This window comes from Benincasa hispida, chromosome 9 (genome assembly GCF_009727055.1).
Source record: "Benincasa hispida cultivar B227 chromosome 9, ASM972705v1, whole genome shotgun sequence".
In the NCBI taxonomy this organism is placed as follows: domain Eukaryota; kingdom Viridiplantae; phylum Streptophyta; class Magnoliopsida; order Cucurbitales; family Cucurbitaceae; genus Benincasa; species Benincasa hispida.
This window is the reverse complement of record NC_052357.1, coordinates 25,108,177-25,180,265: the sequence shown is the minus strand read 5'-3', so window position 1 is coordinate 25,180,265 and position 72,089 is coordinate 25,108,177. Positions and strand designations below refer to the sequence as shown.

General features: G+C 32.2%; 4 protein-coding genes across 4 annotated transcripts; 2 read left to right on the top strand and 2 right to left on the bottom strand.

Annotated features, from left to right (window-relative positions):
- The first annotated feature begins 31,839 nt into the window (after positions 1–31,839).
- Positions 31,840–33,213, top strand: LOC120086432. Its single transcript, XM_039043080.1, has 2 exons — positions 31,840–32,000; positions 32,125–33,213. The coding sequence occupies exon 2, from the start codon at positions 32,193–32,195 to the stop codon at positions 32,775–32,777; it is 585 nt and encodes a 194-aa protein (XP_038899008.1). The 5' UTR covers positions 31,840–32,000; positions 32,125–32,192; the 3' UTR covers positions 32,778–33,213.
- Positions 33,214–38,621: 5,408 nt separating this feature from the next.
- LOC120084634 (uncharacterized mitochondrial protein AtMg00810-like) lies at positions 38,622–39,803 on the top strand. The gene has a single exon (XM_039040443.1). It carries the CDS (start codon positions 38,622–38,624, stop codon positions 39,801–39,803), a length of 1,182 nt encoding a protein of 393 aa, XP_038896371.1.
- A 7,121-nt stretch (positions 39,804–46,924) lies between these two features.
- On the bottom strand, positions 46,925–49,238 carry LOC120084763 (protein MARD1-like). Its single transcript, XM_039040584.1, has 3 exons — positions 48,948–49,238; positions 48,120–48,845; positions 46,925–47,263 (listed from the first exon to the last, which is right to left on the bottom strand). The coding sequence occupies exons 2-3, from the start codon at positions 48,806–48,808 to the stop codon at positions 47,182–47,184; spliced, it is 771 nt and encodes a 256-aa protein (XP_038896512.1). The 5' UTR covers positions 48,809–48,845; positions 48,948–49,238; the 3' UTR covers positions 46,925–47,181.
- Positions 49,239–58,998: 9,760 nt separating this feature from the next.
- LOC120086844 (tRNA (guanine-N(7)-)-methyltransferase non-catalytic subunit wdr4) lies at positions 58,999–63,938 on the bottom strand. The gene is made up of 10 exons (XM_039043654.1): positions 63,723–63,938; positions 63,378–63,542; positions 62,933–63,116; positions 61,178–61,234; positions 61,025–61,095; positions 60,836–60,914; positions 60,697–60,756; positions 60,252–60,352; positions 60,104–60,164; positions 58,999–59,755 (listed from the first exon to the last, which is right to left on the bottom strand). The coding sequence occupies exons 1-10, from the start codon at positions 63,854–63,856 to the stop codon at positions 59,366–59,368; spliced, it is 1,302 nt and encodes a 433-aa protein (XP_038899582.1). The 5' UTR covers positions 63,857–63,938; the 3' UTR covers positions 58,999–59,365.
- Positions 63,939–72,089: the final 8,151 nt, after the last annotated feature.

The following is a 72,089-nucleotide window of genomic DNA, read 5'->3' as shown; positions in this document are numbered from 1 at the left end:
AAGTATCTATATGTCTTAACTAGGAGGGTTATTGAACAAGGTCAAAAGCAAAAGGTTTGCAAACTCAATAGATCCATTTATAGGTTAAAACAAGCATCTCAATTCTAAAATATGAGATTTGACACTGCGATCAAATCTTATGGTTTTGAATAAAACGTTGACGAACCTTTTGTTTATAAGAAAATTATCAACAAAATTGTAGCTTTTCTGGTTCTATATATTGATGATATTCTACTCATTGGAAATGAAATAGAATTTCTAGCTGACGTTAAGAAATGGCTAGCCACGTAATTCCAAATGAAGGATTTGGGAGAAGCACAGTATGTTCTTGAGATCCAAATCGTTCGGAACAGCAAGAATAAAACGATAACCTTGTCTCAGGCATCTTATATAGACAAAATGTTGTCTCCATATAGAATGCAAGATTCCAAGACAGGTATGTTACCTTTCAGGTATGTAATTCATCTGTCTAAGGAATAATATCCTAAGTGTTGGGATTGGTGTCTTAAATCTCCTTGTAATCTCGTAGTTTGTAAAGTTTGTATAAATATATTGTTGTTAATAAAATAAGTGTTATTAATTAAGGGAATTATTTATATATGATATAATTAATTTAATTAATTATATATGTGATATAATTAATTTAATTAATTATATAAGTGATATAATTAATATAATGTATTTGATACATTATAATATAATTTAAGGTAATATGAGAGAAATTTGAATATGATTCAAATGTTAATTATATGAATGAGATTCATGTAATTAAACTTAATATAAATATGATTTATATTAAATACCATAAATAAGTTGAGAGGAATTAAATATTTGGATATTGATGCGTTTTGTTCATGCGATGAAATAATAATACTTATGAGAATTAAATGCTTAGTTTTCTATAGTCAAACCTAAGTACAAATCTGACCAAAGTTCTTGGTGAGTCCAAGGTCGAATGTAGGGATTGCTTGTAAGCATGCAATGAAACTAAAAAAATATGATCTTCGCGTGTGTAAAAAAATGTTCAAATGAATGATTGAATAAATAAACTTAAATCTAAATATGCGATGGGGATTATGTCTAAAGTGAAGCAGTGTATTGGATAACAGTTATGCGATAGGAGGGTTGAGAAGAACTTTTACTAACATTTTCTAAACAACTTAATGGAATATGCGATCAAGCCATACACTCAATGTTACAACCAGCACTTCTCAATGTCTTCTGCCACATTATCTTATCTCTAATATGCATGTGATAGGTGTAATACGCAAAGAATGTACTTATTTCTAAGGAACATTTTTTTCTCGTTTTATGAGGTCTTGATCTAAATTCTCTCAAACTTAGATTAGCTTCACTTAGAACAATTTCTCAATTGATTCAAGCAACAAATATAAGCATGTATAAAACAAGTTGATCGTATGATTCCTCTAGTTATTTAGTCATGTTAGCTACAATCTTCCAAACCCATGAAGCGATTTAGTTATGCATGATATAGGTGGAAATCATAGGCAAGATATATAATAAACATGTATTCATACTGAAGTTCTTAATTTGTCAATACAAGAAATACAATACAAATACACTAAAAGAGAAAGGGTCAGAGAGTCAAGTAGTGGTTCGCAATGTCTTGCTTCCTCCGACTTGTTTTTACAGCTGCTTCTCGAACCCAAAGTTCCTCGAACCCAATCGAGTCTAACTCGATCCACGAATTTAGTAAGGACATCACCACAATGGTTACCTTGGTATTCTCAGTGTGAGAATCCAAGAGTTGTGGGCTCTGTATGATCTTTGCTTTAGGAAGAGACTAGAGGTCTACGATCGAGTAGACGATCGAGCAAGTGGGAGATAAGAAGGTAGCCTATCGTATAAACGATGTGCTTGATCGTTTAGTAAACGGTAGCCTATCGTATGGACTTAGCCACTCGATCGTGTAGCAACGATCAGTTGATTAACTATCGTATAGTCAAAGGTAAGTGATCGTTTAGCTGATCGTGTAGTCTCTCAGCGCTATCGCTTAGTGAATATGAATCCACTGAAATGCTACATGGGTTTGACTGAAGCCCAAAACATCATGTCTAATGATGGGGTCGAGGATCCATTGTCTTATAAGCAAGCAATGGAGGATGTTGACAAAGATGCGTGGATTAAAGCCATGAACCAGGAAATGGAGTCTATGTACTTCAATTTTTTCTGGGAACTTGTGGATCAGCCTGATGGAGTAAAACTTATAGGGTGTAAATGGATCTACAAGCGAAAACGAGGTGTAGATGGAAAGGTGCAGACCTTTAAGGCTAGACTCGTGGCAAAGGGTTATACCCAGGTTGAGGGAGTAGGCTATGAGGAAACTTTCTCACCTGTTATCATGTTGAAGTCTATAAGGATACTCCTGTCCATAGCCACATTTTATGATTATGAGATATGGAAAATTGACGTCAAGACTGCCTTTCTGAATGGTAATCTTGAGGAGACCATCTACATGGCTCAATCAGAGGGGTTCATCGTTCCAGATCAAGAGCAAAGAGTTTGCAAGCTTAATAGGTCCATTTATGGGCTGAAACAAACGTCTAGATCGTGGAACATTAGATTTGACAGTGTGATCAAATCGTTTGGCTTTGATCAGAATGTTGATGAGCCTTGTATTTACAAGAAAATCATCAATAGCTTAGTAGCTTTCCTGGAATTGTATGTGGATGATATCCTACTCATTGGGAATGATGTAGGTTTTCTGATTGACATTAAAAAGTGGCTAGTTGCCCAATTCAAAATGAAATATTTGGGAGAGGCACGGTATGTTCTAAGGATCCAGATTATTCAGAATCGTAAGAACAAGAGGTTAACCTTGTCTCAAACATCATACATTGATCAAGGTATAGGATGCAGAATTCCAAGAGGGGTTTATTACCCTTCAGGCATGGAATTGTTTTGTCTAAGGATTAGTGTCCTAAGACACCTCAAGAGGTTAAGGAAATGAGACGGATTCCCTATGCTTCGGTTGTTGGAAGCTTAATGCATGCAATGTTATGTACTAAACCTGATATCTACTATATAGTAGGGATTATCAATTGTTATCAGTTCAATCCAGGATTAGATCACTAGATGGCGGTCAAAACGATTCTCAAGTATCTTCGGAGAACGAGGGACTATATGCTCGTGTATGGAGATAAGAATTTGATCCTTACAAGATACACAGACTCTGACTTTCAGACTGACAAAGATTCTCGAAAATCGACATCAGGGTCAGTGTTCACTGTGAATGGAGGGGCTGTAGTTTGGCCAAGCATCAAGAAAGCATGGATCTCGGACTCCACTATGGAAGCCGAATACGTAGTCGCTTATGAAGCTGCTAAAGAGGTTGTCTGGCTTAGGAATCTCCTTACAGATTTGGAATTGTTCCAAATATGTCTTTGCCGATCAATTTCTATTGTAATAACAGCGGGGCTGTGGTAAATTTAAAGGAACCGCAGAGTCATCGTAGAGGCAAGCATATCAAACGGAAATATCATTTGATCAGGGAAATTGTGCATCGCGGTAATGTGATAGTCACGAAGATCACGTTGGAGCACAACGTTGTTGATCCGTTTACAAAGACTCTCACGGCTAAAGTGTTTGAGGGTCATCTGGAGAGTCTGGGTTTACAGGACATGTGGCATCTTGTCTAGGGCAAGTGAGAGATGATACTGAGGTATAGAGTATGCCCTAGTTTATTGTATATTGTACTAGTTTTTCATGTATTGTACATTAGTCTCCTGAGGCATTAGGACAAGTGGTAGATTGTTGGGATTGGTGTCCTAATTCTCCCAGAGTCTCATAGTTTGTAAACTTTGTACACATTGTTATTAATAAAATAAGAGTTATTTTATTTGCATTTACTCATATCCAATAAACAAAGATCCGTGGTTATTTTATGTAACATTTAACATGTATATGATATATACAAATGAATCATGCCTTAAGTAATAACCTAAATGGTCTTTCACTTGATAGCTTGTCTCTGTGAGAACTTTTCGAATGAGGCAACTACTAATTTTAGGAAAACAATTTTTCTTTTATCTCACGGTTACCATAAAACTACCAATAACCTCCCACTCAATCGGTTATTAGAGAAAAAGATTTAATTATCATATAATTAATTACCATATTATTTTTCTATTTTTTGGTATTTAATGTAAATCATATTTACATTAATTCCTCCATTTGATGTATCTCACACATCACACCAATTATATCATATATAATTGAATTTTCTCTTGTCAATTTGAATACTTCAAATCAATCCCAAAATCTGATTCTCAACTTGAATCCATTGAGTTACCAAGGGGACCTTATGGACCTGTAGCTTGAAGCTCCAATAATACATTAATAACTGACTAAACTCTTTAGTCACGAGATCCACCATCTGTTAACTGTCAGGTACTCCACTAAAGACCAACAGCTACACTCTTTGCATAACAGACACATTTATGTGTTCATATTAACCAATCAACAGTGCGATAACTCTTCACAGATCGCTTGTAAGTACAGCTAGGCCAATTTACCGTTTTGCCCCTGTAGTTACATCTAACTCCGTTAAGTACCACTGATTTCTCTAATGAACAATAAGTCATAGTCCTACTATGACTGGGTCCTCTCTTCCAAAGAGAGGGTGTGGCCACTATGTTCAAAACAAGGAATCAACTCTTAAGGGAGCAACCTATCTACTTACCCCTACGTTGGGGAAGGAGTGAATTCCGTCTTGTGTAACTGAGTTCTTAGCTTCTCAATCAGACAAATCCCCAAAAAGGTAGGCTTGTTGAGTTGGCAATCTGGCCACTCTCACCCATACTAATCAAAGGACTGCCCTCATAGGTAGAAGTTCCCAAAACACTCAAGATTAAGGTCATGTCACCTATGGTCGTTTTAGTTAGATGCATGTCTCAATTATCAACGACGTTATATAAAGAGACTAATCATCTCGTGGTCGGTCTTATACAAACTCTTTGCATAGGAAACCCCCACTCGCATGTCTTCACAGAATGGTTAGAATCAGACCATCTATAGTAGTTTACAACACTTGTAAATCTCTACAAAGTGGGTTGTATCCATAGTGTCATCAGGATAAGGTATCCCTTCTTTATCCTTATACTACAAACCATTTAGATTATTACTTAAAGCATGATCCACTTATATATTTCATACATATGCGTAAGTTTACATAAAATAACCACGGATCTTTGTTTATTGGACATGAGTAAATACAAATAAAATAACACTTATTTTATTAATAACAACGTGTACAAAGTTTACAAACTACGAGACTCCGGGAGAATTAGGATACCAATCCCAATATATAATAAGGTTGTTATTATATATATAATTATTATTAGTTTATTTTTATTAAATTAATATTAATTAATTAAGGGAAGGAGTTACAACTTCCTCTTTCTAATTTCTCTTAGCCAAATACGTGATGAGAGGGGTCAGAGAGAGAGAGAGAGATGGTGCTCAATTCATCTTCCTCCATAAAACATTGAGAGAATAGTTCTCTCTAAAAAAAACGAAAAAAGAAGAAAAGTTCTTCTCCTCCCTCTCCTCCTCTCCATGTTGAGAATGTCCTAGAACTCGCAATTCGTAAATTTCATGGTAAACATTCTATTTATCAATAAAATATTATTGAGTATCTTATTTGATAAAGATGTTGATATTGCATTCTATTATGAAAATCCAATAAACATATCTATAGCTATATTATGAATACTTTAACTCTATGTGGTGACATAAACAGGATCAAGTTAATGGTATGTAGCCTAAATGGTCTATAAGTATATGGATGAAATTGGGTATCTCATCCTGATAACACTATTGGATGCGGCCCATTTTGTATAGGTAATACAAATGATGTGATCCACAGATTATTCATGTAGAGACATATGAGTGGGGACATCCTATGCAAAGAGTTTGCATAAAGACTGGACCTCGAAATAGTCACTTGCATTGCTCAATAAGCCTTCCATTTTGGGGATAAGACCAGATAGATAGATGAGGACATAGCCTTGTGAGATGGAATTCACTCCTACCCGTCTTAGGGTTAGCAGATAGGTTGTTCTCTTAAATGTTGGTTTCTGGTCTTGAACAGTCGGGGCCCCACCCTCTCGTATAGAAAGGGACATGATTCATAAGTGGTATTATGAATCAATTGTTTATTAGAGGGTCAGTGGGAGCTTAAGGAACAAGATGTATTTACAGGGATAAAACAGTAATTTTGACCCAACTATAAATGCGAACAACCTGTGAAGGATCGACTTACTGATTATGGTTAACATGGACAGAAATACATCTACAGTAAGGAGAGTGCAACTATTGAGCTATAATGGTGTTGGAGCTCATGATCTGTAGGTCCAGTGGGTCCCTCTACTAGCTCATAAATTGGAATAATAAATTGAGTATTGATTGGATGAATTTTGAATTTAAGGTTATGAACTTGAAATGTTCAAATTTGGTTTTAGGGTTTTCAATTGACTGTATACGATACAATTAAAACGTTTAATTTAGTCGAAATTAAAATGAGATTGGAGAATCAATTAATATTTAAATTAGGATTTAAATATTAAATTAAATCATATTGATGGAATTGGTGTTTTCTTAATTTAATATTAAGATATTAAATTAATTAAAAGGTTTAATTAAATTTGAAATTAGTTTTATTTAAAATTAATTTTATAAAACTAATTTTTTTTTAAAAAAAAATAGTTATTTTTAAATAAAAATCATTTTTAAGAAAAATGAGAAATTTGAGTCAGTGGATTTTTCCCAAAAATTGGAAAAATCTACTAACCTTTTTTTGGTGTCTTATCATCAAATTCTACCTTAGATCTTCAATCAATTCCAAATAGGAGCTTCCCTACATGCAGCCATATCCTAATGCATGAAAGCAGTCTATATAATTAAGCTTCATGCATGGAATTAAAGAAGAAGGCTGAGAATTTTATCTAAGTTGCTGCAAAACTGAAAACCCTACTATACCCTCTCAAGTTCATCCTCAATTCAGCTTATTAGAGTGTTTCCACCACACATTCCTTCTTGAACATAGTGGAGAAGATCTTGTTGGTGGTCTATTTGAAGAATCAAGCTCAAACTTGTGAAAATTCTGCTGAATTCGTAGAAGAGATCTTCGAAGGTAATATTTGGTTCAAACCCCTTATGAAAACATCGTGAGTACCATGTTTAAAACTCAAATTAAGTGTAGTTTAAGTGCTTATTGATTCTGAATTCTTCCATTGCGTGTTATGTTACTCTTACATTTCAAAGGTAAGGGTTTCTGAAACCCTAAATTTTCCTTTATTAAAGCATGATGTAATTTATGTAAATGCACATCTTGTTCTTAATTTACTGTAAAACTTACATTCACTGAAAAATGGATTTGTGATGATCTTGCTTCCGTTCAAGGTTCTCTCCTCATAAAATTCCTTCACTAAGACACCTCAAGATGTTGAGATTATGAAACGAATTCCATATGCATCAGCAATTGGGAGCTTGATGTATGCCATGTTGTGCATGCATCCCGACATATGCTATGCAGTTGGAATCGTCAGCAGATATTAGCCCAATCCTGGATATGATCATTGGACTGCCATTAAAAATATCCTCAAGTATCTTCGGAGAACGAGAAACTATATGCTCATGTATGGTACTAAGGATTTGATCTTTACTAGATACACTGATTCTGACTTCCAGACCGATGTGGATTCTAGAAAATCAACTTCAGGGTCAGTATTCCCTTTAAATGAAGGAGCAATAGTGTGGAGAATTATCAAATAAAGTTGTATTGCTGACTCCACAATGGAAACCGAGTATGTAGCTACTAGTGAAGCAGCTAAAGAAGCATCGTGGCTCAGAAAGTTCTTGACCGATAGTAATAATAAAGTTGTATTTTCAAATATGCATCTACCTACACTTATGATTGTAATAATATGGAGCAGTTGCCAACTCCAAAGAACCGTGAAGCCACAAACGCAGAAAACACATCAAATGAAAGTATCATCTCATCAGGGAGATAGTACATAGAGGAGACGTGATCGTCATGCAGATAGCCTCCGAAGACAACTTAGCTGATCCATTTACAAAAGCCCTCCCAGCTAAAATGTCTGAGGGTCACCTAGTGGGACTAGAACTACGAGGGAAATATAACAAGGGAAAGTGGGAGAAATACTGGGTATATGATGTCCTAGTTTATTGTATTTATTATTTCATTACTCAACATTGTATCCGTGTATATATATCCACTGAAGTGTTAGTCTAAGTGGGAGTTTTTTGGGTTTTATGTTCTAGAACTCGTAGTTTGAAAACAAGAAACATATTATATTTTCAATAAAGATATTATTGACGTTTATTCAATAAAGTTGTTGTTGAATATATAAATTACACTTGTTACGACTAAATCCAATAAACTTAAAGATCCATGGTTATTATATGAATGCTTGAACTTTATGTGGAGACATAAGAGCAGATTAGTTCAGTAAATAGCCAAAATGATCTATAGTATACGAACAAGGTTGGGTACCTTATTCTGGTAACACTATTGGATGCGACTCACTTTGTATTTATTACAATCGTTGTAAAGTGCTACAAAAAAGTGATCCTAATTCGTCCATGTGGGGACATGAGAAGTGAGGGCGTCCTATGCAATGAGTTTGTATAAGATTGAACCAAGAAATAAGACACTCTTACTTTATAACGTTGTTTACTGTTTAAGACCGACTATTTCAAAACGATGACCTAGGTAACTTAACCTTAATCCTGAGCTAACTATGAACTTCTGTTTATTTGGAATTATCCTTAGATTTTCTGGACGAGGGTTGGCTCAATAGCGCCAGTTTAATAAGCCTCCCATTTCAGGGGTAAGACCTGGTAGATAGTTAGAGACATAGGGTGCAAGATGGAATTTGCTCCTATCCGCTTTTAGGGATAGTAGAAAGGTTTTTCTCTTAAGTGCTGACTTTAGGTCTTGAACAAGAGGCCTCACCCTCTCATTGGCCCGAGAGGGACTCGGTTTGATGATTGAATCACAAACCAATTGTTCATTAGAGGATCAGTGGGACTTAAGGAACAAGAGGTAATCTTAGGGTTAAAACAATGATTGACCCAACCATTATTACAAACAACCTGTGAAGGGTTAACTTACTAATTATGATTATATCGAGTGGACACAATATATCTACAGTGAAGGGAGTGAAACTACTAGGGTTTAGTGGAGTGACCCGGTAATTAACGAATGGTGGTTAATTAGGTTAAAGAGTTTAATTGGTTAATCTCGGATCGGGAGCCCATGATATTTAGGTCCATTAGATCCCATACTAACTCACAAACGGAATAAACCTTAGAATAGTGTGATGAGTGAATATGAAACGTTCAAATTTGAATTAAGAGAATTATTAATTATATATGATATATTTACACGTTTAATTATCAAATGAAATGAAATTGGATAATCGAATAATATTTAAATATGATTTAAATATTAATTCATGAATCTATTCATGGTAGTGAAATTGGTGTTTATTAATTTAATATTTGATATTAAATTAATAGAATCAATTAAATTGTTTAAATAATTATTAATTTTATTTGAAAAATTAATTAATTGAATTAATTTTTGTAAATTTAATAATTTATCAGTTTAATTAAAAGAATTAAAATTGAAAATAGTTTTTGATTTTGAAAATTGTTTCAAAATTGAAATTGGAAAACCCACAAAAAGTGGTCGCACTTTTAGCTTTTGCACCTTACTCATCAAAATCCACTAAATTTACCACGGAGGTGGTGTCTTCATTCGATGAAGACTTTAAGCATGTAGTATTTGATAAAACCAGCTGAATTATTCAGCTAAAAAAGGCATGCAAATTGAATTTGAAAGGTAAGAAAACAAAAAATGGGTTTAGTTTTTTTTCTCTATATTGTTCGTCTTCTTTCCTCAAATTCCCTCTAAATCTCAGATCATTTTGAGTCCAACAACTCAATCTAAGTTCCTAAATAATAGTAGGGAAGATCTTGTGGTGGTTCACAACTAGTAGAGGAGAAGATTGTAACTGGATTTGTGGATTAAAGAGAATCTTCAAAGGTATTGTTGAAACCCTCTTTTATTTTACATGAATGTGCTTTATTTGTTGCTAAAATTAATGAATTAGAATACTTAATGATTCTGCCGTTGTTAGCTTTCTAAAACCAACAACTATGTCCTCAGCTATCTATCCAAGTCTTATTCCAAAATGGAAGGCTTGTTGAACTACTTTCACCTATGCAGATCAAAGGATAATCCCGAATAAACAGAAATTCATAATCAGCTTAGGATTAAGATCGAGCTACCCTAAATCACCTTAGCAACTCATGTGCCCAAGATGAAGTTTCAAAAATAAATAAATGAAGAAGTAAATGTAATAAAGTTTGGAAAGGAAAAAAATACAGAAAGAATGAAGTTGGTGGCTGAAAAATCAAGGATGGAATGACCTAAATCGGACAAAAATTATTTTATATGAAGTGAAGAGCGTCAGAACGCTGAGGGGCAACTTGGATCCCTTTTAAAGATTTCTATATGTCTCCGCCACTTCACCTCCAAAATTTGGATCCCTTTGCTCCTCTAAAACTCTCAGCTCCTTCTCGTTCTGACATATTGTCCCTACCAACGATCCTGCAGACAGTCAGACACTCCTTTACTCGCCGCCGTTTTCCTAAAAGGGCTGGCATGAAACAATCCCCTTGCCGGAGAACTAAACTCACCGCCGTTTTCCTAAAGCTTTTCGTTGAGAGAAAACCTAGAACCTCCACTACTTTATTTTGTTTATTTGGATATGGTCCCTATTTAGTACACTTCAAAACTGCAATCAAATCATAGTTTGTAACTTATTATACAAATTTGAATTGTAACACAAGAACACGTCTTTATTTTAACTTTTTTTTTAATACAACCATTCTAGCGATGGAAGATCGAACCTCCAACTTTTATGATGGAATACCGATGCAACAAAAAAGATAATTAGGTTAAATTCATGATCAAGTAAAGAAAATCATAATTCATCCCTAAGACGGAATTCTCTCAAAAGAACACAAGTTTAATTAATATTCAAAAACTTCCTATTACAAATTTTAAAATGACTATTTATAGCCTTGCAATGAATAAACAATTAACTGACTAATTTTAAAATACTAATAAATACTGGTTAATCTAAATTAACAACTAAATAAATTATTAAAATATACTATTATCCTATGATTCTCTTCGTCAAAGACCATGTCAATTACCGTTGAACTAAATTCACGATCTTTATTTCAACTTTAATGCACTTTGAAACCACATCATTAAATATACATAACATAAAAATTACACCCTTTACAAGACTTCTCGTATGACCCCCCAAGACCTCCATCGGTATGACAAATTGCATTGACATCCAATTTGGATTAAATTAATATTTCAAAAATTGGAATATTGTTTTTGAACTTTCTATTTTTGGAATAAAAATCCTTTAGAATTTCAAACAAAAATAAAAATTTAGAATTATGTGTCGATGACCTAAAACGATGTAGTGATCTAAATTTTCTTTTTAGAGTACTTCCACACCATTTCATATCTCAAATTTTGTCGAAAGCTCTAAATAATTTTTATTCTAAAAGATAATTTTTTGAAACATTTGGAAAATTTCAAAGATAATATTATTACTTTTGAAAGTAAAAAATATTTTAAACAGATAATAAAGTTCCAGGATAATTTAACCTTGAAGAAATTATTAGCTTCTACTTTCAATCTTGCTTAGTTAGCAAGGCTGGATTAGTAAGATAATTAATTATATCACTGAAGCTTTGGAGTCCCTTCTTCCTTAAGATTTCACAACTTTTTCCACATATTTAGATGCTAGCCCCACCAAAATCTTCTTATTTGAGTTGTAATTAGTGATCTTTTTTTGGAACCTTCAATTCATACATATAACAAATCTTTTATGTGGTTGAAAATCTCTCTTAATTTCTTGAGATCAATGAACTTTATATCACTTTGAAACTTGTCAATTAAATATGTATGATAATATCTATCTTGGATATTGTCCTTTATTTATTTATTTATTTATTTCACTTTCTACCTTTCTTGACCTAGATAAGAGCTAAGAATTAGTTGTTATAATCGACAAATTAATAAATGGAATTTGTTTCACGTGCTGCTCGAGCTGGGGTTTAATTTCTTTCTAGTGTATATATATTAATTATGATAGGCTGAGTAATTTGAGATAAAATTTTAAAAGAATTATTATTTCAATTTCTCCGGATCATTATCGTATCAATTTCAAATAAAATTTTGATTAGAAATCATTTTAGTTTTTAAATTTTCGGTAAAATAACAATTTAGTTTATGAACTTTAATTGGTAACAGTTTAGTCATAGATATTCAAATTTGTAACAATTTAGTCTCTAAATTTTAATACATAACAATTTAATACCTATATTTAGAAAGTGATTATAATGAGGACTATTTTCAAATATAAGAAAATGGTTTTACTTAATTCTAAATATGGTTTTACTTAGTGTGTAAGGTTCACTACAAGAAAACATCCCTTTTTCAATGCTTCAAATCATCGAGAAATGGTAAGAAACACGTCAGGAGATCCACTCCTAACGACGAACTTGTCGTAGGGAGTTTAGTCGGGATATGTCGTCGGGAGTACAACTCTCGATGTAGAAACACATACCGTCACGAGTTTAAATAAACTCCTGACGCTTGTTATAAGGCGTCGGGAGTTTGAATCTCCCAACGCATGTACACACATTGTCGGGAGTTCAATTTCAGAAATTCAAAATATGAATTTGAACTCCTGACGGCTGATACAAAAACTCCCAACGATTTTTGTCGGGAGATAGTCATTTTTTTATTTTTTGTTTTTAATTTTTTTAAATTTAATCCGAATAACCTAGAAAATATAACATTATTAAGCAACTTTAAAATATTCACATAAGAAACAAAACAAACAAACAAAGTCGATAGTATTCTTTATTACACGAAATAGAAAAAAGTTGACAAAATGATCTATAAAAGAAATATGTCTTCACAAATACATAGAAGAAGGAACTCTCAACAACGTCTCCAACGTAGCATCTCCAACACATGATCTTCAACACAGCATCTCCAATAACATTTCCAACATCATCTCCAAACAGCATCCTATAAAACAAACAAAAACCATAAGGTGAATCCTACAAATAATACAAAACAAAGAAAATCCTACAATCCTACAAAACAAAGAAATGAGTAACAATCTTACAAAACAAAGAAAATCAATACACTTCCAAGACTAAATGTTCTCAACCTAAAACCTTCACAAACACATAAAAATCGCAAGTTAAAGTCCAAAAGAATAACTAATCTCTACCAATCCTAAACAACATTTAAAACTTCATAAACTTTTACAATCAAACAAAAGTCATTAGATGAATCTTACAATCCTACAAAACGAAGAAAATGAACACACTCTATGACTACATATTCTCAACCTGAAACCTCCATAAACACACAAAAACCACAAGTTGAACTCCAAAAGAAACAAAAAAAAATCATAAATTCATAAACTTTCACAAATTTCATAAACTTCCACAAACCTATCCCAACCCATCCCACACATCCCACACAACATTCAAAATTCATAAGCTTCCATAAAAAAGAATTAAAAAAAAAAAAAAAAAAACTCCAAGTTGAACTTCAAAACAAGTATAACTAATCTCAACCCACCCCACACAACCTTCTTTCGATGCAAACAATCGCTTTAATCTCGGTATCAATGATAAATGACGTAATACTTTATGTACAATTTTTTTACCCTTGCTATCATTAACTTTGTACCAAGACTCCCACAAACTAGGTATTATTGTAAGTCTGCAAATTCTTTCTAATACAATAGACAATCGTATTTGCACATATGAATAGACTCATAACTTAGGCCTCAGTCATACAATTTTCTCTTAGCTTCATAAAAGGAAGTAAGTATAGTGATGCCAATTGGAGATGTTGCTTTTAACAATTCTAACAACATGTCAAATGATTTATTACTCCAGCTGTTTAAAACTTTTTTATGCATCAACTTCACTAAAAAGTTCAAAAACGAAAATTGCGAACAACCAGGGTATAGTTCATTACATGCTTCAGCCATTAAATCCTCAAATAAGTTTGTGGTATCTCTTTCTTGACCATTAGAGGACATTTCATTCTCAATCTCTTCTTCATTTGCGTTTTCGTTTTCAGTTGGAACTTGTAGATCGTTTGTAAGATTCAACATCTCATTTTCTTCAACAACATCACATTCTATGTTAGTTTCCTCACCATTATGTATTGAATAAGTTGTATGTCTTTCAAAACTTCTAGATGTGATATACTCATTCACAATATGAGGGGGATATTCCATATGCTAATAGATGTCGGTCCACAAACTCTAATGACTCACACATTGAATTCATACAATTCTTGCATGGACATCTTATTAGTTTGGAATCATTACCATGAAACTTAGCCACATCTAAAAATTGGGATACTCCTTCTCTATACTAGACTGATAGCTTATTTCTAAGTTTGATTCATTCTTTATTCATGCTTAAAAATAAACCTTTTCTGACTAACTTGTAATCCAAAATCAATTATAACCTGTGTTGTGTACATAATGAATGGTGGTTAACTTTTAGAGGCTTATATATGCTCATAAAATGAAATCGAGATTTCATTGAACAAAATAAAAGAATATACAAGGACATAAAAAAAGTGAGTCGAACTATAAATTCAATCTAACAATATCTCATATCAATATTTGTTCATGTTCTTGTACGAATGTCAATTCATTCACATGAATGTTTTCACATATATTTTCATAAAATCAAGACATTTTAATCCTATATCAGGGCTTAATTAAATGAAAAAATGAGCAATCATAAGTCACTACCTTAACATATTCATGTCCAACACAAGAAAATGTATACAATATCCAACATTTGACACACACATATTAAACCCAATTAATTAATATAGGACATTATAAGTTATAGCCTACTAGTCTAGTAGATATCTCAATTTTAAAAAGTATCTCATAGAACTTTAAATTTTCAATTTTACATATGACAAGTCTCTGATATATTTGATGTTTTTAATAATTAAAAACTTGTAAAGTTAAAAAATGATGATATAGTCAATTATTTATTACACATACAATTTAAAATTCAAGTATTATCCAATAGATGCACAATTGAAAATTCTAGTGTTTCAAAAATACCTAAAATCAAATTCAAAAGAAGATGTATCAGCTAGAAAAAAAAGTTAAGCAATTCTTCAAAGATTTAAAACCTAGATGAACATATAATATAGATTTAAGTTCCATTGAACCCTCCTACTTAATACTGTATACAATAGAAACTTGGTCCGGGCAAAAAATTCAGCAAAATCTGAAAAATAGGCTGAGATCAAAGCGTTCAAAGCATTTTTCAAACATAAGAATAAATTCTCTTACAAACATAAGAACAAAAAACCATGAAAAAAAATTTTAAAAAAATAGCGGACGGACGGCTTACCAGTGGACAACGGACGACAATGGACGTGGACGAATGATGACAGATAAAAGGATGGCTTACCAACAAACGACGGACGAACAAACTCTCCAGTGATGCGTTTTTTTGTTTCGTCTCTGATGATCTATTAGGGTCAGGATGAAGAAGGCAAATCTGGGATCTGCCTTCAATCTGGGGTTTTAAAACCCATCTCACGACAGCTATCATGAGCCATTGGGAGAGCCGTCGAGAGTTCCCACCAGACTGCTAATGAATTACTTAAATCGTCGAGAGTTTGGTCAATACTAGCTTCCATCTCCCAAACTCTTGATGCCTATTATGCATATGTCGACAGATTGACCAATCTCCCGACTATATATCTTTCGACGGTTGTTTTAGACATTGGGAAAGCCTCTTTTTCTTTTAGTGGTTTGAAAGTTTGTGTTTGGGGTGCAGGTTTTGGAAGTTTGAATTTAGATAGCCTAGTTTTTTTTTTTTTTTTTGGGGGGGTAAATATGAACTTTATAACCTTTATTTTACCATGGATAAAATTTTCAAATAGTTTTCAATTAAACATTTAATCAATTCTTTCTTAAATTAAGATTATATTAGTTATTCTACATATTGTGTACCTAGATTTCAATTCGGTTAGTTTATGTATTTCTATGACAATAATGTATGACGAAAAATTTTGACATTAATAGAATGTACTATGAATTTCAAGAGACTATAGTTTAACTATCGTTTGTTGAAATCGACAAGAAAAATGTAAATCCAATCATTAATAAGAACATTGGTTCCATTTAATTTATCTTAGTGAGAAAAATTAGCCTTTTCACAACAATAACAAACTTTGAAATTTAGTTTAATATCAAATTTAATTTTTTTTACATTTCTAACATATCTTTTTCTTTTGTTGTCTAAAACAAATTTAGTTTTGATAGCAAATAACAAACTTTGAAATTTAATTTACTAACAAATTTATCTAGGAAATTTAGATTTGCCTTAGCAATGTAAATTCTATCTCTCTTTTTTTTCATAATAACAAGTTAAATTTGTGAAGAAAAACGTTTATGCCCTACTCATTTGTTTATAACAAGCCAATATTGAAGTTAAACTTCGAATACAATTTTAGTTTTACAAATTTTATTCCACACAAAGTATTGTTGATAGTCATAAGAACATAACGCTGTTGGAATTTATGCTCTAAATCTCATTAGGTTCTGTAATTTGTAATTGTAATGTACAAACAATTCATTTATTTAATAAAACATGAGATCTTTTATTTGACATTTAGTAGCATTAAACCCACAAATCAATAAACTAACATCCAAGGTTATCATCTATAACTTAAATGTGTATGTAGAGACATACAGGTGGATCGTGTTTAGGTGATAACCTAAATATTCTATAGTAGATAGATAAAGCTAGATACCTTATCCTGGTGACACTACAAATACGGCCCGCTTTGTAGATGTTACAATTGTTGTAAATTGCTACAAATAATCTAATCTTAATCATTCATGTGAAAACATGTGAGTGGGGTATTCTATACAAAAGAGTTTGTATAAGACTAGACCATGAAATGGTTAGTCTCATTATAAAACAACGTTCATAATAGAGACTTACATTTCACCACGATGATCATAGATGACATGACCTGAATCCTAAGTGAGTTGTGAACTCTTTCCTATGAAGGCGGTCTTTTGATTTGTATGGGTAAGAGTGGTCAGATCGCCGACTCAATAAGCCTACCATTTTGAGGATTCGTCTGATTGGGCAGTTAGGAACATAATTATACAAGATGGAATTTACTCCTTCCCCAATGGTAAGTAGATAAATTGGTCCCTTAAGGGCTGAATCTGGGACTTGAACAATGTGGTACCACACCCTCTCCTGGCCCAAGAGGGGTTTGGTCATAATTGGACTATGACTTATTATTCATTAGAGGGATCAGTGGTACTTAAGGAGTTAGATGTAACTACAGGAGCATAACGATTATTGGCTCATTTGTACTTACGAGCGATCTATGAAGGGTTATCGCGCTGTTGATTGGTTGATATGGACACATAATATATCTATGGTAAGAATAGTTCAGTTGTCGGTATTTAGTGGAGTGCTTGACAAATAACGGATGATGGATCCCATGACTAAAGAGTTTAGTCAGTTATGCGCGTACTGTTGGAGCTTCGAGTTACAGGTCCATAAGGTCCCCTTGGTAGCTTAATGGATTCAAGTTGAGAATTAGTTCTTGGTGTTGATTTGAAATGTTCAGATTGACAAGAGAAAATTTGATTATATATGATATGATCAGTGTGATGTATGAGATACATCTAGTGGAGGATTAATGTAAATGAGATTTACATTAAGGACCATGAAATAGAAAAAGAACTATGGTTTATATGTTTCATGAGATGAAATATTAAAACTATAGGTTATAAATATAGTATGGTAAGTTGGTTATCATGTATATTTATAATAATATTAATTATTGGATAATTATCTTTTTTTCTCTAACAACCAATTAAGTGGGAGTTATTGGTGGTTCCAGGGTAATCATGAGATAAAAAGAAAAAATGTTTTCCTAATTTTAGTAGTTGTTGAATTGAGATTTTTCATTCTCGGAATTACTCACGGAAACGCTATCGAGTGGATTAGATTTACTAAACGATAGTTGAAGAGAGACTTAATGATCGTGGAGTGGCACTATATGATAGTTCACTCAGCTGGCCATTAACTAAATGATTGCGGAGATTTTTCTAAACGATTGCATAGCATTTGTTAAACGATGAGGCATCGTCTATACGATAGACCTTCATCTCCCACTTGCTCAATCGTTTACATGATTTTTATTCCTCCGATCTCATCCTCTAACTAAGTCCACACATAGTCCATACTTCTAAATTCTCACACCGAGAATACCAAGGTAATACCAAGGTAGCCGTTGTGGCAGTGTCGTACTCAACTCGACATAGTTCGAGGCTCTTGGAGGTCGTTTGCTGTGTTCGTAGTCGCTGTGATCGTGCTGTGTTGCGGTCGAAGTGTTCAAGCGTTTGTGATTGCTGTCTTGCTGATTGTTTGAGCGTTCGTGATCAAGGATATCTGAAGATGAGTCTTCAAAGGTATGTATAATTCTATCTCTTGATCTTAGCATGTTGTAATTTCGTGTTGTGCATAACCTGTATGTTTCCGTTTCTTGATTGTAATTGTTAATGTTCAAATAAAAATGGAATTTGGAACGATCATTCCGCTGTTCATGGAAATTCTCATGTCCTATTTCCTTCAATTGGTATCAGAGCCAGGTTGTTCTAATATTCCAAATTTCACTTCTATTTTGAACTTCTTTTACAGCGTGATGGGTTTTCTACATTGTGCTTAATTGTTAAATGCGTTTGTGGATGGCATTAATGAATGTTTACGGGTTTAATTACTTTTATTTAAAGCTTTCTTTAAATTAAAAAGTGTTAATTTGTAAGGGTCCCTATGTTTTTGGGCATAATTAACAAGCAATCGAGTATGTAATTCAAAGTGTTTGAGTTTGTCAAGTCGTTCGTTATGAAGTTTCGAAACATGGAGATGTGGGTCTCAGCGAAGAAGACGACCAAGAGTTGGTCGTGTCGTGTAGACTCAGGTAAACAATCATTGGGATTTGGCTAAACGATCATGTAGATTTTTCTATGTGATCGTGTAGTATTTACCAAACGATCGTTTACTCTATCGCGTAGCATTGATTGCCCGATCGTGTAGATGCTGGAGGTAAACGATTGAGTGAGTGCATTTGATGCTCATCGTTTAGAAAAAGGCACGCGCTAAACGATTGTGTAGTTAGCATGCCTCATCGCATAGTTACTGAGTACACGATCTCGTAGTATACGATAAGAAGACGCTCGCTCAGCAACTGTTTAGATGATAGTGCTTCACCACATCATTGTTATTTAGACGATCGTATAAGGCTTGCGTTGCAAAGCGCGCTGCACAATCGCATACCTCATGCTTCATCGCATAGTAAAAGATACACGATCGTTTAACTCTGGAAGCATAGGTAAACTATTGAGTAAAGCATTTACTCTTTCATGTAGACGATCTCTCGGTGTTTGGTTCACGATCAGTGAAGACGCGTTGCTTCGCCCGAACGGTTCAAGACCTGGTTCGCCTGTTTGAACCGTAGATACTTTGCATTTGTAATAGTTAGCTTTTAGTTTTGAGGATTTGAGGCAATTTTTCCCGGTTCATCAACTTTTGTTTATTATACATGAGATGTATGTAATTTATATGGAAAAGTGTGTGACATATAGATTTGAAACCCGCCTTAGGTTGTGCAATCATTCATACATCATGTATTATAAGTGTTACAATATTTCATGATGAAATTACAATGAAATTACAAGAAAGCATGTGCATGCATCATGAGAATATAAGAGTTATATTTATGCATGCAGTAAGCATATTCATGCATCATCTTTATATTATAAGCATTATAGTGTAAGGGTGAATGATAACATGTTTTGCTTGGTTCGTTGTTGTTTTGTATAAGTGTTATGTAAAAAGATAGCAATGAATGAACAATGCATGAAACATGACAGTTAGGCTGTTTATAAGCGTTATGAATGCATTGTATGTGTTTCCTTTGCATTGTGGTTGATTTTGGTTGTTTCTGTTATAAGCGTTATAATAGAAATTAGAACTAAAATCAATAAGAAAGAGTTGCATGTGGACTTAGGATTAACTCATGTTTTAAAAAGGTTTTAAAATTAAATTGAGATAGATCTAAGTTCAAGGTTCTAATGGGATTAGTAGCCTAGTTTAATCTTTTTAAATCGGTTTAATAGAATTAAATGATTGACATAAAAGATTAAAATTGTATTAAATCTATCTATAAGGGACCTTTTATCTAAGGCGGGTTTTATCTAGGTTGGTGTACTTAAGCTGACGGAAACGGAACACCCCTACCTAGGAACCTACCTGGAAAGGTGAATTAGATAGATTTTCTACAAGCATGCGATAGTTAATTAAAGACTCCATTAAAGAGTTTAATGGATGATGATCAAAAGTTGTTCAACTATCCAAGGTAAAAGTTACTCTTGGGCAAACATAAAAAGTCACTTAGTTAAAATCTTTAGCCATGTTTTTTGTAAGTAAACTAAATCTTAGGTTATAAAATACTTAGTGGAGGAGAGATGTATCTGATATGTCAATGATTCCACTCATGTTTCTCCTTGAATGTTCATGCCGTGAGATTCATGTTTGGCCTTGTGGTGCCCTGGGAGCATCCCCCTTCGGATGATGTTTGCATGAGTCAATATCAAGGTGGATGGAGAAAGTGTTTATAGTAAGTGGGTGAAGGGTGTGTGTCAACATGTCCTATAGTCTCTGTCATTTGTTTGCACCGTGAGATCCTTCTATACTCCCTCGTGGCGCCCTAGGAGCGCCCCCCTTTGGATGGTTTTTGTGAAGTTGGTCGATATCAAGGTGAACTCCAGAAATAGATAGGGTCACTTTTGTTTTTGCCCCAATCAAATTTTTTCCCTTCGGATTGGCTGCTTGGGGCAGAACTCTAGGGTCTAAAATGGCGGGTCACACTTACAGGAAATTGTTAAGCAAGTTAATGATTTCTTGACCAAATCAATGATGGCTAGTCGTTATAGGAGCAAGTGTTGTTTTAGTATTAATGGCTGGTTGATAATGTCTCAATTCAGAGGAGGGATGAATTGATCATCCTTCGGTAGCTTATGTCCTAAACCTTTGAAGTGTCATTGTGACACTAGATGTCACACGGAGTTCATGTTAGTTTTACTAAACCTTATAGGATGTTGTATGTTTTTCAACGGGTATTTGCTTAAAACCTAACGTAGGTCAATGTGTTTTTGTTTTCAGCAACATATTTGTATTTCCATTTAATGCCTCTAGTTTGATCGGTTACATACAGTCGAAAGAGTCTTGTAAAATGTATTTCATGGTAAACAACCTCGAGTTTGTCATGGTTGAGGAATGTCCTCAAGTCCTAACCCTTAATGCACCACGTAGTGTTCGTAGTGCATATGCGGTGTGGATAAAGGCTAATTCATTAGCCCAACTTCACATATTGGCTAGCATATCTGATGTTTTGGCCAAAAGGGTTGAGAACATGATCATTGCACGTGAAATCATGGACTTGTTGCAAGATTTGTTTGAACGTCGGTTCTTAATTTTCGAGCACAAAGGGATGGATGACAAAACCAGTAGTGTCAGTTCCCAAGTGTTCTCTGAAATGGCACTTGGAGCTTATTTAGGTTCTAATACTGATCTCACTACTCTCCAAAAGAGGAGGATGTCTAAAACAATAAATATGATTTATTGGTCTTGGAGACGTGTTTGGTAGAGAATGATGATTCTGCCTAGATCCTAGATTCGGATGCTACTAATCACATCAGTTTCTTTTACCAAGGATTCAGTTCCTGGCAAACGTTGCCACAGGGAGAGATGACTCTACGAGTCGGCACTGGTGACGTTGTTTCAGTTGTTACTGTAGGCAGGCTGAAGTTATTTTTGGACAAGATACGTTATCTGTTACTAGATAATGTTTTCGTAGTTCCTCATATTAAGAGGAACCTAATCTCAGTTTCTTGTCTCATTGAACAAGGTTATACCGTCTCTTTTTCTGAGAATAAAGTGTTTATTTTCAAGAATCAAATGGAGATTGGTTTTGGTTCAATAGAAAGTAATTTATATGTACGAAGGTCGTTAGTCATAAAAGCCTTGTTTAATACTGAAATGTTCAGTACGACGACAACGGCTAAAAGACGAAAGGTTTTCCCTAAGGAAAACAGCCATCTTTGGCATCTAAGGTTAGGTCACATCAACCTCAATAGGATTGAGCATTTGGTGAAAAGTGGACTTCTAAAGAGTTTAGAAGAAAACTCCTTGTCGATGTGTGAATCATGCCTCGAAGGCAAGATGACCAAACGACCTTTTACTGTAAAAGGTTACAAAGCCAAGGAAGCCTTGGAGCTTGTACATTCTGATCTCTGTGGCCCGATGAGTGTTAAGGCTCGAGGTGGGCATGAATATTTCATCTCATTCATAGATGATTACTCAAGGTACGGGTATCTCTACCTAAGGTAATGTAAGTCTGAAGCCCTTGACAAGTTCAAGGAGTATAAGGCTGAAGTTGAAAACTTGTTAGGTAAGAAGATAAAAACACTACGATCTAACCGTGGTGGAGAGTATATGGACCTCCAATTCCAGAACTATATGATAGAACATGAGATTGGGTCGTAACTCTCGACCCCAAGTACACCTCAGCAGAATGGTGTATCAAAAAGAAGAAACAGAACCTTGTTGGACATGGTTCGGTCTACGATGAGTTATGCTCATCTTCCAGACTCGTTTTGGGGTTTTGCAGTGAAGACTCCATGCTACATTCTGAACAACGTTAACTCGAAAAGTGTTTCTAAAACACCTTTTGAGTCGTGGAGAGGCCATAAAGGAATTTTATGCCACTTTAGGATTTGGGGGGTGTCCAGCACACGTGCTTGTGACTAACTCGAAGAAGTTGGAACCGCGTTCAAAAATTTGCCTCTTTGTAGGCTACCTCAGGGAAACGAGGGGTGGATACTTCTATGATCCAAGTGAGAACAAAGTGTTTATTTCATAAACCGCGAAGTATCTTAGAAGAAGACCACATCAAGTATCATAAACCGCGAAGTAAGCTTGTTTTACGTGAGATTTCTAGTGAGACTGAGACTACTGAGGGTTCAATAAAAGTTGTTGAACAGAACGATAAATCAACAAGAGTTGTTGATGTCGGTACATCTAGTCAACCAGCTCAAGAGTTGAGACTACCTCGACGTAGTGGGAGGATTATGAACCCACTAGATCGCTACATGGGTTTAACTGAAGCTCATAACGTCATTTCTAATGATGGAGTCGAGGATCCATTGTCTTTTAAGAAAGCAATAGAGGATGTTGACAAGGATGAGTGAATTAAAGCCATGAACCAGGAAATGGAATCTATGTACTTCAATAACGTCTGAGAGCTTGTGGATCTGCCTGATGGGGTAAGACCTATAGGGTGTAAGTGGATATATAAGTGAAAGTGAGGTGTAGATGGAAAGGTGCAAACCTTTAAGGCTAGACTCGTGACAAAGGGTTATACCCAAGTCGAGAGAGTGGACAATGAGGAAAATTTCTCACCTGTTGTCATGTTCAAGTCTATCAGGATACTCCTATCCATAGCCACATTTTATGATTATGAGATATGAAAAATGGACGTCAAGACTGCCTTTCTTAATGGTAATCTTGAGGAGACCATCTACATGACTCAACCAGAGGGGTTCGTAGTTCCAGATCAAGAGCAAAGAGTTTGCAAGCTTAATAGGTCCATTTATGGGCTGAAACAAGCGTCTAGATCGTGGAACATTAGATTTGACAGTGTAGTCAAGTCATTTGGCTTTGATTAGAACGTTGATAAGTCTTGTGTTTATAAGAAGATCATCAACAGCTTAGTAGTCTTCCTGGTACTGTATATGGATGATATTTTACTCATTAGAAATGATGTAGGGTTTTTTATTGACATTAAGAAGTGGCTAGCTTCGCTGTTCCAAATGAAAGATTTGAGTGAGGTACAGTATGTTCTAGAGATCTAGATCATTTAGGATTGTAAGAACAAGAGGTTTGTCTCAGACATTGTACATTAATCGAATGTAAATCAGGTACAGGATGCAGGATTCCAAGAGGGGTTTATTACTCTTTAGGCATGGAATCGTTTTGTCTAAGGATCAATGTCCTAAGACACCTCAAGAGGTTGAGAAGATGAGACGGATTCCCTATGTTTCAGTTGTTGGAAGCTTAATATATGCAATGTTGTGTACCAGACCCGACATTTGCTATGCAGTAGGGATTTTCAATCATTATCAGTCCAATCTAAGATTTGATCACTGGAAGGCAGTCAGATGATCCTCAAGTATATTCAGAGAACGAGGGACTACATGCTCGTGAATGGAGTTAAGGATCTGATCCTTACAGGATACACAGATTCTGACTTTCAGACCGATAGAGATTCTCGTAAATCGACATCGAGGTCAGTATCCACTCTGAATGGAGGGGCTTTAGTGTGGTGAAGCATCAAGCAAAGATGCATCGCAGACTTCACTATGGAAGTCGAATACGTAGCCACTTGTGAAGCAGTTAAGGAGGCTGTTTGGCTGAGAAAATTCCTTACAAATTTGGAAGTTGTTCTAAATATGGATTTGTCGATCACTCTTTATTGTGATAACAATGAGGCTATGGAAAATTCAAAGGAGCCTCAGGGTCATCGTTGAGGTAAGCATTTAGAAGGGAAATACCACTTGATCAGGGAGATTGTGCATCGTGGTGATGTGATAGTCAAGAAGATCGCATCGGAGCACAACGTTGCTAATCCATTTACAATGGCTTTCATGGATAAAGTGTTCGAGGGTCACCTGGAGAGTTTGGGTCTGCGGTACATGCGGTGTCTTGTCTAGGGCAAGTGGGAGATGATACTGGGATTTGCCTAGTTTATTGTATATTGTACTTGTCTTTATCTTGTATTGTACATTAGTCTCCCAAGGCATTAAGACAAGTGGGAGATTGTTGGAATTGGTGTCCTAATTCTCCCAGAGTCTCGTAGTTTGTAATCTATACACATTGTTATGAATAAAATAAGAGTTATTTTATTTGGCATTTACTCATATCCAATAAACAAAGCTCCATGGTTATCGTATGTAAACTTAAGCATGTATATGAGATATACAAGTGGATCATGCCTTAAGTGATAACTTAAATAGGTCTATAGTATAAGGATTAAGGAGGGATGCCTGATCCTTATGACACTATGGATATGGCACGTTTTGTAGAGGTTTACAAGTGTTATGAACTACTACAGATGATAGATCCTGACCATTTATGTAGAGACATGCGAGCGGGGGTATCCTATACAAATAGTTTGTATAAGACCAGACCACGAGATGTTTTGGGAACTCCTGGAGACTTACATCTCACCTAAATGACCATAGTGACATGACCTCAATCCTAAGTGTTTTGGGAACTCCTGCCTTTGAAGGCGGTCCTTTGATTAATATGGATGAGAGTGGCCAGATTGCTAACTCAATATGCCTACCTTTTTGGGGACTTGTCTGATTTGGGAGTTGGGAACTCAGTTATATAAGATAGGATTCACTCCTTTCCCGATGCAAGGGTAAGTTAATAGTTGCTCCCTTAAAAGCTGATTTCGGGGTTTGAACATAGTGGCCACAACTTCTCTTTGGAAGAGAGGACTTAGTTATAGTAGGACTATGACTTATGTTCATTAGAGGGATCAGTGGTACTTAAGGAGTTAGATGTAACTATAGGAGCATAACGATTACTGGCCCATCTGTACTTACGAACGATCTGTGAAGGGTTATTGCACTGTTGATTGGTTGATATGGACACATAATATATCTGTGGTAAGGAGAGTTCAGCTATCGATCTTTAGTAGAGTGTCTGGTAGTTAATAGATGGTGGATCTCATGATTAAAGAGTTTAGTCGGTTATTCACGTACTGTTGGAGCTTCTAGCTCCAGGTTCATAAGGTCCCTTTGGTAGCTCAATGGATTCAAGTTGAGAATTAGTTCTTGGTGTTGATTTGAAATGTTCAGATTGACAAGAGAAAATTTGATTATATATGATATGATCGGTGTGATGTATGAGATACATCTAGTGGAGGATTAATCTAAATGAGATTTACATTAAGGACCATGAAATAGAAAAAGAACTATGGTTTATATGTTTCATGAGATGAAATATTAAAACTATAGGTTATAAATATAGTATGGTAAGTTGGTTATCATGTATATTTATAATAATATTAATTATTGGATAATTATCTCTTTTTCTTTAATAACCAATTGAGTGGCAGGTTATTGGTGGTTTCATGGTAACCGTGAGATAAAAAGAAAAAATGTTTTCCTAATTTTAGTAGTTGTTGAATTGAGATTTTCCATTCTCGAAATTACTCACGGAATCGTTGTCAAGTGGATTAGATTCACTCAACGATAGCTGAAAAGAGACTTAGCGATCGTGGAGTGACACTACACAATAGTTCACTCAACTGACCATTAGCTAAACAATCGCGGAGCTTTTGCTAAACGTCGCATAGCATTTGTTAAACGATTGGGCATTGTCTATATGATAGACTTTTGTCATCTCCCACTTGCTCAATTGTTTACACGATTGTTATTCTTTCTGTCTCGTCTCTAGCAAGTCTACACAGAGCCCATACTTCTAGATTCTCACACCGAGAATACCAAAGTAGCCATTATAGTGGTGTCGTGTTTTTGGAGGCCGTTCGCTGTGTTCGTGATCTGGAGATTGTTGTGTTCGTAGTCATTGTGATCGTGTTGTGTTGTAGTTGAAGTGTTTGAGCATTCGTGATTTCTGTTTTACTGATTGTTCGATCGTTCGTGATCGAGAGTGTTTGAAAATGAGTCTTCAAAGGTATGTATAATTCTATTCCTTGATCTTATGTAAAGCATGTTATAATTTCGTGTTGTGCATAACATGTATATTTCTGTTTCTTGATTGTAATTGTTAACGTTCAAATACGAATGGAATTTGGAACGATCATTCCGCTGCTCATGGAAATCTTCATGTCTAATTTTCTTTAGAATGGTACTTCAAGGGTAAGGTTTCTCAAACCCTAGTTTTTCCTTTTATTTTCTATGTTGGCATGCTATAATTTTCTATTTATTGCATAAATTTATTTCTATAAAATTCATTATGTGAAAACAACAAATTAGGACAATCCACGTTTCCGCTCAGGGCCTTAACAGGTTCCTTCAAACACAACAGAAATTAATAATACACAAGTTGCATCATAAGCCAATATCAACAATTGTTGCATGATAGAAAGCCATAATAGGTCTCGGAAGCTATGATAGGTGGTTTTCAGCAAGGAAGTTTATAGCAGTGAGGATCTGAAAAAGCAGGGATAGATTTAGAAAAGAAAGTATCACGAAAAAAATAGGAAAAGAAAAAGAAGATGAAAGAATTGATCATGAACTCAAATAACAGCAGTTGAGCAAATAACAGCAGACAAATTTCTTTCTTCCCTTTATCCATCTTCACCACCTTCGTGATCAGGAATTCAAGTGGAACAAAATAAAAGTGTAAAGATAGAAAATGTCAAGTTGTCGAGCTCAATTTCTTGCTCCCTCTAGCTCTATTGGTTGACTTCTCCTTTGTAATGGTGGTGAAGATGGATGAACCTACTCCTAATCAAAGGAGAAAGTTGAGCTCTTACTCAAAATTTTCCAAGGATCACATCAAGAAGTTGGAGAAGATTGGGTAGAAATTTTGGCAGAACTTCGATCAATTTCTTAATGTAAGTTCCACCACTTATGTATTGAAATCTTTGGGCTATTTATAGGTGTCAAAAAGAATATTCTTTACTTCTTTCTAATGATTGCCTAACACCTTTGCGTTTAATTCCATGCCCTGTTGCGTCAAATACTCGCATCATGGATTTATTGGTTCTGACACGACTGTCTCAAATCAGCTACCAACTTGCACTTTGATTTGACTGCCACCGACAGGAGTTTGTCGTTTTCTTCTTTTCATGATTCTTCCGACGCATGATTCTTTGTGTGTTCAAGTTGGGGTTTATTTGAGCTTCTTTATGTGTCCAACGGCTACAGCTTTTGTTTACTTAACCGAGTTTTTCTTCTTTTTCATCAAAATCTTGTGTTCAAAGATGTTAGATTTTATAATTTTCAGGATAATGAGTTGTAAACGTATGAACGCAAGGTTTACTTATTTACATGAATTTTATTTCAAGTTAATATATTTTTCTATAAAATGTTCCTAATTATTCTAAACAAATAGCTACAATAACTTGAAGGGTTGAAATCCCTAGCACATCGGAAGAATAACACAGAACCATACTCGAAATTAATTTGGAAAACTGAAAATCCAGTGCACTGGCAAAATTATACATAATAAATCTACTGTATAAACCTTGGGTTAAACATGTTTAACAAAAATACAGGGAGAAGAATTTTCTTTATTCACTTTCATTGAAGACTCGGGATGGAATCAACTCCCTAATTGATCACAAACACCACCAAAATAGTTATCCCCCTATTCTCTGAGAAATTGATCATGATCAAAACCCAATTCCAATTTTGAATGCCACCAAAAGTGAGACATCTATATTCTTTTTAGGGGTTGAGAATCATAAGAGTGTGTGAGGCTTTCTGATAATTTTGGGAAGAGAGAGAGTCAGAGAATTTGAATGAGTATATATATATTTACAGGGAAGAACTTGGGAGAGTGTTATTGATCCACACAGACCATCTGCATTTTGGGAAGAATAAGGCAATCAATCCCTTCGCAACCACTCTAATCCACGATCAAAATTGGAGAGATATTGGGGAGGGAAGTTATTTTAATAATTCCCTCCCTTTTAATTTAAAATAAATTTTAAAAGATTTTAATTTAAATAATAATAATACAATAACTAATTTATCATATTATATATAACTATATGTTATATCAAATATAACATATAACATATAGTTTATATTATATCAAATATAATATAACCTATAGTTTGTAATTCTCTCAACAATTTATGGTATTTAATATAAATCAAATTTATATTATATATAATTATATGAATTCAATTCATATAATTAATTATACCATATTCAAATATTTATTACCTCTCAAAATAAACTTTATATTATAATGTATCAAATACACTATATTAATTATAATTAATTTCCTCAATTAATTTGAAAATTTCAAATTAATCCAAAATTAATTTTGAAAGAACCAGTGAAGGTCTTTGAGTGGAAGCATAGGATCGGACCAAATACCCAAAATTTACAGAACATAAATTTTACAGCAAAAACATACAGATTATGCATTTAAAAGATAATTACACCATGATTAAAAACATAAATTGCATAATAGTAAAAGGGTTTAATAAACCTTACCCTTGAAGAACTCTTCTTCACGGGATTCTTTCTCCAAATCTTGTCACAAACAATCTCAAACCCTTTAACGATCAATGAGGACACCACCATGAATGTTTCCTCTGTATTCTCTAGGTGAAGAACAAATGGTTTACAAGCTTAATCGATCCATTTATAGATTAAAACCGGCATCTTGATCTTGGAATATAAGATTTGATATTGCGACCAAGTTTTATAGTTTTGATCAGAATGTTGATAAACCTTGTGTCTATAAGAAGATCATCAATAATTCAATAACTTTCTTATTGTTGTATGTGGATGATATCTTACTCACTGGGAATGAAATAGGTTTACTGAAGGTTGTAAAGAAACGACTAGCCGCTCAATTCCAAATGAAAGATTTTGGTGAGGCGCAGTTTGTTCTAAGGATCTAGATCATTAACGATCATAAGAACAAAACGTTGGCCTTGTTTCAAGCATCATATATTGATAAGATACTTTACAGGTATTCGATGCACAATTCCAAGAAGAGTTTATTACCTTTTAGGCATGGAATTGTATTGTTTAAGGAACAGTGTCCTAAGATTCCTTAGGAGGTTAAGGAAATGAAACAAATACCCTATGCATCAGCACTGGACAGCCTTATGTATGTCATGTTATGTACGAGGCCTAATATTTTCTATGCAGTAGGGATTATCGATAGATATCAATTCAATTCAGGATTTGATCACTGGACAATGATCAAAACAATCCTCAAATATCTATGGAGAACGAGGGGACTATATGCTTGCATATGGGGCTAAGAATTTGATCCTTACAGGATACACAGACCCTGATTTTCAAACCGATAAGGATTCTAAAAAATCCACATTAGAATCAGTATTCACTCTTAATAAAGAAGCTATGTGTGTCGAAGCATCAAGCAAGGATGCATCGTGGATTCCACAATGGAAGCTGAATATATAGCTACTTGTGAAGCTGCTAAGGAAGTTGTTTGGCTGAGGAAGTCTATGACTGATTTGGAAGCCATTCCAAACATGTCTTTGTCTATCACACTTTATTGTGATAATAGTGGTGTTGTGGAAAATTTTAAAGGAATCTAGGAGTCATAAGAGAGGTAAATACATTGAAAGGAAATATCACTTGATTTGGAAAACTATGCAACGAGGTGGTGTGATCATCACGAAGATTGCTTCAGAACACAACGTTGCTGATCCGTTTATAAAGGTTTTCATGGCTAAAATCTTCGAATGTCATCTAGAAAGTCTAGGTCTACAGGATATGCATCACATTGTCTAGGACAAGTGAGAGATGTTACTCAACATAGTGTATGTCTTAGTTTAGTGTATTATGTACTTTACTTATATTGTACTTGGTATTGTATACCCCACTAGTTTTAGGATAAATAGGAGATTATTGGAATTAGTGTCCTAAATCTCATGGTTCTCATAGTTTGTAAATTTGTTTACGAATTTTTTATTTAATAAAATAAGGAGTTATTTTATTCGACATATAGTTTGCATTAACTCAATCCAATAAACTAAGATCCGAGGTTATTTCATGTAATTTAAACATGTATGAAGTTGATATATAAGTGGATCATGTTTAAGTAATAATCAAAATGGTATGTAGTATATGGATAAGGTTGGGTGTCTTATCCTTGTGACACTACATATACGGCTCACTTTGTAATTGTTACAGTAGTTGTAAAGTGTTACAAATGATATGATCCTAATCGTTCATGTGTAGACATATGAGTATGTGTATCCTATACAAAGAATTTGTATAAAATCGAACCGCGAACTCATCTTCCATACAAATCCACAGTGGGAACATTTAAGTAGGGTGAAATCTTTTTTTGCATTTTCAACATGCAATCTTTCTTTTTTTTTTTAATTTTTTTAAACAAATGTCATGTTTTTTCATCCTAAGTTTTTTTTTAATAAAGTCAAATTTTCAAAATGTTTTTTTAAAACTTATATAATTAAAAAAAAAAAAAAAAAGAACTTGCAACATAAAAAAAAAAATGTCTAAAAATACCAAAATAAGTCTAATTCCCCCATCCCACCTATTGTTTAAAAAATTAAAAAAAAAAAAAAAAGGTCTATAAACTAAACTAAAAGAAAATAGTTAATCAACATATAAGCTAATTACAATATTTTCCCTCGATTCATGCGATTCAATTACCATTACAAATAACTCCTCCAAGAAAATTACTGTTATAAACAAACTTCTCATTCAAATTTCAAATTTCCAACTGCAAAGCCAGAACAAAAAGACAAATCTACCCCTGAAAGCCTGCCACCTATAATGAGTAAACTCAGTCAAAACAAGGACAAATGCCGTAAACTTCATAAAAAGCCGAGCCCCGCTACGGCTTCTTTAAACCCCGACGAAGATGAAAAAAGATGAAGAACAAGCCGCCCGATTCATTCAACTTCCCACTTCAATCACTCGTAGAAAGACCACTTCATCAATGAAACCCACAAACCCCATTACCAATTTCAGGTCAGTTCATGTTTCATCTCTTCCGTTTTCTTTTTTCCGATTTTGTTGAACCATTTCTGTGTTGTGAGGTTAACATTCTTAAGCAGCATTTTTAATTTCTTTCTTGTTGTTATTGTTTCTTTAGATTAAGGATTTCTCGAGTTCGTCGTTGAGATTATGAGTTGTGGATCTTTATATCGATTTTGCAATTGAATGCTTTTGGAGTTTGATTCTGCGATGGAAACATTGGTGATTGTAGAACAGTACAGAGATGAGTTCTGTTATCGGGTCAAAACTCTAGAATCGGGTCGATTTGGGAATTTGACGATTAAAGATCATAATCGATTGAGTTTTCAACCGGGTACAGGATTTCGCCCACCTCCATTGGAGATTTCTTCAATTCCTGTTTATTGTTTCTCTTCCCCCAAAACACCACCCCCTTCCGCCGCAACAATTCCGATTAGTGGGGAAATTTGTGTTAACGAGAGCATTGATTTTGATGAACATTGCTGTTACAAGAGAATATCATTTCCTGAGCTTTGGGCTGGACCAACTTACTCGAATTCACCCCCTGCAAGTTCATTGCCAATCCCCAAATTTTCAATCCGAGGAAATAGAACAGTTTCACTCGAATTACCCACTAATTCAGTTGAAAAAATTCACCCAATTGTGAAATCTGCACCACCATCCCCAACTAGGGGCTATACTCATCCTTCTTCAAGAGAGCCATTCCATGGTGCTGATTCTGCTACAAGAACACTTAGAAGAATCCTTAACCTTGATGTTAACTCTGAATGAATGATATTTTTAGTGAGCATCAAGCTCACTTGTGTGTTTCGTTGATGGGGGGTTAGTGTATGCCTGTAAATGTAATGAAGAATCATGGTCGATATATGTAGGATTTAGAATTTTGATTCTCTTTTTAGTTTTTGAGAAGTGGGATTTGTAGCTGATGGTTAATATTCTCAGCTTTATTCAATCTCAAGCTTCTTAAAACTGTGAATGGTTGCTTTAGATATGGAGCTTGATTCAACAAGAGTAAAGCACCAAGGAATCCAGCCACCTCAAACTTCTTAGAAAAGAAGATAGAGAGAAAGGGAGAATGTATATTCTGTACTCTATCTTCTCACTTAATCTTCTTGTTCATCATACACTTTCATAGCTCTGATTTAGGCTTGTAAACTTAGATACTAGTACTTAAAATGAAATGTAGCTTAAAAGAATTCAAGGGTTCTTTTCGATTCCTTCTACTTTGATGATTCTTGTTCAAGAGATAGTCTCTGTCTATGTATCAGTCAAATTGTTCTTTTCACTATTTCTATATTTGCTTATCTGCTTTGTTGCAAAATCTTACCTGTTCTATCAGAGATTGTCGTTTGTTTGTCGATCATCAACGTTTTTTTCTTGCACGACCTTACATCTTGGCTCCTCTTGTAGTTCATCTTCCATCTTCTACATTATTTGAAGAGAAGAAGATGGCAAGGGAAATTATAACATGTAATTGTATTCGACTTTGTTTACTTTACCATGCTAGATTCCTTATACACTATTTGTTTAGACTTTTTACTGATAAAGTTCATCTGCTTGGAGTCAGATCATTGAGCCTTTTAGTATGGTAAATAAATATGTTCTTGAATTCCAACTTTTAGGAGTAATGTCAAATCCTTCTGCTTTGAATATTATTGCACTTTAAAATGAATTATTATTAAATTTTATGATTATGTAATTGGTTTAGGTTTGGTTTAAACATAATTATGGCCTCAATAATAAAATTTCTCAAACTTTTTCAGGTTTGGTTTAGCCTTCTTGTGAAAACCTTAGATCAAAATGCAACTGACACATTCCTTTTTTATTTGACATAAGCAAAATGTTTTAGCCAAATTTGCTTTCATTTTCTTTTTTTAACCCTCCTTTTTAGCTAAATATTATTATGTATTAACTCTATTTTAAAAAATTAAGTGTAAACCGAGTGTTATATATTTATAATATGACTTTCATGTTATGATCTCTTCATTAAATGTGTATTAAGAAGCCGACAACATAACATATATGTATGTTGAAGTAATGTTACTATTTGCAAGTTTGGTTTACTGTTATTATAGCATAAATAATCATTCACCGGGTGATTTAATGGGCAATTGCACTCAATAACACTTTTAGGGCTAATAATTAAGTGCATAACATCATTTTTAAAGAATTGTAAATATAACAAAATTATGAGTGATAGACTCTTACTAATAAACCTCTGTTACCAAATTTCGAGATTTAGATGCAAATTTTACTATATTAATTCTCTTGCATTGTGTTATATCGGATAATATTTTGTGTCAGATTATTATATTTGCAATTGCCCTTAAATTAATAATGGTTCATAGTATTATTTCCTAAAAAATGATCCATAGTATTAAATTTTTATTGTCATGTTGATATTTTTATTGACATTTCCACATATTTATGAGTTTGATATCCACATTTGAGGTGAATCAATATTTTCGCTATACCATACAAAATTGATGGAATATTAAAAAAGAATACTAAGAAATAAAGTGAATATATTATTATAGTAAGTATCTTAACTCGTTTAGAAAATGTAACATGTTTATTTATTAATTTAGGTATATTTTAAAGTTTTTTTTGTTCTTAAAACATTTTCTAGAAATATTCATTCACCTTGACATTTTATCAAAATTTATTTCCACATTTCCATAAAATTAAGATATCGACATTTTCTTTTGACATCGACCACAATTAAGTGAATTTAACCTTTAAGTTTTCTTCTTCAAAGAGATTAAGGGTGTGTTTAGCAAATGTTTGGAAAAAATTAGAGTATTTGACAACCACTTAAAATAGTTTTTGAAGTATATTTTAAACCCTTTTATAAATAAAAAAAATTAAAAAAAGTTTAAATTAAGATGAGTTTTTTTTAAGTATTTTTTTCTCAAATCAATTCAAATGGGCTCTAAATTTTGAATTAATTAATTAAGGTCATGAACTTGAACTTTGTATAAGGTTAGGATATTTTTATTTTCAAATTTTAGATATTTTGTCTCCTTAAATTTAAGTATGAGTGATTTTTAAAAATAGAAAAATAAGGCAAACTATTTACACAAAATAACAAATTTTAATTTTCTTTGATATAAACTGATAGAAGTCTATCATTGATACTATAGGATAAACGTTGATAGAAGTCTATCAATAGTAAAACAGTTACATTTTGTTTATTAGTTACACCAATTTATTTGTTACATTCTGTTATAACAATTTATTTGTTACAACAGTTATGATTCTGTTTGAGTATGTTTGTATTTTCCAACTGTTAGTTAGTCAAGCAAACTAACAAGTTATTCTATAAAAGGAACTTGAAGTATGTAAATATAATAAGTGAAAGTAATAAGAAAGTATTTCCACATACCTTTTCTTTCCATTTGTTATGGTATCAGAGCATTTCCGCAAGAGAGAAAATTAAAAACCCACCCGAACGCCATTACCCTCATGCAGTCCTATCATGACGACATCAGAGAGTTCAACGTCCGGCAACTCTTCGAAACTCGACGCCCAAATGAATCCCTTCATCCTTCATCATTTAATCATCCCAACCACCAATCTGGTATCTATACCACAGGATCAAGCAATTACTCTTCATGGAGCAGAGCAATGAAACTTGCATTATCAGGGAAGAACAAGATTGGCTTTATTACTGGAACGATTGAAAAACCATCAAAATGAAGCTTACAATCAGCATGGAGATGTAATAATGATGTGATAACCTTATGAATTATCAACTCAGTCTCAAAAGAAATTGCTGCCAGCTTAGTTTACAGGGGAAGCGTCAAAGAGATATGGGATGAATTAAAAGAAAGGTACCGTCAGTCCAATGGGCCACATATATACCAGTTGAGAAAGGATCTTGTAACTACTACTCAAGGAAACCTTTCAGTGGAAGTATATTACGCAAAAATCACTATGATATGGCAAGAACTTGTTGAATACAGACCAACGGATGAATGTACTTGTCAAAGGTCAAAGAAGATGATAGAATTCTTGAATGCAGAATTTGTAATGACATTCCTTATGGGCTTAAACGAGTCATATGCATAAATCAGAGCACAAATTCTATTGATCGACCCTCTGCCAATAATAAACAAGGTATTCTCTCTTATCATCCAAGAAGAAAGGTAAAGATCCATTGGATCCACACCTACAATTGAAAGTATAACTCTAATGGCTAATGCTGAGAAAAGGTTTACATCTGAGAAATCTAAGAAGAAAGATACTCGGCCAGTATACACTAACTGTGGATATAGAGGTCATATTTCTGACAAATGTTATAGACTACATGGTTATCCACCAGGGCATAGACAAGCAAATAACAATTCAGTCCATCAACAAAGGCCGCAGAACTCTATGCAAACTAGTAATGAAAAGTCATTAGAAGCTCTTAAAAGCAATCAATCTGCCTTCTTTGCCATTCTGAATAATGACCAATACTCACAGCTCTTGAACATGCTGCAAACACACTTGAATACTCAACAAATTGATGAGATCCCTAAGACAGATACTACCCACATAGCAGGCACATGTTTTTCTACTTCACTCATCGATTCTTGTTGGATCATTGATTCTGGAGCCTCTTCTCATATATGCCATGATAAATCTATGTTTAAAGAACTACACAGCATTCAAAATATGTCAAATATACTACCAACTAAAGCTCGTTTGAAGGTTGAGTATGTAGGGGACATTCTAATAGCAAAACAGTTGATATTGAAAGATGTTCTATACATTCCTGATTTCAAATACAACCTGCTATCAGTGAGTACTTTACTTAAGGATGGAAGATATTCTATATCCTTTACTAACACCAATTGTATCATTTAGGACAAGTCAGTTTCGAGAACGATTGGGAGGGCTGAACTAATCAGTGACCTATACTTACTCAAAGTAAATGATGAAAAGAATAAAGACTTGTCTATTGAATCTGCTGACTGACCTATTGAATTTGCTGTGTTTTTGTGTAAATCTTCTGCAACTACTTGGCATAATCGTATGGGACACCCCTCTATTAGTAGAATAAAAGAATTGTCAAAGATTATAGAGTTTTCTGATTTCTCAAATTGTAAACAATTCTGTCACATTTGTCCTTTAGCTAAACAGAAGCGTCTTTCATTTCCTGCCTTAAATAATGTTGCTGAGAATATTTTCGACCTTGTGCACTGTGATATATGAGGTCCCTTTAAAACCCGAACATATGCAGGTTACACTTACTTTGCCACCATTGTTGATGATAAATCAAGGTACACATGGATACATCTCTTGGAAAATAAAAGTGACATTCTACAAGTCATTCCCAGTTTCTTCAAACTTGTTGAAACTCAATTCTCAAAGAAAATCAAAAGTTTTCGTTCTGATAATGCTTCTGAATTAAATTTCACAGAATTTTTTGCCAAAACAGGAACTACTCATCAGTTCTTCTGTGCATATACTCCTCAATAGAATTCAGTGGTTGAAAGGAAACATTAACACCTCCTCAACGTTGCAAGAGCCCTAATATTTCAGTCCAATATTCCTCTCACTTTTTGGGGAGAATGTGTCCTCACTGCAGCATACTTAATCAACAGAACACCTATAGTTTTACTATCCAACAGCACTCTCTATGATGTTCTGTTTAACAAAATTGTTGACTATGGCTTCATAAAGACATTCGGATGCCTTGTCTATGCTTCTACACCAATAGTCAACAGGTCTAAATTCGATCCAAGAGCAAGACCATGTGTTTTCATGGGATATCCATCAGGTATAAAGGGCTATAAGCTATATGATATGACATTTTTTATCTCCAGGGATGTCTTATTCTTTGAAGAAAGGTTCCCATTCCAGTCTGTCAAAGAAGACAACAAGCCCATTTCACATGATTTTATTGATCAGTTCGCCAAACCAAGCTCACTATTTGATCACTTTGAAAACAAAGGTATTACTGAAAATCTTGTTGTTAATACCTTAGAACACTTATGTGAGGATAACCACGGTATTGATGATTCACAACCTCATATTGAAACCTCAGAAGAAACCAATCATACCATCCAAACAACCATTCCCACAGCCCCAAGAAGGTCATTGAGAGCACATTACCCACCCTTCTACCTAAAAGACTTTCACTGTAACCTCACAACCCATAGAAAATCACCCTTTCCTCTTCACAAATACCTCTCATATAATACTTACAACCAAAACCATAAGACATACATCCTAAATGTCACTTCCATCTATGAACCCACCTATTACCACCAAGCCGTGAACCACCAGATTTGGAAGAAGGCTATGGCAGAGGAAATAGAAGGCATGGAACGAACTAATACATGGACTATTGTCTCTCTTCCAAAGAATCATTATACCGTAGGTTATAAATGGGTTTACAAAGTCAAGTACAAACAAGATGGAACAATTGACAGATATAAGGCGAGACTTGTAGCAAAAGGCTACAATCAATAAGAAGGAATAGATTTCTCGGACACCTTCTCACCTATCGCCAAAATTGTCACTGTTAAAGTCTTTTTCACCCTTGTTGCATCCTACAATTGGTCACTCACTCAAATGGACGTCAATAATGCCTTCCTAAATGGTGATTTGTTTAAATAAATGCATATGTCTTTGTCATTGGGTTATCAAACCTCACAAGTACCACGGAAAGGTGAGAAACTAACCTGCAAACTTAACAAATCTACATATAGGCTGAAACAAGCCTCAAGACAATGGTTTCTCAAGTTTACAGCTGCTCTATCTTCACATGGCTTTCATCAATCCAAGTCTGATTATTCTCTTTTTACCCGAGGACATGGACATGATTTTGTAGCATTGTTGGTATATGTAGATGACATATTACTAACCGGACCATCCCCTCAGATAATCAGCTCAGTCAAAGAAGTCCTCAAAGGACATTTCAAACTCAAGGATTTAGGCTATGCGAAATATTTTCTGGGATTAGAATTATCCAGATCTCAACAAGGGATCATGATTTCCCAAAGAAAATATTGTCTTCAAATACTTGAGGATACTGGATTTCTTGAAGCTAAACCAGTTACAACTCCTATGGATCCCAATTTGAAACTATCAAAAAATGAAGGAGAGTTTCTAAAGGCAGATGACATCACATGTTATAGGAGACTGATTTGCAGGCTTATATATCTTCAAATATCTCAGCCAGACATATGCTTTGCTATTCATCGGCTAAGCCAATTCATCCACAGCCCCACTAAAGTTCAATTAAATGCAGCTCATCACTTACTCAGGTACCTAAAACAGTCTCCTGGACAAGGCATTTTAATCAGCCCTATCACTTCCTTTCATTTAAAAGCCTTTGTGGATGTTGATTGGGGATCATGTCCTGATACTAGAAGATCCATTACTGGTTTCTGCATATTCCTAGGGGCATTTATCATATCATGGAAATCAAAGAAACAAGCCACCGTTTCTAGATCTTCTGCAGAAGCGGAGTACAGGGCATTAGCCTCAGTTACTAGTGAATTGATGTGGATCTCTCAACTCCTCAAAGATCTTCAAGTTAAGATCCTAATGCCCACTACTATATTCTGTGACAATCAAGCTGTTATTGTCATTGCCTCTAATCCAATGTTTCATGAGAGGACAAAACACATAGAAATTGATTATCATTTTGTTCAGGACAAGATAGCTTATGGGTTCCTTAAGGTTCTCCCTATCCAATCTAGTCAACAACTCGCAGACATGTTCACTAAAGCATTGCTTACATCTGTTTTGTCTAAACTAGTATCCAAGTTGGGCATCATTGACATTCATCATCCAACTTGAGGGGAGTATCAACAGTAAAACAGTTACATTCTGTTTATTAGTTACAACAATTTATTTGTTATATTATGTTATAACAATTTATTTGTTACAACAGTTTATGATTCTGTTTGAGTTTGTTTGTATTTTCCAGCTGTTAGTTAGTAAGCAAACTAACAAGATCTTCTATAAAAGGACCTTGAAGTATGTAAATACAATAAGTGAAAGTAATAAGAAAGTATTTCCACATACATTTTCTCTCCATTTGTATAAAGTCTATCAGTGTGTCTATCAGTTTTTTTTTTTTTTTTTTTTGCTAATTTTGTAAATACTTTGACATTTTTTCTTTATGTAAAAAAATCTTTTTAAATAATTAAATAACAATTTATTTTTTTAATTGTACAACATGTGGGGTAGAATAATTCAAACCTTTGACCTTTCGATCGAAGACTAAATTAATTACTGTTATGTTTAGATTGACAAAATAAACTTTATGATTAAAATTGAGTATAGGAGTAAAAGGGAAAATTTTCTATATTATTTCCTATACTATGGTAATATGAAAAATTTTCCATACTATCTTTACTTAATTTGTATCACGTAAATGTGCTTTTAAAAATAGGATAGGACCTAGTAATATTAATGTGAGATCCACAAACATTTATAAAGCCAAATTTATATTGTGAACAAAAAGAATGCCTACTTTCGTATTTTTGGGAGTAAAACAAAAATTATCCAAACATTTAATACAATGGGATCAGTCTAACTACAAACCTAATTGACTACTTGAAGTTGTATTTAAGTTTTCACTCTCTTTTTTCTCTATCTTATAGATACTCTTTTTTATATGTGACATACAACTCATCATATGAATAATTAAAGCATGACTCAAAGGCTCAAATATACATATTCAAACTTAATAAATTTAATGGATTAAAATGCATTCACCATGTTTAATTAAGATTTCATCTGTACCTAACAACTCAAAGTCAAAAAAATTTTAAGTTTCATTAGTTTTGGAGGTTCTATGTTGTGTTCATTCTTCCCACCTATATTACATTAGGTCGAAACTAGAATCAAGCAAAGTCAAGCAAGGAAAGCATTTACACACCGATGACCTTAAGCTTCTTATTTATGGCTAACTCACCTACTTTGTTAAATCTTGTGTATTCATCCTATTTTACTCTATTGAACGAGTCAGGTCAGAAATGTTCAACATAACTTTATCTTGATTCTCACAAAATATTTTGTAAATAAAATGTGAAATTTTGATTAAGATAATTTGTTAATGAAAGCTTAGCTCAACAGTAATTAATATAATCTTTCATCTTAGATGTGAGAGGTTCGATCTCATAACTTCATAATTGTTGTATTAAGATAATTCAATGATGAATATATGATAAGAAAAATTTAATAGTGGAGGTTGAGAAATTTGGCTTTTACTAATTGGTTTGGAATAAAGAAAGGGAAAAAAGAGACGAGGAATCGACAATTGTTAGTGGGAGAAGCCCTAATCCTCTTTTCCTTTTTCTCATTACGAAAATGATTTCGAATCCCACATTTCAATCATTATTTTCCTTTTTATTATTTTCTTTCTTCGATTTTTATTTTACTTTAATTATAAGTTTCTTGAAAAAAAAAATTGTAAATTATTCCTACTTCCCTTCCTTGATTGACTATATATATATATATTGGAGTTATGAAATAAAATAATATATCATTAAATAACGTGTCAAATGTTGAATGAAATAAGTATATATTACTATAATTTTTTTCGACTTCTATCTAACTTTTTTACACTTCGAAATGTTCTCAATAGATTACAAAAGTCCTACTTTATAATTATTTGATTTTTTATCATTTGAAACTAAGTTTATAAAACATCCTTTTCATTTATTGATTTTTATGTTTTGTTGTCAATACTAACCAATGTTTCCAAAATACAAGCAAAATTTTTTAAATTAAAAAAAAAAAATTGTTTTTAAAAATTTATTTTATTTTTGTAATTTTGTTAAGATTCAAATGTTTAGTTGAAATTTTTTAAAACCATAACCAAAAAATTGTGTGCTTGATTTTTTTTCTCATTTTTTTAAAATTAAAGCTTAGAGTAATTGAGAATGAAATTTTCATTTTTGTATATGATTAAGTTTGTTTTGCATAAATTTGTTGTTTAATTTGCTAATTTGCATGCACTTTTTAATGGCAATGCTTTTTTTTTTTTCTTTTTTTGGTTAAATTATGTTTCCTTCGACACAACGGATGTTTTTCCTCAATAGTGAATGTATGTTTGAACATCCTTATCTAAATGATTGTTATTTAAAATAATCAATATATATGAGCATTAGTTTTAAAGGCAATGCCTTTGAGAAAAAAAAAATCAATGATTATGATGAAGAACTTAGCCCCTTATTTGTTTTGTTCGTGAAATAATCCAAATCTTAGATTAAGAAACACCACCTTTCCACAAATTTTATCATTATATATATAGTACCTTTGATTTGGCTTAATCTTGCTAGACAAAATAATGTCCTTTACTATTATTACATGTAACATTATAGTTTCATGAAACATGTTTTTTAGTCATTACAAAGACTACGATTACATGACTAGATAAAAAAATTTTAACATTTTGTTATGAAACTAACAGATGTTTTGAGAAATTTAATCAAATAATAGAGATTAATGAAATTTCTAAAATTAAAAAGGAAAATTCATTGAATTCAAGGAATATGTATTTAGTTGGTAGTCTAGATTCTATTTTCGAAAACTATATTCGAATTATGTGATCCAAGTAGTGCAAATTTTGAAAACAACTTTTTTATGTTTTCAGTGTATCTAGGTTTTGAATTCAAAATTTTAAAATGCAGAATTATATTAAAAATGATAAAAACAATAACACTTATACTATTTTATGTTATAAACTCAATAATTTTTGTGAAATTTAAAATATGTGTTATATTATATATTTTATATGATATTAAGAAATAATAATCATACAAAAATTTTCACATAAAACAAGTTCAAAAATTAATTAGTAATGCTTTATATTTAACCTAATATTTAGTGAATAACTAAATATATTTTCAATCATGTTCTGAAAAAAAAATAATTGGAATTTAATTTCTGAATCTTCTACCAAACATATATCTGAAAAATATAAAAATGAACTATGTTTTCATTTTGAATCCCTTGTTTTCAAATTTTTGTTTTCAGATTGCCTATCAAAGAGACCCTAAAACACGTTAACGATTCTATCGTATATATTATATGGTCGATTAGTATATTTAATTTCATCAAGTATTGATTTCCTATATGATTTAAATCCATCAAACTTTTTAGTTAAACAACCATATGGAGAATGATTTAAAGAATTATTTTGTTGATGAATGTATCATTCACAATTAAAACTTAGTGTGAAAATGTTATAATTTTAAAATTAATTGCTGCTAATTAAAGATACAAAATTTTATGTTGGTCTCTTACTCAATTGGGGGTAGGGAGTTCCTAATTTGATTGGGTATAGGGGTCAAATTGGGAATTTAATTCGGGTCTCCATCTCGTTCTTAACCCGTCCCATCCTGAATATTTATTTATTGTTTTTTAATATACAATATGTTTTATAATTTTTTTAAAACAAATTAATGTTTTATTTTTTTAAATTATTTTCATAATATAATAATTGTTGTATTAAATCTACAATTAAAAAAATACTAAAATACTTTTTAAAACTATTTATTTAAAAAAATATTTTTAAAAACTATTTATTTAAATGAATAAAACAACAATAACAATACCTTTGTAACATTAAAATTTTTACAATTACAATATAAATATCAAAATTTAATTAATTACAAATAGAAATGAGAACTTTTCCTTTGCGTGAAGGCAATCTCCAAACTGAGATTCTCCGATTTGTGAAATGGAGTGAGAATGGAGATGAGTATCATCTCAATTGGTAACTATATTCTTAGGAAAAATTAGTTGTAAATATGAAGCAACCTAAATAAATTGGCTACAATATTTTGTAAGTAATACTAAATTATTGTATCTTAGATATAATAACTAAAATAGACTATTATTAAAATTTACATTTTTTATAATTTATAATTTATAAATAATGATTTAAAATATTATATTTTGTTTGCTCTAAATTAGTTGTTAATTATTTAGGAAAATAGCAGCATTCAACTTATAAAAATTATTAGACTGGATTTTGGTTATATGAGAAATGTACTAGATATATAAAATAAATCTTTATATTGATTGATAAAATTAAAAATAAAAAATAAAAAATAAAAAAGTGATTTATGATTCTATCCTATCTAAAAATTAATAGAGAAATTGGTCTGAAAAATGGTGTGAAATGAACGTCGGTATTAAAACAGATTTTAATAGATTTAATAACAGTCACTTACACCAAACACACACACAAAAATAAAAAATAAAAAATAAAAAACAATTAACAAGTGATACAATTAAAGTAGTTGCCATTGAATCTATTTGAAGTTACTTATTATATTGCTTAATATTGATTTGATTGTTTCATTTTCCTTGTATAGAAACTTCAAATTATTTGGTCTATGCATGATGCTATGATTTGATAATAATATTATTTTAATTTGAAAATTTTATGAATGGTTACATTTTCTAAAATAATTGTAGTTTTTATATTTACTTGAAAAAATTACGACTACAATTTTAAAAAAATAGTTTCATATATGACATCTTCTCAAAATTTCATTAATCAGACTTTAATAACGGTAATTAATGTAATTTGTTTAAGTTAATTGCTGATTTACATTTTATTAAATTGTTTTTTATTACAATATGTGCAGTTAGGAAAATCGAACCTCTAACATCGAGTTCGATAGTAAAACTTTGACCTAGTATATTTTAGCTATTTCACCTAATCGATTGACCAATCATAAGATAACAACTATATCAACCTAAATATTGATTTATTATAGCTTAAATTACAAAAGTTTGTCCCATAGCTTTCATATTTATGTTTATTTTGTCCAAAAATTTTCAAAATGCTTAATAAACCATTGAACTTTCAATTTTATATTAAATGGGTCTTTAAATTTTTATGTCTATTAAGCTCCTAAATTTTTTAGGAACACTAAATTTCAATTTATGTTCAGTAGATCCATTTTTTTCAATTTTATATCTAATATGTCCTTGACTAATTCAATTTTTTTTCTAACTTACCTATCTATCAAAAATTGAAATTTTAAGGTTCCAACATAAAATTCAATTTTATATCTAATTGATCAACTATCAATTATTTTTTTTTAGAAAAAGCGAATAGATTAGATGATAGAAGATCTATCATATAAAAAATTTAAATTTTAGGGTCCTATTAGACACAAAATTTACTACTAAAAGATTTACGAAATTCAAAATTATAAGTTTACTTCTTAGACACTTTTGAATAACCCTGTCATAGCCAAATTCTACCGGCCGGGTTGGGTGGCGGGCGGTCAAAGGTTCGAATCCCGCTACCTAATTTTTGAATAATAAAAATAATTTTAAAGTTATTTGTTTAATTTTTTAATTTTGACTAATAATTTAAATATTTTTTTAAGTAAATCATGTTGTAAAAGTATAATATTTTTCGAAAAGGAATACAAAGTATGAAATTTGAAAATAAAAAATATGAGGAATAAAATTATTGTATATAATTAGCACGGCAACAAATATAATTAATGATTTGAGGAAGAAAACAAAAAAGAAAACATAAAGAAACCCTAAATGTCAGCTAGTTTTCTTTTCCTTGGAATTAAATGAGTTGTATAGTATTTTGACCAATGAAAAAGATGGCTTGAATTTAAGGATGAAACTAAGGAAAAAAAGAAAAGAAAAGAATCATTATCCTCTCAATTTGTCTTACTTTAAAATTATTTATACTCTCTTTAATTTACCTCTTTTGACCTCTTTTCTTTTTTAAAAAAAAAAAAAATTTACAAGACTAAATGTTAGAGAAAAAATCAATTTATACATCTAAACTTTGGAATTGAGTCGATTAAAATTTTAATCAAATAACTGTATCTATTTATATAAATCCTGAATTTTGACTTATAATTGTATCAATAAATCATTAACTTTCTTAAGTTAATTAATTTAGACTATCGATTTGAATTTTCTTTTGAAAATTGTTCATGCATCGATTTTAATCGTAATGAATAGTCTAAATTGATTCACTTATAAAAATTTAAAAGTTTAATTATTACAAACAATAAATTTCACATAGCATTTTTTTAACAAAATTTGAAGAGCAGTGCAAATTGATACCACTTACAAAATTGTAAGGCTTAAATTGATATAATTATTAGTTCGAATGATTAATTGATATAATCTCCAAAATTAGGAGTACGCATTGATATTTTTTTCCCTTAAATATCTTATAAAAGCCATTAATTAGAATGTGAAGAAGAGCACATAAGGTTTCAAATTTTCACCATGATTCTTTTGTTTTTATGGAGAATGGTCACTGAATTTCAAATGAGAGAAATTATTTTAAACGATAAAACTGTTAAAAATATTTATAAATAATAGCAAAATATCACCGTCTATCTGTGATAGATCGCGATAGATAGTGATAGACTACTGTTTATGTTTGATACTAGTCTATCGTTATTTATCGCGATTTTTCAAAGATAGACTATGATATTTTGCTATTATTTGTAAATATTTTGGTTCGTTTTTCTATATTTGAAAACATTCCTTCAAATTATTCATATGTTTTGGTAGGATTGACAAAAATCTCGGTGAGGTCGGGACGGAGAATCCTTGGTTTGATCGGAGATGGGATCCAACCAGGGATTATAACCGAGTCCTTGGTCAGGGACGGGGAGGGTATCCCCACCCTGTCTCCATCCCCGATTAATTTTTTTATTTTTTAATATAAAAAAAGCATCCCCAACGTAATTTTTGATAAGGGACAATTACTTGGTAATTAATCTAACCAATTAAACAAAAAAGAGAAAAAAGAGAAAAGGAAAAGATAAATCCTCTAGATATGAAGTAAGAATCTTATTCCCCCAATGTAATGAAATAAACTTGGTCCCAAAAGGTCTATATATTTATATGCATAATCATTAAAGTGAAAGTAGACAAAAGTTAGGCTTGCTTTCAATTCCACATTATCAAATATTTTTATTTTTTCCAAAAAAAAAAACCAAGTTTTTAAGTAAAAGACAAAACAAGCAATCATATTAGTCAACATATTGAACATATTTTTATCCATAATTTCTCTCTCTACAAACACCTCTCTCTTATCTCTATTTGCATGAGAGGAAAAAAAAAAACAAAACAAAACCCAAAAAAAAAAGAGTAAAATTTTGCCATGAATTTAGTGAAAATATAATGGAAGAAGAAAGCATAGGTTGAAAATGATGATCTAAGATGAATATTCTTCCTCTTCTTCATCCAAAAGCATTTCTTGGTTGCGACATTCCTGGCTGCAAAAAGCTTTCTCACCTCTGCAAACAACAATAATATGGCGGATAATTATTATTCAACTTCCAAATTAATCATATTTATTCTATTGTATCATCTTATAATTAAGATCTTTAAAAGTTATTCACACAACCAAAGAAATATCGTTTTTAGTAACGAGAATAAAATATCGAAAAAGGTAAAAATATAAACCGTTGCGAGAAATCTTTAGAGATGAAACAGGAAATATAGGTGAATACTTGTTGTGACGTTTTTATCTTTGTTGACAACGTTCATATTTCTCATTAATTTTTTCTTTTCTTAATTTTTTTTAATATATAAAGCAACTTTTTACTTGTTTTATTTTCTCATCTTAAAAAAAAAAACTCTCAAAATTATGTATAAATCAAGAAACTTTTTTTTCCTTGCATTATTATCTAATTAAATTCCATAATAGATGTAAAAATAAATAATTATAACCTAAAAACTTTGAATATTTTATTTTAAATTGTTTTTTTTATGTAAAAAGGACTGTTTCCAACTTAAGTGAACAGAACCATAACAATTACCAAACACATAATTTCTTCCCATTCTCAAAGAAGTAAAATAAAACAAAATACTACTCCTCAACACAATTATTTGATCTTTCACCCAAAAAAATAAAATAAAATCGTTTGATAAGCATCTTTCTTAAAAGAAAGATTTGAATTATAATCAAATTCTAAAAACAAAACCTAAACTTTAAAACTGTTAATTATAGAAAAATAATAATATTTATAAGATTAATTTATCGAATAGTTATTCAATAAAATGTAAATTATAGGAACAAAATTTCATTTTCTAGGACTTAATTAACAACAAATAAGATAATACAAGAAACAAGAAAGAAGTCGATGATACCTGTAAATATAGATGTCATTGGTGAGCTGAAGATCATTCTTGCAAGTATAACAAAAGCTAAGAAAGTCAGTGTTGTTCTTCTTCATGATCTTCTTCTTCCTCACATCCGCCATTGAAAAATTGTGAGGAGAACCATAATCATCAACAGAGCTTTTGACCACAAAATTATCAAAAATATGAGTAATTTTAGCATTAGGCCCATGTCTTTTCACACAAGTATACTCTTCACAAACTTCCATCTCCTCCACCGTCATCAACAACCCATTACCCATCTCTCCGCCGCCGTCCATGGTGGATTCCGGCGGAGGGATTTGAACACGAAGTTTAGCACTAAAGATGACACTCTTAGTGGGCTTGGAATCATTTTTATCCTCAATTAAAGCAAGCCCAATGGGCTTCTTTGGGCCTTTGTTTTCTGGGAAAATTGTAACTTTTTTGTTGGGGGTAGTATTGGGATTTGGTTTGAAAGGATTTTGTAAAGAGAAAAATGGTTTGGAATCAAGAACAGAAGTTGGGCTAATAACAGAGTGATCATTTGTTGATGAAAAAGCTTTGAATCTTGGAGATCCAAAGAAGGAATTTTTAAGTGGTTTTGTATAAGAAGATGGAGAAGAAGAAGAAGATTGAGAGGTTTGATCTGCCATTAATGCTTGTTTTCCAGTTACAGCTCTAGATCTATTCCTCAACATGTTTTTATTTTCTCTCCTATTTTCAAAAATCTTCCACCTGAAAAAAAAAATTAAAAATTAAAAATTCAGATCTACTCATGTAAGAATTTAATAAATTAAACAAAACCAAACCCAGAAATTAATTTAATGAGAAAAATACCTCAAAAATAAGTAGCAAAAATTGTTGAGAAAAACAAACTTCTGAGTTTGGAATTAGGAAATGGGATTTTTTTTTTCAAAAAAAGGAAAAAGGAAAAAAGCTTTATTTTGGGTGGGGGCAAAAAAATTTGATGCTTAAATTAAACTTCAGTGGCTTCCATGGCTGCTTCTGCTAAAACGGTGGAAGAAAAGAACAAGACAAACTATTTACCACCGTTGATCAAAACCAATCCAACGGTGTGGAAGACATGAGATGATGGACATGGATTAGGGTTTTTTTTTTTTTTTTTTTTGTTTCTTCCTTTAAAAGAAATTATTTATTTATTAAAATTCTAAGAAAATTTGCTATTAGGTAGAAGTTTTTTTTTTTTTTTTTTTTGAGATTTTTGGCTGGAGGTTGAAGAAGAAGAAGAAGAAGAAGAAGAAGAATATTGAAAAATGTAGAATTTGAAAATGGAAATTTAAGAAAAAGGGAGGAGAATGGGAAAAAGGGAAAATGGGGACACCAAAAAAATCAGTGGATTTAGAGTGAAATAAAGAAGACAGTCCCACAAAAACTCCAAAAATGGCTCCTTTTTTCACTCTAAAAGTTGTCCTTAATTTGATATAATTAGTGGAATTATTATGACTAATTCAAATTAAACAACAAACCTTATCTCTTTTTATCCTCTTTATCATCTCTCTCTTAACTTCTTTTTAAATTACTTTTTGATCTGGTTATTAATCTATTTATATAATATCTTAATTACCCAACAAAAAAAAAAAGCAAAATAAAAGCAAAAGTCACCAACCAATCTTATCTTTTTGCAATTGAAGTTTAAATTTCATTTTATTCTCTAACTTTTAAGACTAGCCTATTTTAGAATTTATGAGAGTGGGTTGATGAAAACTAGAGAGTAAAAGTGTGAGATATTAAAGACTAGAGATCAATACAAAATTAGAATCTAAAATTTAAGGGTAAAAATATGGCATTTTGAAAGTAAGAGATTAAATAAAACTTAAACTCAAAACTCATGAGTAGAAATATAACATTATTTGAAACTTATAAATAGTAGGAAAACAAGATTCAAAATTTAGAGATAAAATGGTTTTTTTTTCCTAAAATTAAAAGTATAAGTTTAGTAAGAATGAAGTAAAGAAATATTGTCAAAAAGGAAATTAAAAAAAAAATAGGATTTTCTTATTATTACAACAATTATAGGATGAAATTGAACCTCCAATCTCGAAAGAATTAGTGTATGTTTATTACCACTAAGATAAATTAATTTTGAAAAAGAAATTAATTCTGGAATGTAGGTACCACCCATTATTTAACCTATAGATCTATTATGTAACACAAAATATGTGTATAAAATGTATTGATACTATATAATTAAGCTAACGAAAGTTTATATAATTTTTTTTTTTAATAGTTCAATAAAAACCATTAGTTAGTTCAGTAATAAATCTATTTTTTATTTAGGAAATGGTTAATTAAGAAAAAAAACATAAATGATGGATTAATTAAAGTATGGTGGAATAATTGAACGGAGGTGAGGGACGTGATGAAAGAAACCACCTCAATTTGGATGTTTTCTCAAATTTAATAGTAAAACAAAAATAAATTTCTCTCTTTATTATTATTTTTCCTCTTATAATATGGTAGGGTTTTGTCGTGTAGTGTGACAGTTTATTCTCATGCTTATATCACGTGAAGTCTTGTCCTCACTCTCACTTTTTAGATTAGGCCGTATTTAGGTGGGGACATGTAGTATAAATATTTGTTAAATTATTTTGAGAAAAGAAAAGTAACCCTAAATTTTGCTATTGGTTTAAAAAACATCTCTATATTTTAAAAAATTATCATCTTCATTATTCTCAACTTTTTTATAAATATTAATTTCATGAACAATGACCCGCGATTAAAATTTAGATTGCTACATCATTTTAAGGAGGATCGATTAGAGTCAATTTTTCAATCGTTGAATCGACTGTGGTCGGTTTAATAAATGTTCAAACTAACCTCGACAATCAAAGAGTAAAAGTCGGTCGATTGGTTTTGGTCGGTTTTATTCTTTTTATTTTAATTTTTCCAAACTGACACCGGCCAACCCCTTCCCTTCCCAACCGTGCAACTTTAATTCGGTCAGTCGGTTTGATTTTTTGATCTATCATGATCATCCCTAATTTTAAGTCATTGTCCAAATATAATAAGTTTTAATTATTATTCAAAAATTTTAAGGGGTGTTTGGCTTATCAACTAACAAGTCAATGTTTAATATGAAATTTACACATTTACCGAAAAAACTTCATCTTCCTCTTTTTCTCTCTTTTACACATTTATTGAAGGAACTTCATCTTCACAAACTCTACACCTCAAACATTGATTTTCTTCTAACTCCAACATATTAACTTCAGGTATCATAACTCAACTCAGTGTCTCTAACACCTCATAAAGATTTATATTTGAATATAGTTTTGAAACATGTATGAAAGGGAAATAGTAATGTTACAAATTTTTAATGATAAAGGTACTTTTGAAACAAAGAGTGAATTCATGAGTGTTTTTTATATGTTAAATTATATGTCTACCTTTTTTATGTTTGGATATCATGTTTCTTTTTCTTGAACTTTAATTAAAAACTCTTTGATAGGTCAGTTTAATAGATATCTAAACTTTAAAAATATCTAGGTGGTTTCTAATCTTTTTATTTTGTGTATGATAGATTTTGATATCTTATACAAATAAAAATTAACTAATATAATAAATTGAAAATATTTTTATAGGATTTTAACTTTTTGCTTTATATATATATATATATATATATCAACGACGTGTTAGATAAAAAATTAAAAATCATAAATTTTATTAGATATAAATTTAAAATTATAAGACATTTGGTAAAATATAGTTGTTGGTTTTGTTTTTTGTTTAATATATCCTTAAATTTTCGATTTTGTATATTATAGGTCTTTTATCTTCTAATAGTTTTAATTTTGTGAAAAATAATTGATAATTGATCTATTAGATATGAATTTTATATATACTGAGATTTTCCATTTCAATTTTATGTTTGATAGATACGTAAGTTGAAAAAAAAAAATTCGAATAAGTCAAGGACATATTAGATATCAAATTGCCAAAAAAAAAATTGACTTATTGGATTTAAATTGAATTTTAGTGTTCTAAAGCATTTAGGAACTTAATATACATAAAATTGAAAATTTAAGAATCTATTAGACACTTTTTAAAGTTAAAAGATCTAGTGACACAAAATTAAAAATTTAAGGACTTATTAAGCATTTTGAAAATTTAAGAACCAAATATACATAAATCGGAAAGTTTATGGGACAATTTTTTGCAATTTAAGCTATAATAAATCAATATTTAGGTTGATATAGTTGTTATCTTATGATTGGTCAAACGATTAGGTAAAATAGCCAAAATGACCCTAGGTCAAAGTTTTACTATCGAACTTACCGTTAGAGATTGGATTTTAAATTCAGGCATTTAAAAAGAAAAAAGAAAAGAAAAAAAAATGTAAAATGTAAATCAACAATTACAACATTAAACAAGTTACATTAATTGTCGTTATTAAAATCTAATTGATGAATTTTTTAGAAGATGTTATATATAACGATTATAGAGTAAAAATTTTCGAGTTCATATCAATACCATAAACAAAAATTATTTGACATTTTCAAATGTACAAAAAAAATCTGGACAAAATAAAAAGAATAATAATAATAAAATGAAAAATGATGGAATCTTTCTCCGATCTGAAGTTCTCAGTTCTGACACGATTCGTGCAAAACACTGAAACGTAGAAATGAGTAAAAGGCACGCACATATAGGTTTCGATAATGCCATTTTTTTTCCCTTTTTTATTTTTTTAGAAAAAGAAATTTATCCATTTAGACCAAACTCACTATAAGTAAAATGTAATAAATCAATGATAATATGAAAAGTGAGTCTCATTTAATTATTTTAGTGTTGTTTACTTGTGTTTTACATCTATACTGATATTTGGACCCATTTCGAAATTTGTAATAAAAAAATGCAAAATGATTAATAGACGGAATGCGCTCAATCCAATTGTATCTGAAAAACTATGTTGCATTATTATGGTTACCATTATTGTTACTGATTCAGAGATTTTTTTTTTGAATTTTGGCACATTTTACCTATCGTTACAATTCATAATTTTAAATAAACGTCAATCCAATTTCATCTGCAATTTAAGTTTATTATAACTATTCCATCAACGGAATTTCATTAGAATTTTCATTACGGTTTGATAAATGTGGCCTTAATACTTGAATTTTAAATTTTGTTTTGATTTATTTTTAAAATTTTAATTTTTTTTAATCTAGTCTCTATATTTTAAAATATTACAAATTTAAAGATTTAAATTTGGCTCGTTTTTATCCTTAGATAATTGTATGTATTTAGTGTAACATCTTAATTAATTTAAAAAGTTTAAAATAATTATAATTAACTAAATTTTCCTATTTTTCATTCCTCTTAAGATTAAATTTAAAATTTCACATCATAATTATTTTAAGAAAATGAGTACATGTGTATCATGGTTGATAGTTGTTCACTAATATCTTTATCATTCTATGTGTTAGTCCATAATAGAGTAGGCGTGTACATGGATTGAGTTGGGTTAAAGGAGGTTTTTGGACCAACCTGAAAAGTCGAGTTAGCTACTCGAAAGACTAGAACATGGTCTCCAACCCAACTCTTAAAATTTGGGTTGGGTTAGATAAGGTTGTCGGTTTTTTTTTCCTTAAATATTTAAACAAAGTTATTAGATTTAACTAATTTACCTTTACACATATAATGCAATTATAATGTAAGTTATGAGGTTTTATGTAATATCCAACCTTTCAAAAATAGTTATTTTCAAACAATTCAAATTTAATTATGGATTTTGCCTTTCTTATTTATTTTTTGAATAAATGTGAGTTCGCTAAAATCAAAACTTAGCTTAATTTGACTTGAGTAGATGTCCAATATCTAATAAATTAAATTTTCAATACATTAAATTAAAATATTTTAGTTTTCAAAATTTGGAATTAGAGATTTTGAAGGTAAGCTCCATAATTTTGAAAGTTTAATGTATTTATTTTAATTTTAAATTTTTAGAATCAAAATTTGAGTTTATTGGAAAAGATTATGTTATGAAAGATACGAGAAGATATCAATATATTTGAAATTTAAGAAGTTATCTTAGGAAAGATACGAGAAGATATCGACATATTTAAAATTTAAGATGGAAAAAAGAAACTTTTATTATTGTTATTATTATTATTATATAAACATATTTAAATAAGTTTTTTTTAGTTAAAATAACATATAAAAAATAAAAGAAAGTAAAAAAAAAAAAAACCTAGTTATCTAATAGCCAGCTGCACAAATTCCCTCCCCCAAGCCTCCGCCTTATTCTCCTCCTTCGCGTGAAGAGCAACAATTTTTGCTTCACACCATCATCCTTACTATTTCATTTGACTGCAGTCCACCACACGTCATTGTTTTTGTTGAAATCGTCGTCGTCGCCGAAGTTAACTTCGATAATTGTCGTGGATCTTCCTATCTCATTTATCTCTTTTACATAGCTATTTACCAGAAGCCATCGCTATTGCCGTTGTGTGATCGTAAGAGGAATCGGCCAGGAGTGTTTAGGTGATATAGGTGATTATCAGGGGTTTTTTTTGTAGGTTTTTGTTAAAGTTTTGGTTTTTCTACGATATGACTGGCTTCAATTAAATTAAGTATCGTTTAGGAGTTTGATGGTAATTTTGGTGACTGTCTAACACAAGGGTGTTCGAGGACATCTCATTTAAATGTAATGCAATTACAATGTATGTATTTGCATTGAATTAGTTTTTTTGGATTCGTTTTTGTTTTTGTATTATTTTATTGGGTTTAATATGCAGGGATAATTTGGATATTTGTTAATTAGTTTTTTTTTAAAAAAAAAAAAAATCGTTTTGCTATTTTTACAATTTTGAAAATTTTTTGCTATTTTTTCAAATGAAACTTTAAAATTTGCTATTTTTCTCGTCAATCCAAAAAAAAAAAAAAATAATAACTCAATTCAACTCAAAAACAAAATTAATCAAACTCAACTCTTATAGTTTGAGTTTGATTGTTCGAATCGTTTAGATTGTCTAGTCATTTGAACACCTTTATAATGAAGTGTTCATATTTTTTAATATGATTAATTATTTTGGATGGAAAAAAGAAACGGTACCATGCATGTGCTTTGTTCCTCCCATCTATGGCATTTTTTTTTGGTTGTTTTTTATTATGCATGGTCACATATGGAGAACTAAATTCTTTTGCAATTTTGTAGATTTTCCTTCTAGTTAAGGTTTTTGAATCAAACAAATCATTCACCCATACTACTTTTAAATGAACTTTCCCTAAATATAAAAAAGAAAAAGAAAAGGTTTGAGACACATGTGATATGCCTTTAATTAATGATGTTTGTTTCAATACCTCAAATGACTTCTTATTTTCTCTCTTCATAAGACGTTGAATCCAAATAATTATTGTACCAATTTCACGACTTTCAAAATAAATTTTGTTGATAAACATATAATAAAGTTGGTGGTATTAGCTACAGAATTTCGTTTTCTCCGTGAGACTGGTATTTACTATATGATTCAATTTAACAGTATGGCTAATAAACCTATGTTTAAAACTAGTTTAAAATGTGTAATATATTCATATACAATACCAAATTGTTTTCCTAAGTACAATAAGAACACATTTTACATATCAATCCAACTATATTTGCTTTGATTACAATACCAGTTAGTTAAATTTCACATATTGTTAAAAAAAATATCGACAAATTTATGTTATATGTTTTGTTAAATTATTGTACGATATTATGTAATTTTAATGTATAGTATATTATTTTTTATGTGTTTTAAATTTAATGAAGTAAAATAAGTTATACTATCAAAATAGTATATTAATCCTAATTTTTTTTATTTATTTTAAGATAACTAATTTGATATTAACTCCGTTGCATATGTTGCATAAAGTTTAAGTGGAGAATTTAATTATAAAATTTTAATGATGAAAAGATATTTATAAAAATTGTGGAAGTTGGGTGAGGAAAATAATAGCTAATCTAATTGAGTATAAAATGTATTATAAAACAATTATAAACTAAAATATTTTGTACTATTTTTTTTTAAAAAAAATTATGATAATTATCATTTTATTAAAAATATATATATATGTTTTATTTTAATCAGGGAAGATTTGATTATCTTCCTAATTTCAAACTTCAATATGAACAAAAAAAAAAATATTATTATTATTATTATTTTAAAATTGTGGTCACTTTGTTAAGAAAAATGTATTTGATATCTAGATTTGGATTGTTTTATTATCTTCTTAATTTTGTACTTTTTTTTAATTATCTCTTAGCTAATTTTTTTAATTTTTAATTTTGATGATTTGATTATCTTCATAATTTCAAACTTCAATTTAAACCAATTTTTTTTAATTTCATGATAATAATTTCTTAGTTAGTTTTTATTTTTATTTTGATGATTTGATTATCTTGTTAATTTCAAATATTGATTTAAACTAACATTTTTTAAAGAAAAATATATATTAAAAAATCTTTTTCTTGATTTTAAATTTTATTTCAAAATTTAATCTATTTTGATTTGGAACCATCTTTTTTTTTTATTTCAAATTTTAGGAATTAATGTGTAGTTATAACAAATTTAAAAATAAAAAAGGAATAAAAGATTAAAAAAAAAAAAGTAATAAAGTATTATGAATCTCTAAACTCATTGGTATACATTTACTAAAATTAAAATTAAAACGTGAAAAGAAATTACTACAAAAGCATTAAAACACACTATCTTCTTTGTCACTTTATCGTCCTTTAAATTGTTTAAACTTTGAGAAGTATCTTAAATCTCAAAAGCAAGGTATTTTTTCTACCCTCTTTTTAAGATGTGAAGATCAATTGATGAATTTGTTGTCTGTAAAAAAACTACAAAATCATATAAAAAAAAAGTCATATTAATCCCTCTATATGTTTTTACAAAATTGAAAGGTAAAAAAAAAAAAATTGAAAAAATAACATATGTTAAACAAAAATAGAGAGAAGTGATATAAGATAGAAAAGATACTATTGGGAAAAATGTTTCTATTAACAAATTTCTTTTAAAACAAATATCTACAACAAAATTTCTATAAAAAAAAACAAAAAAACAAATAAGTTAGAGAAAACCGGTATTAAAAAAAAAAAAAAAAAAAAAAAAAAGATAGTTGATGGAAAATGAGAAGTTAAAATTAGGTATTTATAGAGAAAATTTTAAATCTCAAATCATATAATTTTTTTTAATTCCTCTATTTAATGTGAAGTATAGATTATTAGTGATAAAATATAATTTTAAAAAAATCATGAATAAGATATTAGAGAATAAATATGATTTTTATTTTATTTTTTTACCTTTATTTAACTTGAAGTAGATAATAGAGATAAAATATGATTTTTTTTTTTTTTTTAAAAAAACCTTTATCTAAAAAAAGTAGAGATTATTAAAGATAAAATGTGATTTTTTAAATTTATTTTTCCTTTTATAGATAAAATGAGATTTTTTTAATAATTTAAATAACATAAGATATCCTAATGACCCTCCATTAAAATAGTAAAAGAAAAATCAAATGTTTCTCTCTTATATCCTTGGTAGATAATATAGATTTTATGTTTTCAATATTTTGAATATTTGGATCATATAATCAAATTTTTGTATAACAATAAATTCAATAAAGAAATATTCATTGAATGAATTCGTTAAAATAATAATAACATATAAATAATTTAAATTGCATATCAAACGAATCCAAATATTCGGAAAGAAGATATAGCAGTAAGCTCGATATAAATAATCTTATTCAGATTATCCTGGATAAAACATTTTTCATTATAAAAAACAACAAATTTTCAAGATTAGGCAGGGTCAAATAATTTAATGGTCAAACCTTAAGAAATTTTCATCATTATCAAATGGCAGAGATAAATGTTTCTCAGAGTAAAAAATATATATATAAATTATTGGGAAATATCCATAAATGATATTTTCATATATATGTTATAATTATTCTCAAGTGTTTACGTATGAACCCCTAAAGTTTGCAAAATAATTAACCCTTACTTTTTTAGTTAATTATGGTAACGAATTATATTTAATCCATAAAGTTTTTATTTTAAATTATATTTTAAAATTTTTCATCAAGTTTCAATGGCTGTGCTTGTGTACTCCATCACCAAATGTTTAAAGTGGCGCTTTAATCTTAATTCTCAGTAGTGTTCATCATGGTTTAGTGAACCCTTTTTTTTTTTTTTTTTTTTTTTTTTAAATACGAGTAGAAAATCGAATTATCGATTACTGAAAATAATAAATAGTATTTTATCCCTAGTTCGGATTGAGCTTTATAATTAACCTGACGACAATAATAAAGTGGGGGAGAGGCAGAATATAAGAAGGCCACGTAAATGTTGAGAGTAGTTTAGTATTACGTGATGGATAAATAAACTAATACAAGATGAACATTGCTTGCTTGTCCTTTTCTCATTCAATTTCACCCACTCTTCTGCTTTCTAATATTTCCTCAATTATTGACATTTGATGTAGATGGATTTCAAATCCAACAAAACTCCAAAATTAATTGCTCTAAATCATTACAAAAATTTAACCTAATTATTGCATACCTGCCCCCATTCAATTTTGTATGGCTATGTTTATGGTAGGTAATAAATGAATTGCATTTCATAATCACAAATGAATCTATCATAATTCTTGTTGTCATTACAGATATCATTAACGATTGACCTCAAACAGTAACTATAATGATTAAAAAACAAAACACGTACATGAAATGTGAGTAAATATAATAAAAGATAATTGAGCCATCAATAAAATTCCATTAGATTATACAAATTTTAATTACAGATTAGTATATGATTACACAAATTTTAATTACAAATTAGTAAAAACAAGGCCTACATGCAATTCCTCGGGTCATATAATAAGCCAATTTTAACTCATATTTCATCATAAAAATAAAATAATAACCTTCAATCCAACCAAGGCCAGTTTTCAACCATGAGAAAGAGGCCAACAGAAGCTGAGGGCTATTTTGGTCATTGCACATAAGCTTCTTCAAAATAATTGGGGGGCCAACGTACATTCCTAATTTCCTATTACTGATATGGCTTTGACCAAGAAAACTACGGCTAAAGTACGTCAAGTTTCTCTTGCAGAATTAAATTAAAACATTATCACAATATAATCTAACTAAAAGCTTCCGTTAAACCAAAAAAGTTGAAAAAATGACTAATTTTACATTAAACAGGATACTGTTGTTGATGTGTGAACTAATGAATACTCATATCATTGTTTAAGCTTCCTATCATTTCTTGTTCTCTTTCTGAAGTCCCTCTTCTCTGTGGAATACTGTTTCTTAGTCAACAGATTGCTCATTGCAGTTTTTACAGCTTCAGCAGCTGCCAAGAACACTTTCTCGTCGAATGTCACACCTCCCTGCAATTTTTCAAGTAGCTTCATTCCCCCGGGTATTGCATCATCTTCCAGTATGGATACCTCATTTGTGGTGGAATCGGGATTGTCCTTGTTGAAACCACTGATGACCTTGACACGGGCCAGAGAGGAGTGCCCCAAATTGTGCAAACTGGAGGCACCGGTTACCATCCATAGGTACCCAGTCGACCAACAGGTCGATAAGCTCGTCGGGATGAATGTCTCCTCACTTATAGAAACCACCTGAAATATCAAAATTATAACAAACCAATTTCATCAGGAAACAAGGAGATTAAATAAATTAGATGATGTGCCTGTAACTAGACTCGGAGGCTCACAAACATCAAAAAGGGTGTTCGGGACAAGAGTGGAACTTGTGAAGTCTGAAGAGTATTGAAGTCGTGGGATCGACAGTATGAGTTAATAAAGCATAAAACTGATGTTCTTTATTCATGGGCCTACAAACTCATCGGAACCAAACACAAATATTACTTCCATCCTCAAAAGGTCTCTAGGGAGAAGAAAGGGCAAACAATCTCATCAGTGTATATCATCCAGAAGTTTGTAAAATATAAATCTGGAGATCATTACCTTGACTACAGATAGAGTATGATTTGACAGGTCACAGTTCAGTAGAATTATTCCATGCAAGCTACAAAGAAAAATGATAAGGTTAGGACACAAATTCAACGGTAGACTCCACCAAAGAAGAAAAAAGAGCATAGAGGGGGAAAATTGCCTTTGAACCGCCACCGCAACAAGGGCACCATTGGCTATCGTGCAGAGACTTGTGACAGCTGAATGGCAGCCCTCTCTTTCTTTAGACTCTAAGAGTTCTACCTTCAGTAAGTTGGTGCGAGAAATCAAGTTGTGAACAAGGAGATCAAAAACCATACCACAAAGGCACAAAAGAGAAGAATGCACACTTTAGTTAGCTCTTCTAGTTACAGAAGAGAGAAACCGGAAACACTCGTCCATATTTTATACCAATCTTAATATGGGATACAATATACTGTTCTCTAAGTTACGACCATCTTGTCCTAGCTATAGTGTTCATTAATCAAGGTAATAATTCTGAGAGAAAACCTAGTATTATTCAATGTAGAATTCATCAAATTCCATTTTTAAAAAACTATTATAGTGAGAGTTCGAGGTGCAAAATAAGTTCAGGACAACGGAAACACCTTATCTCCAATTTCACAAGTGTAAAGGAGTGATCCAGAGAGAATATCCCATAAGCGTACCTGAAAAGGCCAAAAAATATGGTTGTATTTCACATGTTGCACCAAAAGCAAATGGGGAGTTCATATGAGGCTATCTTACAGTTAAATCGCCACTTCCAGAGATGAGAAACCCATGTGAGCACTCCAGGCTAGAAATGAAGGCTATGCAGGATACGAAACTTGAAAAGATACATGGAATAAACATATGAATCAAAATCAAAGGAAATGTCACTACTGACCATCCACCTTTATCTTGTACTAATATTAGATTTAGATCATGAAAACTCACTCTGTATGGCCTAGACAAAAACTTTGAATCTCATGAGCTTCATTCACAGGTTTTGTGGGAAATGTTGTCACCTTCAATAAAAACACCCCCATTTAAAAAAACGTGAATTTCAATGAGTTACTCTCATAATTAATGAGAAGAGAATATGATTACCCGAATTTTAAAATCACGGTCCGCACTAACTAAGAACTTCCCATCCAGTGAGAATTCCTGCAAAAATAAAGATATTAATTATGTGTAACTGCATGAAAACTATACAAACAGCAAAACAACAGAAACATTTCCCACCATTATAAATATGTGAAAGCATCATATGAATCTACCTCATCCAACTTTTGTTTTTGTTTTTATCCTTTCAATAGAAAAAGGAAATTTCATGAGGGATATAAGTACAAAATTACATACAGTCACAACAAACAAACTAAAGGCATATGCAAACCTTCTGATCCTTACGCCCATTAACAAATCTATTCTATAAATTCTCCAGTTATGCTCAACCATATGCATTGAAGAGCATCCAAAGCCCTGGTTCTCCACATAGAAATCACTACCTCAATGTTCAATCGTAAAATTTCAAAGTAACTTCGAAATATTTCTCACCCCATTGTTAGCCATGAAGCTTTATATATGCAACCTGATCATGTATCAAGAAAAGGTGATGGTGATGGTCCTTTGAAGCCACTTTGCAGAAATGCACCACTACCAACGAACTACAAGGATGCTCCTATAGATGTTGTAAAAAAATCAATTCCCTCATATGCCATAGAAAGCCATAGAAAGACATCCCAATTATTTTTCGTTTGGATCTTTTACATTGAAAATTTTCTCGCGATGGATATACAATGGTATTTGGATAGCCATGTCCTCCAATCTCTACATATTGGTAATTGGTGTAAGGAAATTGTAAGGCTCCTAATCAGGAATATATTGAAATAATCAGTATGATTAGTAATAAGAGGCATTCCGCATTCTAGTAGTTAGAAATTAGGCTTGTTGGGTTTTTGGGCTATAGATAGTGGGAGAGAGAGTACGGCTAGGGATGTGAAGAATTAGAAGAGTGTTTGGCTCTTGGAATTGGATTCTCAGTCCTCTAGAATGTGCTGAGGAGTTTGTTCATCTATCTTTACTTATTTTTGTTATTATCTTGATATTGTATGACTGGATTTTCCTTGAGTAAATATATAATCACAAGGGTGTTTGCCTTGTGAATTTCTTGAATATTTGTGTTCTTATTGGGATTTTCTGATTGCGGGAAGTAGAATCCTAACAGAAATATTCCACCACATGCATAAGAACATATAAATTTGCTTTTGAATACAATCCGAAAAGACTCATGAGACGGAAAATGTTGTTCTCATAAACTCATGCTCTTCCTCACTACTTACAGATAAACGAAATTGGTCACACCCATCACAATGCTTCCAATTGTCCTCCAAAAAAGAACCATCAAGTCTCCCTTGAAATAGTCATTTGTCCACTCTCTACATTTGTTTTTTCCATCCAAGTCTACTATTTATTTGTAGCATCCCATTCATTGGATAAAGCTCAAATCATATGGTGGGATGACCAACATTGACCTGCCCAACTTTACAGCACCCCTAACAATTCAACTCTCAAAAAAAGGAAAAATGAGCCTCTCTTAAAAGGGAAAATATATTTCATCTAAATGAGAGAAATCATGAAAAAATAGAAATTAAAAGTTCATTCTCCACATACACAAGTATGAAGACCCTCACCTATGACGTTTAAATTTCAAAAAGTCAAAATATTTAACATTTAGAAAAACAAACATTATGTACAAGTCAACGAAATGGGTCGCAGAACAGAAGTAAGAAAAGCCACCGATGCACTATAGCAAAAACATGGCTAAATACAGGGGAAAAAGATGGTTAAGAGAGGACTGCTTACCAAGCTCGTGATTATACTGCAATAATGTGAAAGCAAGGACACTGCCTTCTTGTTAACCAGAGGCTGATTTCCATCAACGCCTCCATCAAGATCCACAACCCAGATAACCCCAAACTTGTCAGCAAAACAAACATGCAGACCATTAGGGCTAATGGCAGCTGCACTCACTCGTTTTTCAGAAACCCTGTCATCAGAATTATGAAATTTTCAGTATTACACAAGGAAGACCGATCGAGAAAGCATGCAGCTGGTGTTACAATTTTTCCAAATAATCCAGAAACTACTATATGCATTATAATAACAAAAAAAAAAAGTAATGAAATTTGCGCAATATATAAGCCACAACCAATGAACACATCAATCAGCTCGCATATCCATAGCCAATGAACATCCCCGAAGTAAATCACCCAGAAAAAAGAGAGCACAGAAAAGGGAAAAAACTTACACATTATAAATACAGCGCCAAGACTCGGTAGCCCAAATCTTAACCGTCTTATCATCACCAGCAGATACAAAAAGGTTCCCTTTCGAACCATAACAAATCGTTCTAATGGAGTCTTTATGATACGGTTCCCCAGATTCATCAACCAAAGAAACCGCAGAATTACCTCTGCAGTTAACTCAAAACAACCCATCAACATACGAGAAAGGAATTCAACAGGGCTACAAAGGCAAATACGATTTTAATTTTAAATCCAATTAGTATAAAGAGAGTGAATATAGTCGTATTGTACCATCAATCAAAGTTTATAGAAGATAAAATTAATGGAGCCGGAAAAAAAAAACTCACACGAGATCGTATACACGCAGGTCGGAGCCAACGGCGACGGCAACAAATTTCTCAGTTGGGTGAACTGCAATTAAGGCTGGAGCAACCTCAACATCTTTGTTGGTATCGCCTTCTTCTACCGTCGTCTCTTCCATTATTCCAGTGAACTGACAGTAAAATTAGGGCGTTTCTGGGAACTGCAATTTAGGGTTTTGTTTTAAAAGAATGGGGGGAATTGCTGTATTTCAAGGTTTTTTTTCTTTGGTATGGATGCCTATTTTTTTTTTTTGGGTCCAAATGAAAATTTGGTATTTTTTTAAATGGAATGAAAAATGGCATTTTACTTTTATCAGCATCATGTAAATTTTACTCATTCAACCCTAAAATCCATTCGCGCGCTGTGATTTATAAGTGTCTTTGATACTTGATACTTATATTTGATATTCGATACTCGATCTTCGATCCTTGATGCTCAATAATTGATACTCTACTCTTTATGCTTTATGTTATATGATATATGCTATATACTAGCTACATGCTACTCGATACTCGATACTTGATGTTTCATGCTTCATGCATTACACTCTATGCTCTATGTTATCCGAGGATTTCCATGAGCAGCGGAAAATAGATCATTCCAAATTACAATCATGAATGAACATTATAAATTAAAATCGTAAACAAAACAAATAGTTATGCAATTGTTACAAAAATTACAGCATGATAACTACAAATGAACAAGGCGAAAGCTACGAACATTTGTAGACTCGTCTCTACGCTCCTTGCTCACGAACGCTCGAACAACACGACCGCTCCGCAGCACGAACACCGTGTACTCGTCCTCTGCGATCGCCTTGGTCATGAACACCCCAGCAACACGACAACCTACACAAACCTCAACGGTGTCGAGTTGAGTATGACACCACCAAAAAGGTTACCTTGGTATTCTCGGTGTGAGAATCCAGAGGGTAGGCTCTATGTGGACTTGGAATGAAGCAGACGAAGGAGGAATGAACAATCGTGTACACGATTGGGCAAGTGGGAGAAGGCTTAAACCCTGTCTCTTATACACATCTAGATGTGTATAAGAGACAGGTGTCCATCTTAACCAATGAGAAGTGCGACAACCCTTCACAGATCACTCGTAAGTACAGCTTGGCCAATAACTGTTATGCCTCTATAGTTACATCTAACTCCTTAAGCACCACTGATCCCTTTAATGAACGTAAGTCATAGTTCTACTACTGTCTCTTATACACATCTAGATGTGTATAAGAGACAGCTCTAACAGTACGTGAATAACTGACTAAACTCTTTAGTCACGGGATCCACCATCCGTTAACTGTCAGGCACTCCATTAAACACCTGTCTCTTATACACATCTAGATGTGTATAAGAGACAGGTCAGGCACTCCACTAAAGACTGACAACTGAACTCTCCTTACCACAGATATATTACGTGTCCATCTTAACCAATCAGAAGTGCGATAACCCTTCACAGATCACTCGTAAGTACAGCTTGGCCAATAACTGTTATGCCTCTATAGTTACATCTAACTCCTTAAGCACCACTGATCCCTTTAATGAACGTAAGTCATAGTTCTACTATAACTGAGTCTTCTCTTCCAAAGAGAAGTTGTGGCCACAATGTTCAAGCCTTATACAGTGATGACAAAAGTAGAAGGCCAAATTTCATTGGTTTTCAAAATGGTACCCATTTTTTATTTGTGCCTTTTATTTTGGGCCATCTATGCCACTTTTTCCGTATTTCAAACAACAAAATTACTAAAATACCCTCGCATTACATCATATTTTATCAAAACTATTATAAAAATAAATTGATGGTCCTAAAAGTCATGTATCAATCTTTATATTGTCCATGTGCCTTGTAGTTACTCATATTTGCCACTTTGCCTATAAATAGTGGCATTTGATGGATCTTAAACTCATACACACATTGGTGAAGAAATCCACTTCAAATTTCCACTCAATTTTCATAATTTTAGTTATTTTATTTTATTATTATATTTATTTATTTATTATTGTTATATTTATATTCTATTATAATATATTTTCTCCATATTCGTTGTGCTCCCTCCTCAATTTCACAACACGTTATCAACATGAGCTCCTATTACTTCCATCATTGAAGGTAGGTCATAAAAGTAGGCCCTTTTTTCTTTTTATTATAATTAATAAATTAAATGTTATTTTGCATATTTAGTACATATTAAACTTCTAATATAAATACAACACTTTCCGATAGTGTTGTTATGACAAATCTTACAAAATTAGAATTCACAACCCTTGACATTAATGACAATAATTATTTGTCATGAGTGCTCAATGTCGAAATTCACTGGAGGGTATGAACTTGCGATAAACAATTAAAGAAGGAAAAACGACATCCAGTCAAGATAAAGCAAAAATTATTATTTTCCTTCGTCATCATTTCCACGAGAGGTTAAAAATGGAGTATCTTACAATAAAAGATTTCGTATCTTGTGGAAAAATTTGAAAGAAAGGTATGATCATAAAAAAATAATAATTATTCTTCCTAAGACTCGTTATGAGTGGATGCATTTAAGATTATAAGATTTTAAATCAGTAAGTGATTACAATTTCGCATTTTTTAAAATCAATTCAAAATTATTGTTATGTGGAGAGAAAATTACTGATGTTGATATGTTAGAGAAGAAATTTTCTACATTTTATGTCTCGAATATGCTCCTACAGCAGCAATATTGAAAGAAAGGTTTTAAACAATATTCTAAACTAATTTTATGTCTTCTCGTGGTCGAACAAAATAACGAGTTATTGATGAAGAACCACGAATCTCGACCAGCTGGAACAACACCATTCCCTAAAGTGAATGCTGTGAATGTTAATAATCGTGGTCGAGGTCATGACCGTGGAAGAGGAAAAAACAATTATTATTTTCGTGGTGATCGTTCTAATCATTCAAATATCAAAAGAACCACATAAAATGATGTTAATAAAGGAAAAGCTCCACAAGATACGAGTTCAAAGAGTGCTGAAAATAAATGTTTTTAATGCGGAATGACTGGACATTGGTCACGTAACTGTCGTACGTTAAAATACTTAGTTGACCTCTATCAAGCCTCCCTGAAGGAAAGAGAGAAAAATGTAGAAGCAGATTTTGCATACCAGGATAATGACATATTTGACCCATCCCATATGAAAATTTTGGATGTGGCGAACTTCTTTGACTTTGAGAATATCTAGACTTAATATTCTTGTTTTCTTTTATCTATCTTCATATTTTTTTTAGTAACTTTTGTATATTTTAAGTGTCGTTTTTCTTATTGTAATTATTTTCTTTTAATGAAGAAACATGGATCATTTTCATATGTTGGGTGATTAAAAAATGAGCAAAGAAGATCCATGTCTAGTAGACAGTACAACTACACACACGATACTTACAAATAAAAAATATTTTTCCAAATTGACAATATCACATTCGGCAAAGCCTCACATCTTGTTCCTGTTGTGTCGTCGTAGTAAATAAGAGAGAAAATGAACCTTTGGGTAGGTTTTGTAGAAACTTTAAGGAACTCTCAACATTTCACACTGACCCAAATACTGATTCACAACTTTATCCAATCTACCTAGGGGACCTAATAGACCTGTGGCTCGAAGCTCAAATGGTACGTGAATAGCTGACTAAACTTCTTAGTCACGAGATCCACCAGCCGTTAACTGCCAGACATTCCACTAAAGACCAACAGCTAAACTTTTCTTACCATAGATATATTTCTGTGTCCATCGAATATAATCAATCATGAGTACGATGACCCTTCACAGATACTCGTAAGTACAGCTGGACCAATTTACCGTTTTGCCCCTGTAGTTACATCTCACTCCTTAAGTACCACTGATTCCTATAATGAACAATACAACATCTGTCTCTTATACACATCTAGATGTGTATAAGAGACAGGTTATATGTCAGGCACTCCACTAAAGACCGACAGCTGAACTCTCCTTACCACAGATATATTATGTGTCCATCTTAACCAATCAGCAGTGCGATAACCCTTCACAGATCGCTCATAAGTACAGCTTGGCCAATAACTGTTATGCCTCTATAGTTACATCTAACTCCTTAAGTACCACTGATTCCTATAATGAACAATACAACATAGTCCTTATACTCATCTAGATGTGTATAAGAGACAGATACATGCTTAAGGTACATATAGACAACTAGGGATTTTATGTTTATTGGTTTGTGGTAAAGCAAATAAAGCATACAACTGAGCAAAAACAAGATGTGAAGTAAATATCGTATATTATACAACACAAGCGTTCGTACAAACAGTTTACAAACTACAGGACACGAGACTTTAGGGCATCAACCTCAACAATCTCCCACTTGTCCTAAAGCAAAGTGGGGTGTACATAAAACTAGTACAAAACAATAAACTAGGGCATAAAAGCGCAGTACAAAATCTTCCACTTGCCCTAGTTCAGCCGTGGGCGATCCTATAGACCCATGCTCTGAAGGTGACCCTCAAACACTGTAGCCGTGAGATCCTTCGTAAACGGGTCAGCAACATTGTGCTCCAAAGAGATTTTTGTGACGATCGCGTCCCCTCGATGTACTATCTTGCGAATCAGATGATTCCGCTCTATGTGTTTGCCATGCTTATAACTCCTCGGCTCCTTGGAGTTCGCCACTGCCCCACTATTATCACAATAGGGTAATGAGCCTAGACATATTTGGAACAACTTCCAGTTCTGTCAAGAACTTCCTAAGCCATACGGCCTTCTTAGCAGCTTCGCAAGCCATTACGTACTCTGCCTCCATAGTGGAGTCAGCGATGCACCCCTGCTTAATGCTTCGCCACACTACAGCTCCTCCGCTAAGAGTAAAGACTGACCCTGATGTGGACTTGCAAGAGTCCTTATCAGTCTGAAAGTTAGAATCTGTGTATCCAGTAAGGATCAAATCCCTAGATCCATACACGAGCATGTAGTCCCTTGTTATTCGAAGATACTTGAGGATGTTCCTTATCAGTCTGAAAGTCAGAATCCGTGTATCTAGTGGAATCATCCATTAGTTAACGAATGGGGGTTAGATTGGTCTAATGAGTTTAGTCGATTAATCTCGGATCGTCGATGTCCATGATCTGTAGGTTCGCGAGGTCCCCCTACTAGCTCGTAAATGGATCAGCTCTAAAATAGCGTGATAAGTTAATTTGAAGTGTTCAAATTAGAATTAAATGAAATTGGAGAAATAATATTTAAATATGATTTAAATATTTGAATATGGAATTGTATAAAAATTAATTTAATATTTGATATTAAATTAATTAGAATTATTTAAATTATTTAAATAATTATTTATTAATTTTATTAAGAAAATTAATTTATGAAGTTAATAATATTATCAATTTTATTAAATAAAATTGGTTTATGAAATCAAAATTTGATAAATTGAAAAAGAAAAGAAGAAAAAACACAAAATGGAAAAATTGGATTTTCCTGTGTCTTCATGTAGTAGCTCACTAACAACCCACCTTTTCAACCTTCATTAACTCCAAGCATGAGTTGCATCTCATGCAGAAAATCTCTTTGCATGAGTTTCTGCAATATATTGAAGAGATTGGAGTGTTAGAAGAGATGGCTACCGATAGAATTTCTCTGAAAAAATCGTAGAAGAAGATTGTTCTTCATTTGGGTTGTAGTAGTGAGTTAATATCCAAATTCCCTTAATTCAAGCTTATTTTTGTTGGGATTGATGTCCTAATTCTCCCGAAGTCTCGTTGTTTTGTAAAGATATAAGTGTTATTTAATTCTGGCATTTACTCATATCCAATAAACAAAGCTCCTTGGTTATCTTATGTGAACTTAAGCATGTATATGTGATAGACAAGTGGATCATGCCTTAAGTGGTAACCTAAATAGGTCTGTAGTTTAAGGATTAAGGTGGGATACCTGATCCTGGTGACACTATGGATACGTCTCGTTTTGTAGAGGTTTGCAAGTGTTGCAAACTACTACAGATGGTAAATCCTGACAATTCATGTGGAGAGGTGAAGTGGGGGTGTCCTATACAAAGAATTTGTATAATACCTGGACCACGAGATGATTAGACTCTGTATATATCGTCGTTGATACTAGAGACTTACATCTCACCTAAACGACCATAGGTGACATGACCTCAATCCTGAGTGTTTTGGAAACTTCTGCCTTTAAGGGCGGTCCTGGGTGAGAGTGGCCATATTGCCAACTCAACATGTCTACCTTTTTGGGGACTTGTCTAATCTGGGAGCTGGGAACTCAATCCACAAGATAGAATTCACTCCTTTCCCGAAGTAGGGATAAGTAGAGACATATCTCCCTTAAGGGCTGATTTCGGGTCTTGAACATAGTGGCCACAACTTCTCTTTGGAAGAGAAGACTCAGTCATAGTAGGACTATGACTTATGTTCATTAGAGGGATCAGTGGTACTTAAGGATGGGTTTTGTGCAGTTGGTCAATATCAAGGTGAACTACCAGAATGGTAGGGGTCGCTTTAGATTTTGCCCAATCAGATTTTTTTTCCCTTCGGATTGGGCCTTTTGGACGGACCTTCTAGGGCTTTAAAATGGCGGGTTCAACTTACGCGGAGATTGTTAAGTAAAGTTGATAATCTCTTGGCCAAATCAATGATGGCTTGTCGTTATAGGAAAAGAGTTGTTTGTGTATTAATGACTGGTTGAAGAACTTCTCGATTCAAAGGAGGGATAACTGCCTCCCATTCGGTGGCTTTTGCCCCTCCCCTCCCCCCCCTAAATCTTTGAGCATTCATTGACGAACTATATATGTCATACGAGGTTCTTGTTAGTTTTGCTAAAAACCTTAATTGGATGTTGTTATTGTTTTACAACAGGGTATTTGTTTAAAAACCTAAACATAGGTCAATGTGTTTTTTCTTTTCAGCAACTTGTTAATAATTTCTGTTTTAAAGCTTTTTAAAAAATGACCGATTACTTTATAGTGGATAAGAATCATTGTGGAAGACGATATTCGTGGCAACACCTCCATTCCACTACTCTCAAAAGAAGAGCAAGACAGTAAATATGATTTATTGATCTTGGACTTGTCTGGTAGAGAAATGATGATTCTTCCTAGGATCCTTGATTCAAGTGCTACCAATCATGTCAATTCCTCTTACCAAGGATTCAGTTTCCTGGCAAACGTGTCACATTAGGGAGAGATGACTCTTCGAGTCATTCTGGTGAGGTTGTTTCACTGTTGCTATTAGGCAGGCTGAAAGTTATTTGTTGACAAGAAACGTTAATTGTTTAATTGGATTAATGTTTTGTAGTTCCTCATCTTAAGAGGAAGCTTAATCTTGTGGTTTCTTGTTCAATTGAACAAGGCTATACCAGTCTCTTTTTCTGAGAATAAAGTGTTTAATTTTCAAGAATGGGATGGAGGATTGGTTTATGGTTCAATGAGAAAATAACTTATATGTACTAACGATCGTTAGTCATAAAAGCCTTGTTACACTGAAATGTTCAGTATGCAACAACAAACTAAAAGACCAAAGGTTTCTCCAAAGAAAATACCCATCTTTGCATCCCTAAATGTTAGGGTCACATCAAACCTCAAAGGATTGAGAAGCGGGTGAAAGTGGACTTCTTAAAGAGTTTAGAAGAAAACTCCTTGCCAATATGGTGATCATGTCTCGAAGGCAAGATGATCAAACAACCTTTTACTGGAAAAGGTTTACAGAGCCAGGAAGCCTTGGAGCTGTATACATTCAGACCTCTATGGTCCGATGGAATGTTTAGTACGCTCGAGGTGGGTATAGAATTATTTCATCTCTTTTATGATGATATTTAAGGTTTGGGTTATCTCTTCCTAATGCAACGTAAGTCTGAAGCCCTTGACAAGTTCACAAGAGTATATAGGCTTGAAGTTTGAAAACTTCGTCAGGTAAGAAGATAAAAACACTACGATCTGAATTGTGGTGGAGAATATATAGACCTCACAATTTATAACTATATGAGTAAGAAATTGGATTGCGTCCCAACTCTCGGGCCGCCGTTGTACAGAGCTCAGCAGAAATGGTGTATCTTAAAGAGAAAACAAGAATCTTGTTTTTTTGGACAATGGTTCGATCTAATGATGAGTTATGCTCATCTTCAGACTCATTTTTGGGGTTATTGCAGTGGCAGAACTACATGTTTATATCCTGAACAATGTTCCTCGAAAAGTGTTTCTGAAACACCTTTTTTGAGTCTATGGAGAGGTCGTAAAGGTTAGTTTATGCACTTCAGGATTTGGGGCGTCCGACACATGTGGCTAGCGACTAATCCAAAGAGTGTGAACTGTGTTTAAAAGGTTGCCTCCTTTCTAGGCTACCTCAAGAA

Bases quoted from the DNA above. Each gene is read 5' to 3' on its own strand.
- LOC120086432 (XM_039043080.1), top strand. From the start codon at position 32,193: ATGCTTTTGGAGTTTGATTCTGCGATGGAAACATTGGTGATTGTAGAA.
- LOC120084634 (XM_039040443.1), top strand. From the start codon at position 38,622: ATGTCTTTGTCATTGGGTTATCAAACCTCACAAGTACCACGGAAAGGT.
- LOC120084763 (XM_039040584.1), bottom strand. From the start codon at position 48,808: ATGTTGAGGAATAGATCTAGAGCTGTAACTGGAAAACAAGCATTAATG. The intron at 47,264-48,119 runs GTATCATCGACT...TGTTGTTTGCAG, and splicing joins AATGACATCTATATTTACAG to AGGTGAGAAAGCTTTTTGCA.
- LOC120086844 (XM_039043654.1), bottom strand. From the start codon at position 63,856: ATGGAAGAGACGACGGTAGAAGAAGGCGATACCAACAAAGATGTTGAG. The intron at 60,757-60,835 runs GTAAGATAGCCT...TGGCCTTTTCAG, and splicing joins CTGGAAGTGGCGATTTAACT to GTACGCTTATGGGATATTCT. The intron at 59,756-60,103 runs GTAATGATCTCC...TTGATATTTCAG, and splicing joins ATACTCTATCTGTAGTCAAG to GTGGTTTCTATAAGTGAGGA.